We start from the raw sequence: 71,338 nt of genomic DNA, 5'->3' as shown, positions 1-71,338 counted from the left end.
ATGGATGTCTTAATACTCCAAAAAGGTCCCAAAATATAATACAACTAACTTTAAATATCTTATGTAACATATATAGTCACAATAACATACTTCAGGAGTACTACGTGGGTACTGAATAGAGCCAGATATTATGATTCTTCTATCACCATTAATTGTGATGGCTCTTCCATCATGATCGACCTCCACGGGCAAAGCGGAACATAGTTGACACAGTAAGAGAGTAGAATCATGAAACAAAAATCTATATGAACGCACAGTTGCCACATGTTATCAGGAATCACAATACTCCCCCAGAATGAAGATGGTGTGAAGAAATCGTTCCGAGCAGGGGGCAGTTTATAGCAGTATTAATATTGCAACTGGGGAACTGATTATAGTGGAATTGTAATTGTACGTGGTTGTATATTGATATGTAGGTGGATGCAAATTACCATCTTAATTAACTATTGTAATCATGCATTAATTGTTGCGGAAATAGAATTGGAACGTAATTAATATTCAATCAAGAAATCAGTTTTCATGAACCAATATAATTACTATCATCAAAGAATAGTCAAATAACTAGTTGCATACATGTTCCCAACAAAAAAAAAAAAAAAAGGCTAGTTGCATATACATTAATATTATAGCTGATCGATCAAACTTGTTATGTTTATTTCTATCAGAGTTTTGTAATAGTTTGATGGATATCTTGCTTAGTTTAGACTCATACACAAATTAAGTACTAATTTTATTGATCCCAAATAGGTTTTGTTAAAAGGATTTGCTTGTGTAATTGTTTTTGGGTCTAGAGGAAGCCCATTCGTGCTTCGTTTTGTGTTCGGGCCGACTCGTTTATTATCGTGTCTGAATTCGTGCCAGCCTATTCACTAAAATGTTAAACGTTAAAACCGGTCTGGCCTGAGCGTATATCATTTCGGGTCATGCTTGTGTTATGCCAATAAATAAGGATATAAATATTTTATTGTTGTTTAAGTATAATGTATTTGAGAGAGATTGATGAGAGAGATGTGTATTATTATTGAGAATAGGAGCCCTATATATAGGGATTACAAAGTGCTAGTTCTAATGTTACAAGGAATACCAATCCGTGTAGGATTGGAAAATCTAGAACCTTCTCTCCTATTGCTACTCCTAGTTTGATAAGGCACACTAAATCGATATTCCTTCAACACTCCCCCTTGTGCCGCTTCAAACTTGGTGGTGACGCTTCATCCGTTGCCTCGTTAAAAACCTTGCCAGGTAACAAAAACCCTGTGGGATAAAAATAACCCTGGTCGAAGGACAAAAAGAGCACAACACGTCCTTCACTCTTCGAGATCGAACATGTAGACATCATAACTCCCCCTGATGTCGATATCTCCCCCTGATTGCTATAATCATGGGAGTTCAGATAACTTTCTCAATCCGATGCTCTTCACATGTTTCTCGAAGGTGGATTTAGGTAACGACTTAGTGAATAAGTTCGCTACATTATCCTCTGATCGGATTTGATTCACTTCAATCTTTAGAAGTGATTGTTGTTGCTGATTATAAAAGAACTTAGGCGATATATGCTTGGTGTTGTCGCCCTTGATGAAACCTAACTTCATTTGTTCAATACAAGCTGCATTATCCTCATAAATGCATGTAGGTTCATTTGTGGTAGACTTCAAACCACAACTTCCTTGAATGTGTCGAATTACAGACCTTAGCCATACACATTCACGTACAACTTCATGTAGAACAATAATCTCTGCATGATTTGAGGAAGTAGCAACAAGGGTCTGTTTTGTAGACTTCCAAGATATCGCAGTGCTTCCCATGGTAAAGACATAACCAGTTTGGGAGCGGCCTTTGTGAGGGTCAGAGAGGTACCCTGCATCAGCAAAACCCATCAAGACATCATTGTCGTTTTGATGGAGGGAGATAGGAGAACGCCGGCCACCATGAGCGGTGGCGGCGCCGGCGGCAGCAACATGGCCGGCGGCCATTCCATGGACGGGGGCGTTTTGCCTTTTGGGGTCCAATCCCAATTTTCCGTCATTCCTTTTCTCTCTGTAGGGATAGAATAGGCCCATATCAATCGTACCTCTTAGGTATCGAAAGATTGTCTTTATACCAATCCAATGGCGGCGTGTTGGCGCAGAGCTATGTCGAGCTAACAAGTTCACTGCGAATGAGATATCCGGTCTTGTGCATTGAGCTAAGTACAATAATGCGCCTATTGCACTCAAATAGGGCACCTCGGCCTCTAATGGTTCTTCGTCCTCATCCCTTGGACGAAACGGATCTTTTCCGGGCTCAAGACTACGGCCTATCATGGGAGTACTCGTAGGCTTTGCTTTATCTTCATTAAAGCGCCTTAGGATTTTCTGAGTATATGCAGACTTATGGATCAAGATTCCATCACTACGGTGCTCGAGTTCTAAACTGAGACAAAACCGTGTTTTCCCAAGATCTTTCATCTCAAATTCGGATTTCAAGTATTTAGCAGTTTCCTTCAACTCATCTAGAGTTCCAATTAGGTTCATGTCATCGACATAAACTGCTACGATTGCAAATCCGGAACTTGTTCTTTTAATGAACACGCATGGGCATATTTCATTGTTAATATATCCCTTCCCAATCAAGTAGTCACTTAGACGGTTATACCACATCCGTCCGGATTGTTTTAATCCATATAGTGAGCGTTTTAATCTTATTGAAAATGCGCTCCGTGGTTTAGAGCCACTTGATTTGGGTAATTGAAGTCCATCTGGAACCTTCATATATATCTCTGAATCTAGATCCCCATAGAGATATGCTGTAACCACATCCATAAGCTGCATGTCAAGTTTTTTGGAAACTACCAAACTGACAAGGTAGCGGAACGTTATAACGTCCATTACGGGAGAATATGTCTCCTCGTAGTCAATTTCAGGGCGTTGTGAGAAACCTTGCGCCACAAGGCGGGCTTTGTATCTAACAACCTCATTTTTCTCATTACGCTTTCTAACAAAGACCCATTTATGGCCAACAGGCTTTACATTTGGGGGTGTCTGCGTTACAGGCCCAAATACCTGTCTCTTTGTTAGTGAATCCAATTCAACCTGGATCGCATCTTTCCATTTAGGCCAATCCGCTCTTCGTTGACATTCTTCAACAGAGCGAGGTTCGATATCATCATATTCTATAATTCCTTTTGCAATATGATATGCAAATGCATCATCAATCGCCATAGAATTTCTATCCATCATCTCATGTACACTAGTGTAATTTATGGAGATCTCTCTATTCTCTGGAGTTGGTTCTGACATTGGAGCGTCCCCCAATGATGTCTCTTGGACATAACCATAATCCGGAATATTCTCATGAGATGGATTATTTACATCGATGATTAATGGATTATTTTGTGCCGAACTCGCTTTCTTTCTTGGGCGAGAATCCATCGAACCTATGGGCCTCCCGCGTTTCTTGGCGGGAGCCGTGGGCCTAGCCACAACGTCACCATCATTGAGAGATGGGACGTTGGCGCCATGCTCATGCATTCTTGAGTTGGCGTCATGTCCTCTACTTTTAGGGACATCAATCCTTGCAGGCACGTTTGCAGCAGGTATGTGTGATCTCGTCACTTTAGCGATATCAGAAAACGCATCAGGCATCGAATCTGCTACGTTCTGAAGATCGAGAATTCTCCGCACTTCAATTTCTGACTGTGCGGTTCGGGGATCAAGATGAGACAGTGTGGGGACAGACCACGACAATTCCTGTCGTTCCTGTTGAACATTGATGTTCTTATCTCCCCTAACGACGGGAAGACTGTCTCATCGAAGTGACAATCCGCAAATCTAGCGGTAAAGAGATCGCCTGTCAAGGGTTCTATGTAGCGGATAATCGTTGGAGAATCATATCCAACATAAAGGCCTAATCGTCTTTGAGGACCCATTTTGGTGCGCTGTGGCGGCGCAATAGGCACATAGACTGCACACCCAAATATGCGTAAGTGTGAGACATCAGGCTCATACCCAGTAACCATCTGGGACGCAGAGAAGGGTTGAGTGGCAGTGGGCCTCAGACGAATAAGCACAGCTGCATGCAATATTGCATAGCCCCAAGCAGAAATAGGGAGATTGGTGCGCATCACCAATGCTCGAGCAACCATTTGTAGTCGTTTAATGGTGGCTTCTGCGAGACCATTTTGGGTATGAACATAAGGAATAGGATGTTCAACATCAATCCCAATGGACATGCAATAATCATCAAAAGTCTTTGATGTAAACTCCCCAGCATTGTCTAATCTAATAGACTTAATGGGATGATCAGGGTGGTGAGCCCGTAACTTAATTATTTGTGCTAGGAGTTTAGCAAATGCAGCGTTCCTTGTGGACAATAGCATGACATGTGACCAGCGTGTCGATGCATCAACCAACACCATAAAATATCTAAATGGTCCGCATGGTGGTTGAATAGGTCCACAAATATCACCTTGGATTCTTTGCAAGAATGGTATATTTTCTTTGGTGTCCTTTGCATAGGATGGTCTCGATCCTAACTTTGCTAAAGAGCAGGCTTTGCAGAACGAATGATGGGCTTTGGAAACAACCAATGAGGATTTTGGTTGAGCCATGAAGTCACAATGGACCTTAGAAGTAAAAATGGGAGTCAAGGGAGCAGGGGTGGCGTCAAAGCCACCCTTGGGCCGCAGGGGGATGGCGGCGCCGACCGGGGATGGCCGGACTTGAGGGGGAAAGGCGCCGTGAGGCGCAGGTGCTCCTCCTTGATCCAAATTTGGAGTTTTACTTCCTTTCGTTCTGAAAAAGGGATGTCTGTGTGAAGTCTTTAATATACGGATCATCATGTCACGACCTGGGTGTCCCAAACGGTCGTGCCAAAGCCTATACGTGTCGGAATCCCATAAATCATCTCTCATGACATGGTTGGATTCAATGACTCGAATAGTGGTTGCATACAACCCACTAGAGCGACACATAAGTTTCTCTAATACTCGTTTATGTCCGTAGTCATTAGAGGTGATGCAAAGGAACTCTTGTCCATTCTCACAATGTGTTTCCACATGAAAACCATTGGCTCTTATATCTTTGAAGCTCAATAGGGTTCTTCCTGCCCTAGGAGCATAAAGAGCTTCGGTGACATTCAAAGTAGTGCCATTAGGCAACATAAATTGAGCTGGTCCTCGACCATGAATCAATTGAGATGGTCCAGCCATCGTAGTCACAGAAGATCGAGTAGGCGCCATCCATAGGAATAGCTGTCTATTTCGAAGGATGGTATGTGTAGTGGCACTATCCACGAGGCATTCGAGCTCTCCGGGAAACATACTGAAAAAATAAAGTTCGAATTTAGAATATTATGTCCAAGACATTTGAATAAAATAAGTCGACACTTTATTAATGATAGCCAATGATTACATCAAAGTTTCTTGACTAAAATCTAATCCAATATAAAATCAAATAGTAGACAAATCGTAGTCACTTAATCCGTTCGGTAATTTCAATTTGGTTGTGACCAGGTAAGGTAAGGAGAGATTTTGGTGGAGCGTTGCTCACTTTTAAAACCGTTCTCTCAGATCAAACCTTGCCTAGACATCACAAGTACTCTTGAGTACGCCTAGAGGGAAAAAGTTAATACAATAAGTCATTTTATTGATTGAAGGCATAATTGCCATTACATGATTCTTGGAAAAGTAAAGGACTATACTAATCAAAATCTGCAGCATCCTTGTGCAATTCTTTGTCAGATTTAAAGTCCGCTATGGTGAGATTGGCGTGTGCATCATCACCTTCTTCTTCTACATCTTCGGCAAGATAGGTCTCATGTTCTCGAAATTCCCTATATGCCTTGTAATGTGCAGCCAATTGTTTGCTTGCATTGCATTGCTTGAACCAATGTTCAATAGATCCACATCTATGGCATGCATCATTACGATTTCCTCCCTTGAATTGAGATGCATCTTGTGCATGAGGACTAGATTGGCGTCCGTGTTGGACATTGGCGCCACCCCTATGGTCGGCGGCCTTGTGTCCCCCTCTCCCACGTTGGCTTTTGTTGCCACGTGTTCCCGCTCCATTGTGGCGGTTTCCTTCCTTTGTAGGGCGGTTATATGGACCAAAGCGTCCGTTATGTCCCTTATTGTTAGGGTTCCGCTCCTTGCGCCCTCCTTTGGGTGCATGATTATAATTCGCCTCCTGAACGCTCTTAGTTCCGATAGGCCTTGAATTATAATTTCTCACGAGGATATTATCATGTTTTTTAGCTACAGACATCACAGTAATGAGCTGATGAAATCTCGTGATCCGTCTAGTATCAAATTCTGTTCGATATTGCTTTGAGAGAAAAATTGCTGAGACGGGGAAGGTGGAGAGAGTTTTCTCAATTAGTTCTTGCTCTGTGACGGGTTGTCCACAGAACCCCAACATGGTTTTGAGGCGTAGAACTTCTGAATTATATTCAGCTACAGACTTGAAGTCGGCGAATCGTAGATTGCCCCATTGAACTTTCAAGTCAGGGAGGAGGGTATCCTTGATATTACCAAATCGCTCTTCTAGCACAACCAATAATTCTCTAGCATCCTTGATTGCCATGTACTCCAATCGGAGTGATTTATCCATGTGGCGCCTCATCAAGATGAGGGCGGTGGCATTATTCGTAGCCGTACGCTCAAATATGAGAGTAGGATTAGGAGCTTGAATTAAGGGTAGGATCCCTTTTGAAGTGAGATGGTGCTCAACATCCGTGGCCCAACTATGATATTCCGAGCCAGTTGAGGTAAGTGCAGGAAAGTCAAGTTTCGACATCCTGAAATAAGAAGAAGAAATATATTAGTTTCGGAGTTAAAACTTCCACGACAACTAAATATTAAGATTTCCGAGCTATGCTACCAAGAAATCGATTTCCAAGAAAATTGGATTAGACCGAAACAATGATGTTTATAAGGTCATAAATCGATGCTTGCGGACGCTCTTAGTCCGAAGTCTTACGAACGCTCTTAGTTCGTTAATCGCGTGAATCCCCACGATTCCGCTTTTCAATGATCGAACCCACGTTATAAGAAAGGTGGGATGTAGAAGAAGGGAGGTTTTCAAGTCCCCGAGAAAAGAAGAAGAAATATAAATTCCGGATTATAGGAACTTCAAAACTTACTCTTTTGAATACTTACTTGGTGAAAATTCGGAGCAGATTCTGTTCTGAACAGCTTGTACCTCGATTGGTGTACAGATCTCAATATGACTCCGATAAGGCTGAAATTCGGAGGTTAGATGGAAGAGACAGAGACGAACAACTTTGATGAAGAAAGTTTTTCGATCTGAGCTTCCGAACTAGACGTTTCGAGGCTTTCAAGAAGACGGATGTGCACAGGAACGGGAAAAAGTTGCAGTGGGTGTGCGTTGGCTTGTTTGTGCAGCAGGGATGCTTCGGTGGCAGCAGGCTGGAACGCAGGGCTGCAGGGAGGGGGCAGCAGGGGCTGCTGTGCAAGGTTGCAAGCACACGGGTGCTCGGGCTGCAGCGAAGGCTCGGCTAGCTCGGGCTAGGGGCTGCTTTGTGAATGAGTTTTGGTTTTCTGTTTTGTGGTTAGAGTCGTGCTGATAACGTGTTTAAGTATAATGTATTTGAGAGAGATTGATGAGAGAGATGTGTATTATTATTGAGAATAGGAGCCCTATATATAGGGATTACAAAGTGCTAGTTCTAATGTTACAAGGAATACCAATCCGTGTAGGATTGGGAAATCTAGAACCTTCTCTCCTATTGCTACTCCTAGTTTGATAAGGCACACTAAATCGATATTCCTTCAACAATTGTAAAATTTTAGCAACACTAATTGAATAACATAGGTGGAATTGTTATGAGATTTGAATAAAAATGTCAATCATCATTGTAAAATCTCTTATATCTTTAGAAACATTACAAAAATTTTAGGGTTATTATCACAAATAGTACCTGAACTATACCTCAATTTTATCAATGGTACCTGAACTTCAATTTTGATCACAACCAGTACCCAAACTTTTCGATTTCATTTTAAATGGTACCTAGAGCCACCTCCGGTCAATATTCCGACTAAAAACGGCATGTGAGGCGATTATAGTGATGATTTTTGATGATTTCAAGGGTTGCGATCATATATAGTGATGATTTTTTGGTAATAGACTTTTTTTATTTTTTTTTATTTTAAAACCCCACCCCATTCCCACCCTTGATGGGGCTCGAACTCCTGACCTCTTATATATGAGACCAAAGCCTTACCACCCCACCAAACACACACACCCATTTTTTGGTAATAGACTTGCCTTGAACTTGAATTTTTTATTTTTTATTTTTTTAGATTTGGCTTTTTTGGCCTGAATAGTGATTGAAAGTGGCCTTAGGTACCATTTAAAATGAAGTCGAAAAGTTCGGGTACTGGTTGTGATCAAAATTGAAGTTCAGGTACCATCGATAAAATAGAGGATAAGTTCAGGTACAATTTGTGATAATAACCCAAAATTTTATGTATGAAATATCTTATAAGTCATGCTCGGGCTATGTCGACCTAGCTCGGTCCACAAGAATGGGTAATGTCAACCCTACCCACCATTAATCGTGCTTGGACTGTGTCAAGTCACTCTTAAAAGTGTCAGGCTTGTGTATTAGGGCTAAGCGGCTCGTTTGCCACCTCTAATACAATTTTTTTTGAATCAAGCCCATGAGGCGAAATAGTATATTCATCACAAGCCAGAATAGGCCATTACATACCATTCCGCTATCATTTAAGGACATAGACAGACAAGAAGGTAGTGGTAGTACCCACAATGGTACGTAGAAATAGACCCACTCATTATACATTTCAGATCGTAGAGATAGCAGATATCCTCTTTTGGTACTACTCTAGAGACGCTAAAGAGACATAGAGTGCACATCGGTGCTTAGTTTCCTAATACAAGGAATTATTGTAATTTAGATAAAACTAAAAAACATCTAATACGAAATTAAAAAGTAATAAACTATCAATAATATATTAGTATATAACTAGATGTTTTTATATCTCCAAGAACAAGAGTCTAAACATAGTATATATTGTATTAATCTCTTGAAGCATTGGAACCAACTTAGGGACGTACATGTACCTTGCCTTCAACTATATATGCTCACCATCACGGACATGTTAGACCTATTTGTTGCACACTGATCAACTGAGCCGCTTTGTGTCTTTGTTGTGGATGTTGCTTCCGACATTGGATCTACTAGATCTAACAAATTTTTCTTCTTTCTAAAGATGACGTGCCTACGGGAGGAAGGGGAAAGTAGAAATATTAAGGGCAGTGAAATTCACACTCTTCATTTACAATCTACATTTTTTTTTCTTCCTCTTTTAGTATCTTAACGTCACATTTTTACAATTCATTACTACAAAAAGACAAAACCTAAGATATGAAAAAGGAAACATGGAATGTGGATTGTAAAATAATGAAGAGTGTGAATTTCACTTTCCATGTTAAATTGTCAATATTAAAATTACGTACATAAATAATATTTGATTTTGAGAAAATAAACCAACTGCTAGAATGTAGGAAAGAAAGGAACTCCACAATATCTTCGTACTTTCTACCAACCAAAATAAAGAAAACTAAAAACTATCAAATAGAATAGACGATACCAATAAGGTTAAAAGATGAAGCTGATTTGTACCCAATCAAAGATAAAAACCTTCTTCGTTCGTCATGCAGGTGTAGTATGTTGCTCCTCTCATTGACTATTTATAGTACAATATTTTTGAAAGTATAAACATTATCTTTGCAAGTGAGATGACCACACATTGCATATTCTGAGGCCATATACCCATTGCTTAATTTCTCACATATTCCATTAGATACTTGACATTGTAATGAACATCATTTAAGTAGTTTTGTAATGAATGTTGTATTGTGAATGAATCACAGATAACTAGCGTCTTATTCTAACTGAATCTTACAAATGAAGGCCTAACCCAAACTAACATATGAATCTAGGGTCTTATAGTCGAATATTTAATTAAGATAATAAGTTGAGAACAACGAGACTTACTAAGTTCTAGTAGTTTTGTTGTCTATGTTAGTCTGATCATCTTCATCAATTTTTGTCATTCCAAAATCTGATATTTGATTTTAATATCTTCATTCTTGATTCCGCATGGAGTTATGCTAAATTAACCTATTGTTATACCTAGACTGAGGCTGCGACTTGGCTAGGAAATTTTGATTCCATTTGTTTCTCGATCAATATAGATTGTTTGTGTGGTTGGCTAATCCAAATCCAATCGGCTTTCTTTGAGACTTCAGTTTTTCTAATTAAAAAGGTAGTTAAACATACATTAATATAGCATATAATTGTATACATCATCTTGTACTAAATGATTTTAGTTAATGGAGTTAATATCTTTTTAGAATTCTAATGTGTATGTTGTTGCCTACTCAGATCTTGCTCCATTTTAGTTCCTCAAAATTGTTTCTCTAACAATAGTATCCTAGGTGAGTTTATGAGATTATCATTATATTTGTTTTGTGATGTCAATGCATTGTTTAGATATTTAGAACAAATTATATGCCATGAAAAAGTTCGATAACCTTAAAAAATATGTTGTTTTTTCAATATTGTTGCATATGCTTATGGATCTGTCTAGATATAACTAAATAAGTTTATATAGTTACAAACCAAAGTGGGTAACTATAATACAATCTATTTTTCTCATTTTTATTTTTGAAATTTAAAAAAAAAAAATTATAACAGCCGACATCTATTTGACACTTAACTAGACAACAAGTACTGTTCATATAACTCTCTCTCTCTCTCTCTCTCTCTCTCTCTCTATATATATATATATATATATATAGTACTGTTCATATAACTATATATATATATATATATATAGGTTGAGATGCCGAAATATAATTGAAAAGTTTGTCTAATGTCTATTACTATAAAAGACCAAAAAAAGGATCCCTTAGTGGAAGGGTCCTGTATATATATATATATATATTTTCCTTATTTGGCTGGGAGAAAGTAATATGATACTGTGAGGTGCTTAATTAGTTTCCTATGGTTTGACTGTTTACTTTCCCTTTCCGCTTTCAAGGCATGTCGTCTTCGGGAAGAATATAAATTGTTGGAAGTAGTGGATGCGAGGTTGGGGGGAGAATTTGATGGTGTTGAGATAATCAACACAATCAAAGTGGCTCTCATTTGCTCGCACGAAATTACAGCCAATAGGCCTAGCATGTCTTTAGTAGTGAACATGCTTGTGGGCGACACACTAGTTCCTGAATTCGTTTCCACTACATCAAATAATGAGTTTGAGAGAAGTTTCCAGGCCGCCCTTGTTCAAGGAGACGTGGACAGCTCCATATCGAAAGACAGTAATGAGATCACTATAGAAGATGATTTGTGACTCTTTCCTATAATTATTTAAAATAACAGAGGCTTTGAGTGTCTTCATCAATTCGAAACCGAAACTTTAAACATTAATGAGCATTAGTCGAAATTTAACTTATTGTGAATCTTGAGTCTGAGTGGAACACACTAGTGTTGGCAGACTAGAACAGTATTTGAGCGTGGATTATAAAATAATGAAGAGTGTGAATTTCACTTCCCATGTTAAATTGTCAATCTTGAAATTACATACATAAATAATATTTGATTTTGAGAAAATAAACCAACTGCCAGAAAGTAGGAAAGCAAGGAACTCCGCAATATCTTCGTCCTTTCTACCAACCAAAATAAAGAAAACTAAAAACTATCAAATAGAATAGACGATACCAATAAGGTTTAAAAGATGAAGCTGATTTGTACCCAATTAAAGATAAAAACCTTCTTCGTTCATCATGCAGGTGTAGTATGCTGCTCCTCTCATTGACAATTTATAGTACAATAATTTTGAAACTATAATTGTAAGTGAGATGACCACACATTGCATATTCTAAGGCCATATATCCACTACTTAATTTCTCACATATTCCATTTGATACTCCACATTGTAATGAATATCATTTAAGTAGTTTTGTAATGAATGTTGTATTGCAAACGAATCATAGATAACTAGCGTCGTAGTCTAACTGAATCTTACAAAATAAGGTCTAATCCAAACTAACATACAAATCTCGGGTCTTATAGTCGAATATTTAACTAAGATAATAAGTTGAGAACAACGAGACTTACTAAGTTCTAGTAGTTTTGTTGTCTATGTTAGTCTGATCATCTTCATCAAGTTTTGCCATTCTAAAATTTGATATTTGGTTTAAATATCTTCATTCTTGATTCCGCATGGAGTTGTGCCAAAATAACCTATCGTTATAACTAGACTAAAGTTGCGACTTGGCTAGGAAATTTTGATTCCATCTGTTTCTCGATCAATATAGATTGGTTGTGTGGTTGGCTAATCCAAATCCAATCAGCTTTCTTTTGAGACTTCAGTTTTCCTAATTAAAAAGGTAGCTAAACATACATTAATATAGTATAGAATCGTATACATATACTTGTACTATATATATGATTTTAGTTAATGGAGTTAATATCTTTTAAGGAATTCTAAGGTGTTGTTGCCTACTCAGATCCTGCTCCATTTTAGTTCCTCAAAATTGTTTCTCTAATCAATAGTATCCTAGGTGTATTTGTGAGAGTATCCTTGAATTTGTTTTGTGATGTCCATGCATTGTTTAGATATTTAGAACAAATTATATGCCATGAAAAAGTACGTTAACCTTAAAAATGTGTTGTTTTTTTAAATAATATTGTTACATATGTGTTGATGCCCAAAAATCCAGCTATCATGCCCAATTCATTTCTCGAGCCCAATAAGCAAATTATAACGACAATCATCATGCCACGCATGTGGACCCTAGCCACATTCACGCATTTGGGGCTTGCAAGAGCGGGTGTGGTGTGGAAGGTAACGGAAAAGCATGAGGCCTATTATTAGTTTTAGGCTTGTTGGTAATTTCGGTCTTGGGGACCGAAATTCAAGCTCAACAGCCCAATTCTGATTATGGGCAAGTGAAGAAGAAAGAACTCAAAAACCACTCAATTACAACAAACACTTCTCTTTACCCAATATATTCAATTATTTTCCTTAAACTAGGCATCTCAAGTACTATATCACCTTCTTTTACACACAAGCCAATTCTCTACCCGTAACTCCCCTTTTTCCAGCAGCAAATCTTGGAATCACGATTCCTGGATTACAGCAGTAGAATTCCTAGAGTCACAGCAGCAGGATTCTTGGGATTAGCAGATTTCCTGGGATTACAGCAGCAAGATTTCTAGGAACAGCAGCAGACCTAAGCCACCACCACTCTATAAATCAATGGTTATAGCTACTGTGGAAGGAGGGAAGAGGGAGGCACAAGCTAACTACTAAACAGCCCAAGCAATTCTCCCACTAGAAGAACAAAAAGCCACAACAACCTAGAAACATCAAGCAAGAAATCAAGCCCTATCTCTGAATCCCTAGCCATCAATTCCTCCCAATCAACCTTAACCCAAAAACCCAGAAATCATACCATTGCCGGAATCTCTTCTTCTGAAACTCATGCTTTTCTAGCTCCCACGCCATGCACATCTTGCCAAGCCTTTACTAAAATTGCACACTAATTCACTGCTGTGAACATGGAGAGGAGCTGCTGGGAAGAAATCAACAGCTTTCTTCTTAGGACTTATTATCCTTCGAGGTCTGCTGGGCCTAGTTGCTGCTTACTTAGACGAAGGGGAAAAATCTTGGGTCCTTACCCATGAATTTTAACTGCCGTACAACTCCGATCAAAATGCCCCCCACACTTATGTATATTGTTTGAACCCAAAATGAGCATTTTGGCCTGACAAGGCGTCTCTTGGAGAAATTGAGCCAATGTCAGTGGCTCAAGCTATATATTGTCAAGAAGATCGAAATATATTATTTAAAGTCTAAATAAAGTCTACCTGCAGAATTATGGAAGATTATGCAAGCTGCAAGAAAAGGCACGCCCATGCGAATATTCATACTCCATTCAATTAAGGAATATGGTATGCACGTGGGAAAGCATTCAACTACATTTCATGGAGGCCAACAGGGAATATGTCATCATGATTCCATTAGTGCTTGAGTGCTTAACCCATCATGATTCCATTAGTGCTTGATTGCTTAACCCATCATGATTCCATTAGTGCGTAAGTGTTTAACCCATCATGATTCCATTAGTGCTTAAGTGCTTAACCAACCATGATTCCATTAGTGCTTAATTGTTAAACCCACCATGATTCCATTAGTGTTTAACCCATCATGATTTGTTTAAGGCCAACCACTGTGGCCTGGTAGCCTATATATGGAGGCTACGACGAAGTAACAAAGGAGAATTCATCAATTAATCTCTATGATCATCTAAGCCTTTCCGGAGCAACCCCTCTCCTTCTCTTACCGGTGACCACACTCCAGTCCCAGAATCCTCAGGAGTTGACTGTCAGTGCCACCAAACCCTCTATCAACGTGCTTCGGTCCTAGTCTCTTCAGGAGCCAACTGTAGTACCGTGACCACAACGATTACGAAACCAACCAAGTAAGGGTAACGCCCTCGCAAACCAGCCAAGCTAAAGTTAAGCTTTAGCAAGTTCTCCCCACTTTCCAGTGATTTTCGCTCTGCTAGATCTACGACATCGAGTATTGATTGTGTGATTTGGAACAAAGAGATAGCATTCTCGTCAAGCTCAAGGAGAAAGCCAGCGAAGCCTTCGTGAGGAACATTTCGCGAAGAACATTTTCATCAAGCTCAAAGGGATTTCTCCTCACTCGGATCTTCCTTGAGAAGATTTCTCCTCACTCGAATTTCCCTTACGCCAATCGATTTTGTGATTTTGAAGAAACTTAGCAAAAGTCCTCACCAAGAGGCGCAAAGAATCCAGTGACGAGGTTGGTGCTCTCCTCGTCCACAGTCACTCGAAAGAAGTCAGGTCAAGGGACACCCCCGACGACCGCACCAGAACGGTGCTGGCACGCCCGCGCAGAAAAAAGACTGTTGACCAGCTGCAACAAAGCTAGAGCCAAGCAGATACAGATCTAGATATAACCCAATAAGATTATATAGTTATAAAACAAAGTGGGTAACTTTATTACAATCTATTTTTCTCATTTTTATTTTATACAATTAATTTTTTTAAAATTATTTTTAAATATATATGTTACCGAACAGGTCCAGTGGTTCTTGCAATATGCAATCCTCAATGTTCTATTTGTTACTCTAGAAGATAAACCATTATAATTGTATACCAAATCAACAAAAAAAATACGTTGTCTGAATAGTCTTTTCTCATTTTAGCCTTAGGAAGCCTATCTAGCATATGATACCACAAATCAGTGACTATCCAACCACGTTCCCAACCACTACACCTATAGGGATATTGTTTCCATCTCTTGGTGAGTGTTTGTGTGAGTGTACAAAGTATGAAAAAAAAAAAAAAATAACTTCAGCAGCTAACCAACTTGCAAAGAAACAATAGGAAACTTCAACACTTTAACATAAGCAAATATTAACATAAATAAGTTGTTGAGAACTTTTATATTGATATCATGCATATTACATTTTTTGTTAGGAGAAAGAAAATTTTGAATAGTAACATAAAATTCATATTGCTGTCAACAAGTAATGTATCTGGATAACTAGTTAACATAACAGAACTTAACATGGTCTACAAAAATGACAGATATCTGATAACCATAGACTTATCCGAAAGGAATTCCGGTGGTCCCTTTCCCAGGCTAAGCCAAACGGATCTCTAACGTTCTAGTGATCACAGAGGCGGTAAATTTCTTTACCACTGCCTTACTGGCTCCACCTGCTTTCTTCATAATATCAAAAATTTTCAATACTAGCATCCCTCGTCATAGATTTATTCAATTACTTAAGTTTCATGCTTTCTAAATACTTGTTGACTATTAGAACTGTGAAAGGATATATAATTACATACCTGGATGTAAACATCAAATAAGCGCCTCCCCAAGCTGCTGTATGTGTTATTATCAGCAAATATAATCTCTGAAAAATGAAGGCTCACAGTGTAACTCCCATTTGCTAACAGAAACTATAATACGCCAGAGAGATGACACTAAGCCGTGCAGTCATGTAGAGTTGAGGATCCTTCATGTATAGTTGAGATGCGTCAGACCAAGTAAAATAATCTCTAGACTTGCCATTATTAGGGAAGTGAATGCCCAATTTGTGTTACTTAAGTAAAAAAAATATGCTTCACCAGCACTTCTATCATCATCAAATGTTGCTTCATCCAGTAGTACTTGACTTCTGCCATAGTTTATATGGAGAGAGTAATAAGCTAGGACAAAAGAAAATAAACATTAGTAAACCCTTGAGAAGGAAAATCGACAAGAATCAAACCCAGAAGAAAATGGCATTACTTCTATTATCCACTTTAATTTCATGTAAAATGTGAAAGCAAATTATACTTTTTAATTGAATTATGAAAATTCCAAAATAATACTGATTCTGAAAACTTCAAAAATATTTCGAAGTTTCAATCGGATGTGATCCAAAATTTTGGAATTGGAATTCGAACATTAAATTTACTTAGAAATTTTTTGGATTAGAATTGGAACACCAGTTTCCAATCCGATTCATATGAGTTCCAGCCTTAAGTGAGATAAAATTCTACTTCATTTGTCGAGCTGGTGTTCCTGCTCCGTTCATATGACATTTTATATAGTTTAGAATTTCATACATATACTTGTACCAAATGATTTTAGTAGGTGCAAGACTATTCTTTTTCATGTACTCATAAATGAGTAACAGTTGATCACCTACAATATAAAATTCATTGAGCTCAACAAGATTAGGATACTCGCAAAGCAAAAATTATGCCCATTTCATTGAGAAATTCTCAATTTCTTTACTTCGGTCAGGTAGAAAGTTGTCTAACAAAAACTGAAGTATCACTTTGATAGAACCAAACCCTATATATAGTATGTAAAATATATAGTTGTTACTTGAGCAAAAGCAGGACTTGCTCAAGTAACAACTATATATTTTACTAGGTAATACTTTGGTCACCATGTAATACTAGGACTTGCCTTTGTTAAAAGTAATAATTATTTGGCTATTGGTTTATTGGATACACATTGCCCCTAAGTCTGTTTTCTTGAACTAGTCAATCTATCCTTACCTTATAACATGGTTCTAAAAAACGGTCTAGGCGGTCGCCTAGACGCTAGGCGTCAAAGAGCCGTTCCGATTTTGGCCTATGCGTTTGCCTTAGGCGGTGAGCAATTAGGCGTCCGCCTAGGCGCTCTACGCGGAGCCTAGTCGGGTTAGGCGGAGTTTCTGGAAGTTGGGCGCTGGACTTTTTTTCAGATATGGAACTGCAGAATCTCATCGTCAGAGGAAAGCGAAGAAGAAGACGGCGGCGATGAAGTGGAGGAAGACGAAAGCATCAGAGAAATGGGGCTTTTGATACATACCCAGATGTAAATGATGATTCTTACCTGAGGGTGGATCACAGATTTGCAGCGGTGATCAAAAGAGAACTGATCGGAGGCATTGGGCAGAGGTGAGGTGAGGTCGGGACTGCATGAGGTGGTTGAAAAGTTTCGATTGAGAAGCTTGATTTACTTTAGAAGAGAGGAGGAGGAAGATTACGGGATGCTAGGATCTAGATATACTTATTCAATTAATGTCATAATTAGGATAAGCACAAGAACTAGAGGATAAGAACTAGAACCAGAAAGTACAAAGTAGAAACAAATTAAGAAAGAGTCTAGACCAATAAAAAAAAAACAACTATACAAATGCCATCGGGAAAAGAAAAAAAAAACTATACAAATAAAAAAAAAGGAAAAAGGACTCCAGCTAGACTTATAAAAATATATATCTTTCATGTCTCATGTGAAAACAGAATATCTTGTTATAAAAATTTTAATATTTTTACATTTTTATTTATATATGTTATAAAATAAATTAAAAAAATAAAAACCGCCTAGGCCCCTAGGCGCTAGGCTCCGGACCACCGCCCGACTAGGGCCTAGCGTTTTTTAGAACCTTGCCTTGTACACATCCGAACTGAAAAGAAAAGAAAAAGAAATTGAAAAACTCAATATCCGAGTACAAGCCTGCTGACCACCTATAACAACAAACCACCAATGTGTAAACCCAAAGCTATTGAACCTTCTCAACTAACCACTTTTGACACTCATAGTTGTCACCATCCCTATGGAATAAGTTTTTCTTGTTGACAAGATCAACATGAGATGAATATGGCTTGAGCCTCGATGATGACCTCGAAGCTTGATATCCTTTGTCGTTCTCAAATTTGCTCTTATTATCGGGATGTAGAGGTATCGACAATTTGAGATTCTCCATTTTCAGCTACAACTATGATAGTGTTGTTGCATATTTCAATTTGATCCAACTCTCATATTAAGTTTTAAAGCATATCCGCTTAGAATTTCATTCTTATAATATGCCTAGCTCCGATTTCAAAATGTTGATGGAAATTGCATTAACATCATCTTACATTCTCTTCATGATCCATAACTACAAGAATTGATTTTCTCACACAAGTGGACTTCCACCGCTCTTATTTGCTGGTCTGGCTTTAAGTAGCTTGTGAATGAGGTTAATTTAATATGAAGTTATATATGCTGCAATTGTAATGGCTAGCGAAAACATGTATTCAATGACTATGGCAAAGAGCGGCGTCAAAGCTTCATAGTTCATTCTTCTTCTTCTTCTTCCTTTTTTTGGTGAAGAGGTAAAACAGGATTTTGAAACTTTCAAAAAAATTGGGAGCTCTTAATAGAAAATTAGTAAGAAAATTTTTCATTAGAAAAAAATATAGTAAATATATACTATTTTTTTTTAAGAGAAGAGGTGTTGTTAGCTGAAACAAAAAGAATGTACCAAATTAACCCTGAAATATTAGTGAACTTTAGTATTTATAAAATAAATAGATATGGTCTATAGAGAAGCAAACGATGTGGCCAATAGGTCAACACACCTTGCTAGTTGGGGTAATGTTAATGAGTTTTGGATAGATGAGACACCTGCTATTATTTAGGATGTTCTCTATGAAGATCAATGTAATGTTCTAAGGGGTTTAGACATAACGTCCCCCCTATGTACTCTATTCCTACTAATAATAATACTAGCGAGGAGCCTAGCTAAGACTAGGGACTCTGCCTTTCAAAAAGAAAAAAGAAAAAAGATATAGATAATATAGTCAAATTATAAAAGAAACATAAAAATAGAAAAATAATAATAACGGTGAAATAGATAAGTACATGGGAAAAACTACACAGTCCATAAAAAACCAGAGTTAATTTGTTTAAAGTCCAAAAGCTCGACCCAATATTGATTGTAGTGGATCCGCATCAATTACAATGATGTTGTCATGTTTTTCAGTGACATTTATGGCTCCAATGAGTTCATGAAACCTTGTTATCCATCCTGTAATAACATCGATTCAATAGCTCTTAGCAACCATCAAGGCAGAGACGAGAAATGTAGAGAGAGTCCTCTCAATCAACATCGCATCTGTGATATCTTTTCCACAGAATTCCATTAAGGATTTAATGCGAAGTGCTTCTAAGTTGTAATCAAGAATTGTCTTGAAATCACAAAAGCATAGATTATGCCATTTCACTTCTAGGTCATGAAGCAGAGAGTCACGGACATTGCCAAAATGTTCTTTGAGTGAGACCTACAGCCTTCTGGGGTCTTCTTCATTCATATACTCATACTGGAGCGAATCATCCATATTACGAGTCATTAGGATAATGACTTTTTCCTTATTTGCCTCCAAGGCTGCTTTATTTTCTTCCAAAGTTTGAGCTTGCTCAACAGTTAGCATGTCCTGACTAGGCTCAAGAATCGTATTAAGAATTTCTTGGGCCTTGAGATGCTAGCAGACATCACGAACCCGCTTGTGATATCCAGAGACAGTTGTTCCCAATGGAGCAAAGTCCAGTTTGTTCACGTTACTCATCCTGAAAGAGAACAAGAAAAAAAGGGTTAGTTTCGGAGCAAAAAGGCTACCACGAAAATAATAAGAATTTCTGTGCATAATCACTCCCAAGAAATTAGAAATTTCTTAGCGTAATTGCTTTCAAGAAATTCAATTTCAAGAGATATTTGATTAGATCGAAACAATGATGTGTATATGATCCTCAACAAACTTTAAGTTTGGAGATAGCATGAACCCCCACAGTTTGGCTTAGGTCTCCCCATGAAAGAAGAAAGGGGGTAGAAGAAGGGAGGTTAAAAGTCCCCAAGAAAAGAAAAGAAAGTAAATTACTTGAAAGCGGCAACTTTTATAGAAATTTACCTCGAAAAAGGATTAAAGGAAAAGTCGCCAGAAAAATATGTTGGAGATGGCTGAAAAAGTCGCTGGTTGGAGGTGGTGGCCGGACAATGGTTGGTTGTTGGCAGGAACATGGCTGGAGTTTGCTGGTAGAGAGGCTAAACACGTGCAAGGGTTGTGAGTGCGTTGTGCGAGGCTTGTGTAGGCTGTGCGTGGGCGTGCGCTGCGCATGCGTATTAGCGAGGCTAGCTGCTGCACTAGGCGAGGCTAATGGCTGTGAAAGCCAAGCGAGGCGAACAGAGGCTTGGCGAGGTTATCAGCGATGCTTGGTGAGGCTAAAGGCGTTTGGGCGAGGCTAATCTGTTGCACGGGGGTGTGGGACTGTGTGCGGGGTTGCCTGCAAGGAAGTGCAAGGGTCGGCAAGGCTGTGCATTGGGCGAGGCGAGGCTAGTAGGTTGCATAGCGAGGCTAATCTGTTGAAAGGTAGTGAGGCTAACGCTGGTGCAGGTGCCGGCAAGGGGACGAAGCGAGGCTAAGGTGCACGGCATAAGGTGTAGGGGTGCGCGCAGAGGCAGGTGAGGCTATGCGCTGGCGAGGGTAACCGAGCGAGGCTAATCCGGCCAGTTTGATATTTTCGATGGCTGGTTCAGGGGTTTTCCGGTGGTTCAGCCGCCAGTTTTGGGCTCCTAGGATCGAGGACTTGAAGGAGTGCGGCAGAGGTAGTTAGGATTTAAAGGTTATGATTTTAGGGTTTCATGGTTATGGTTTCGTGCTGATAATGTGTTTTAGAAAAACTGAAATTGAGAAAGAATTGAGTTGTGCTTTCATTGATAATATGGGCATCTTTTTATAGAGGATTACAAGCAGAGAATGTAAGTTTTACAAGGAAACTGAATCATATAATGATTAGAATATCTTCGAAGATATCAATAAGACTAATCCTATTACAACTTAGATAAGTCACTAAAGTTTGGGCCAGACACATAAATTAGATGTCCTTAAACAGTTTCTATATTTAACTCAAGGAGCAAAATGAGCATGAAAATATAATGACAAAAGTCAATGGACCTAGATTGATAATAAAATTACCTATAGACTGCATTCATTATGACGAAACGAAATTGGACTTATATTCAAATACCTCAAAAAACTATCCACTTTGGCTGTAGATAACTTTCTATATTATTCTTTAAGAATTTTGTACTATGTATTTTTCTAATAAGAAAATTTCTTACAGAGTATCTGACAAGTTGGTCTAATACCATGTCTTTAGAAATGACCCAAAAAAAATAGATCCCTCAGTGAAAGGGCACAGTGTGTTTTGTTGTTGAATAAACGGCATGACGTTTTAAGTAGGAAAACTTGGAATTCTATTCCCTACCACATTACCCGAGTCCCAAGCCCTTCTTCTTCTTCTTCTTCTTGGCCTATTTTCCCTACAATCCGAAACCTTTCTTCTCAAGCTGTTGCAATGATTCCTCTGGGCTTCTACTTCAGTTTATGGGAAGAAGAACATCTTCAACTTGCTACCCCCCAAAGTGGAAGACCGACTCCTATATATGCCGGAATGTTGGAACCCGGAAAACATTTGGTTATGTGGATAGTGGGTGGTCCATGATGGTCTTTCCATCATGCTTGAGCTTCAGATTGAGATCAATCGCAAATAAAGTAAGCTGCTTTCTCTAAATCGCTTGCTGTTCAAGTACTTCAATTTTAAGAGGCACCCATTTGGGGTTTAGACCTCACACAGATACTAATACCTGCTTGATAAAATGCCTCAAAGAAGCAACACAGTATTCTAAAGCCTTCTTTCAATCCCAAAATTCCTTTATGATTATCAGTTGGTGTTAATAGTAAGAGCCCAGTTTCGGGTTCTTAGTTTCTTAGTTTGTTCTGTGTGTACTGGAAACTTGCCCATTTCCCTGCTTTGTTTCCTAGTTTGCTAATTAAGAGCCTTTGTTATGTACATTTCGATTGGGAATAAAAGACAGAATCTTTCCTCTCTTGACTACGGTACTAATTCGGGTGATAGGATTTTGCCAAATACCATAATTAAGCAACTTGTTTATGATTGTAGGAGCTGACATTAGAATGAATGATGAGTAATCGACGACTATCAGTCACCATTAACACTCTATCTTCATGTGTATTGTTGCAAAATGTCGTCCCTAGTATAAGCCGTTACAGATTTATATAGCAGCTTTCTTATATTCTACATTAAATGTATCAGCAAAAGCAGCTTGATCTTAGATAACTCCCTGAGACTGAAATAGATGTATGCTTGTAACAGCTATAGTCATAACGCCCCATGTTCATCCCCAGTGGTATTTGTTAAAAATTACACTAGTGTAGATTGTTTTCCGTATGAATTCCTTAGCATTCGATAATATAATTTTTTGTTACTGGATGTGACTTTTCTTTGTCCTTGATGTATATTGAACCTATTATGCTGTATACTGCTCTCTATGAGTTTATTCCTTATCACAGTATATTCATCACCCCATGGTACAAGTTGAAATTATGTTCAATTTTCTTGTAGTCCTGTTCTTTTTATGTGTATTCTGGTCATCTGATTGAAGTCTTTATGCAATGCAGGAGACAAATATGTCATCTTTCCTTCAGATGACGATGATGATGATGATTCTCACGTTGATGACAATATATGGTACGGTAAATTGTCTCCTAGTACCCTGCAGCTTCAAGTCTTTTGCCGGATCAACAGGATTGGATTATGAATCATCAGTTATCAGAAACAGAGGAGTGAATCGGTTGCTTACCTAACTACAGGTTTGTGATCAATCTATTTTTATTAAGTACTTGAATCGGTTCTAATCTTTGGATAATTTTGCTTTTTAGTTAAGCTATAAAGCATTCACATCCAATCCTATGATAATAGATATTACCAGTTTGTAGTTTGTTTTCCTCTTAAAGCTTGTCTGCACAGTGCACACATACTTTGCTATGTCATTGTTCTTATGCATGCCTTGTGAATGAAATGTTAAATTGTGTACGAACGCACCGCTGCATGACTTTTTTTCCTTATGTTTTGGAGTTGTTTGTTTTCCTTTAATTGAAATTTGGTTAATTATTGTTGGATTCTAGAGGATTATATTGGCCCTGCTTATCTTATGCATATTTCTCTTCCTTGTGGGCTTGATGCTAACTTACTATGTTGTGTATACTAGTCCTAGATTAATGTAGCATACATAAGCCTGCGAGAGTCGTATTTGATTTCTAGAATCTGAGTGAAGAAATAACAGCTAGGCTGATTAGCAGATAGTACAAGATCTCCTTAGGAATGTTGTTTCAACAATACATTTAAGTGGCATACGAGCTCTATGTATGCACTCCAAATCTCTACTATCCAATACAATTCCCTCCATAACTTGAACAATGAGCCACACCTCAATTTAAAAAAAAAAAAAAAGTTTAAAAAAGAAGAATTGTAGATGTCTAGATAGCTTCAAATTAGAGGGTACTTGAAGTTACACTATTTCATCCATGCTTAAGCACTCTAAATTAGCCAATCTAGCCTTAGCCTCTGTGTGCCCTTAAATTTATACTGGCTTCAATCTTACAGCTTACAAGTCACTGAAGTGGTTTAACAGTTAATTCTTAACTGGATGGTTAACGTAGGTCAGTTAAATTTAAAGAGGAGACATAACTAGAGGGAGAGAGAGAGAGAGGCCCTGAAGGGATCAGATCAAGATTAATGTGTGTTGCTGCTGTATTTATTCATGCAATTATTGGTCTCAGGAACCTACTTTCATAAGTCTGATTGGAGCATTTGCATCACTCATTGTCATTGATTTTTTCTTGCTTGAGCATTACCAGGGTATTAGACTTCCTGTGACTCGACTCTTTTAAGCCATCTTTAGTAGTAAAAATGAGTGACATGGGTATCTGACTTCTTTATTTCTGTGGTCATATGATATTGTTTTCAGTTGCCATTTTTTTAACGCAGATTGGAAAGATTGTAAAATCACTTTCTTCCTTGCAGGGTAAAGTTTTGAAACCAGTGTGAAATATGGATTCTCTGCCAGGTTTCTTTTTGAAGCGGAAACGTGAACATCCCCGTAAGGATGAGAAGTCAGCAGATTAAGAGAATACAACCGCAAAGCCTGGACCCGACATCTTGAAGTCAAACAAACAGAGTACGGGTACAAGCAAGGTTGAGGTAGGTCCAGCGTTTAATGGTGTTGTGGAAGAGTATTTCGATGGCGGGGTTTGAATGAAGGTGAAGGTAGGAGAGACTGAGATGAAGGGTGTTGCATTTTATCCCTTCCCTCTGCCAAATGTTGTTCCCCCTGATATTAAGACGGTGACAAGAAAGGACCTTGCTATACTAGCCGTGCATTCTATTCTTTCTCGCTCAGCACAAAGTAATAGGCAACGTGCTGAGGTGAAAAAGGAAAAACCTGCAGATTCTTAGATGTGCTACGCTTCTCGGTCATTCAATGTGTGTTTGAACTTTTAAAATGTTGTTCAAGACTTGTCCTTTCAGTTTCTCTGGAGAGCTTCTTTTGGGTTCCAGACAATGAACAAGTTGCTAACTTTGGTTCTTGTTTATCTAGCTCCTTTCCAAAATCTTGTTTTGCTTTCTGTGTGGTGTGCAAATCTCAAATGCAGGTTTGACTTTGTTGGGTGTCTGGACAGCCGATGGTAAATTCCATGATCTAGTATGGTTTTCGATACTAAAGCAGGCTTGTTGGAAGCTGAACCCTTTCGACTAATATTGCCCGTGGGATTGTATGAGATTGCAAATCACCTTGAGGGTGATCTTTGATATCGAATTTTCACGAGTTAGAAGAAATTCTCATAATCAACTGCTCTGCTCACTGAACTACAAGAATATGGTTCAGTCTATTAACACAGCTAAACCCACCTTCGTTTCTGACCCAAAAAAAAAAAAAAAAAAAAAAAAAAAAAACCTCCTTTCGTTCCGTAGAAGCAAAATATATGCCACGTGGCACAGGCTCGGGCACCTTCTGGACTGTACCACTATGATTATATATGAGTCTCTGTGAGACACTCATATTCGTCTCTGCGACGACGGCATTTGAATCGTTAGTGGAATCGGCGCTGCGACGACGACGGCGTTTGAGTAGCCAGGTAAATTCTTATGTTGTCTATTGATTGAATGCTTCAATTTTCCGGGTGGCCAATCTTGCTTCTGCCTTTTGCTAGTATAGCACTATATATCGACACAAAGTTGTTTATATTACAATAGCGATTCCCAAATAGGGGGGCCTTTGTATTGTTAAAGATTGATCAGATCATTAGAGAAACCCCTTTGCTCTGTGTTTGGATTGGAATAATGCTGCTGCTTAGATCGGTGATAGGTGCGTGCCTCTGAATTTAGTGGTGACCATCTTTCTTTCATTGTGCCAATAACAAGTTATCTGTTTTTCATCGTGCTTCGCCGTGTTACAAACCACTCTACTTGTATTATTATTCACATGGCTCTTTCATTGTATGAATGATTGCTTTCTACATTTGGAACTGTAATGTTTCATAATTTGTATCCACGAACTCACATTTTTGTGGACCAATTTGTTGATTTGTTTCCTCATTAATTAGTTCCATAAGATGATCAGCGGGCACGATATGAGTTACATGGGCTATGTTCTTTGGTTTTGTTTGCATAAAGCATAACTCAGTTTCTTCTTGTTTACGATGTGCTATATGTATAACTAATCATGTTACCAGTGCTTATTTCTGTTTTTAACTTTTCCACGCCTCTTAGGCAAGGGACTGGATTTGGAAATCAGAATTTAGTTCTTAAAATTAACGTGTTCAGGAGTGACATGTCTAGCCTCCCTTAACATGTGTTTGGTAAAATTGAGGATTGTAAATGCTGTCGAGGTCAACATCTGAAATTTAGTTTTTCTAATACTTTCATTCTTGATAGAGGAGTTACTAATATCTTAATAATTAAAAACACTGAAACTTAAATGTTGGAGTGTAATCATTGGGCAACCAGGCTAGGACCGATTTCATCTCTCTTTTTGGAGTTTCTTGGTGGTGTTAGTGTTCAATAACCTTTGTAATTCTACAACATTCCTCACAGGGGGAGGTTGTATGATGGACATAATCTCTCAATTACAGGAACAAACCAATAAAATTGCTGGTCTTACCTTCAATACCTTTGGAACGTTGCAAAGGGATTCTCCTGCAGTCAAACTCTCTCCAAATTATCGGGAACCACCTGCTAACCCTTCGGACGATGCAGCAAATTTTGCTGAACAACCCAAGCTCATGAGTGCAGCTCTGGTTCAAGCTGCGAAGCAGGTGTGGCATGTTGTTCTGTTTCATAACCTATGTCAAATGATCAGTGTCTTCTAAATGGATGGATCGTGCAATGAGTGTGCCTTTATCATCCAAAGTTTCATATTTTATACTTCTGTCACAGATGATTCATCTGATAAGAAAATGCATCTGTTGTTTTATGATAAAAAAAAATTGAGTACTGGTTGGAATTGTGTGCATTGGTTTTAATGGAAATTTACAATTGTGTTTAATACTTTTGGACTTCTAAGTTCACTCTGACAAATAATGGTTCGGATGTAGTAAGTAAAAGGCATATGCCTGGATTTATCAAGAAGTAAACTTTGTAGAAGTAGGGTAGCATATAATAGCAGCCTCGGAGTTTTTCATGACTACCCAGATGATGCATCTTAAAGTAATTGAGAGCTATTGAGTGAATAATGTAATTTGTAAGCCTTTTTGGGGTCAAATGGTTAACATGGGAACCCTGTCAGATATAATGGAGTCTTTTAACAGTTCATCCTTTCTTTTCATCATGTTATGTACTTTTAACAGTTCATCCCTTCTTGAACCGTTTATCTAACACACCACTACTTGATACCTTACAGTTTGATGCATTAGTTGCAGCACTACCATTAGCCGACGGAGGTGAAGAAGCACAGCTCAAAAGGATTGCAGAACTGCAGGTATGGAGCGCCTAAAAGAATTTCACATTACTTCATTTGACTAATTTATGTCTCTCTGATAGTCAGTTCTTTTTTTTTTTGTTTGGTGAAACTGTTTAGGCTGAAAATGACACTGTTGGCCAAGAACTCCAGAGACAACTGGAAGCAGCAGGTCTATCTTTACCCTCCTTTATGTTAGCTATCAGACTTCTGCTTTCAAGAACTACCTTGCACTTCATATACAAATTGGTCATGAGATGTTTTTTGTTCATGGGACTTGTACTAAATTATCTTAAGAAGCTGCTACACTATCAAAGAAGATAATCACTATGGCTGCTTGTGAGAAACAAATCCATTTGCTATTGTGTGATAACTAAAAGTCTAAATCGTATTTTGTTGTGTTGCCAGAGGAGGAACTAAAGCAGGTCCGCGAGTTGTTCAGCCAAGCTGCAGATAATTGCTTGAATTTGAAGAAACCGGATTAAAAGTAAAGCGACTGATCTTCTCTTCGGAGCTTCCAGATCCTGTGGTTCCAACCAATCTTCTCAAATTTCATGAGGGAAAAACTATACTCTCCGTTCTCTGTCCTCTGTAAATGTTATAAGAATGCTGCCTGTTATCTCTTTTCCTTTCCGGTTCTATTGTGTGACGGCTTCAATATTATACAGATTTTAAGAGTATTTACAAAGTTGATGTGATTAGGTTTGAACTCTCATCCCCTCCATAATGTGACAGATAAATTTGAACTATGCACCCAAGGACACACGAAAGAGGATAATAGGGAAGGCCTTCTAGTACTTATTACACTAAAACCATTCTTCTTTGCTCAAGTCCGAAGCCCTTTTTTCCCAAGCTCTTCCAATGGAGGATGGTGCCAATCACAATCGTTTAGGCTACTACTTTTACACGACACACATACATCTCTCTGTTAACCATCCTACAGAGCATATATTTGTCATTTTAAGTATCAAGTATTCACAATTCAGTTATTTTCAAATTTCATTTTTTAGTCAGTAGCTTTTTTGTGTAGTGGAAATGTAATTAAATCTTTCACTAATCTAGTTTGTTCTTACCATACTGGATCTATGAAACGTCTAGATGCTTGCAAGTATCAACTCAGTCTACTCGAAAGTTCAATACTGCTCACTTTTTAGGTGCTAACTCTCTGGTATATGGCGTTCTCTTGTCTTTATTAATTAATTAATTTATTTTTCCTCAAAAAAAAAAAAAAATCATTAATCAACAAGTTTTATACACTATTGCCTAGTTGTACTCCCTTCAATTTAACATGATTTAAGCCATGTGTGTTTTGAATTGATCTCCTTTATATTACAACATCATTCATTAAGGAGACTACTTTTTGCTAATTGTTCATGTGAATTGAACTCACTGGCTTAGGCGGTACTTGATTTGCCTGATTATAGTTACACACTTGTATACAGTTTTGTCTGAAGAAGGGAATACGATGCTTTCTCACGTTACAGCTATAACGCAAGAAAATTCATATTGTTATATTACTGTGAATTAGTTACAGAGGTCAAACAAAACTAAGTTTCTAGTCTCAGCTATCAGTTCTGGTGTGTTAGTGAATCTGTTATTGTATATGATTCACCTGTTTTCTTTTACTGACAAGAGAATACGGAGCATACCACTATTTCACTTACTGACAAGAGTGAACCTTATCCTACCTGGATTTGGTTTTAAATCTAAATGAGGTTTTTAATCTGCTAGCAACAGACGGAAAAGGTTTCTATTAAAACCTACTTCTCCGACTCTAACAAGGACTCTAAACCTGCTACCACTGTTTCACTTACTGACAAGAGTGAACCTTATCCTACCTGGATTTGGTTTTAAATCCAAATGAGGTTCTAAATCTGCTAGCAACAAAAAGAAAAGGTTTCTATCAAACCTACTTCTACTCTTACTCTGACTTAGGACTCCAAATCCTTGCTGAATGCAGTCAGACACTGCAATTATAAATACAAGGCCTCTTCACAGCATAATCACAAAATCTGAAAATCTCACATCCTACAAGAAGAGAGACAGACGATACAATTATCATGAAGACTGAAGATTTCGACAATGATCAAGCTGGAACACAAATGGTTCAGGCTCAGAATGACTCGACCGAAAAGGCATTCAGAGACACGGAGGTGCCGCCATGGCACAAGCAAATAACTGTGAGGTCTATGGTCACAAGTTTTTTTCTTAGCATCATCTTCAACTTCATCGTGTGCAAGCTCAATCTCACCACTGGTGTAATACCATCTCTAAATGTCGCGGCGGGGCTGCTGGGATTCGCAATCATGAAAGGATACACTGCCTTACTTGACAAGTTAGGTCTGTTGAAGCAGCCTTTCACTCGTCAAGAAAACACAGTGATTCAAACCTGTGTAGTGGCCTCGTCTGGGATAGCCTTTAGCAGCGGCATGGGGAGTTATTTACTAGGGATGAGCCCTCTAGTAGCTGCTCAGGGAGATGCAGGCAACACTCTAATCAACATCAAGAGGCTTGCGATTCCGTGGATGACAGGATATCTCTTCACAGTCAGCTTCGTTGGGCTGTTTTCAATGATACCCTTGAGAAAGATGATGATCATTGATAGAAAACTAACGTACCCAAGTGGAACAGCAACAGCGCACCTCATCAACAGCTTCCACACCCCCAAAGGAGCCAAGAAGGCAGCGAAACAGGTTGCTGTTCTCTTCAAGAGCTGCTGCGGCAGCTTTGCGTGGTCCTTTTTTCAGTGGTTTTTCGCGGCTTCGGATGGCTGTGGGTTTGCTAGCTTTCCAATTTTCGGTCTCAAAGCCTACAAACAGAGGTTTTACTTCGACTTCTCAACCACATATATTGGTTGTGGAATGATCACCTCTTATATGGTGAACGTATCCATGCTCGTTGGAGCTGTGATATCATGGGGAATTATGTGGCCTTTGATTGAACAAAAGAAAGGTATCTGGTATGGTGCTCATCTTTCTGCGAGTAGTCTTCATGGAATCCAAGGTTACAGGGTCTTTATTTCCATAGCAATGATACTTGGTGATGGTCTATACCATGTTATGTACCATGCTGGTTATGCGGTTTTCATTATCATCAAAAGTCGGTTCAGCAATAAACCAGAAGAAAAGAAAGTAGAGTTGTCATCGCCACCAGTTCTACCATTATCCAATATGGACGCTAGATTGCCCTCATCAGAAACTGAACTGAGTGAAAACTACGACGAGCAACGAAGAACTGAGTACTTCTTGAAAGACCAAATTCCGCGCCGGTTTGCTGTCTCTGGCTACGTTGCTCTTGCAGCCATATCTTCCAGTGTCCTTCCATTAGTGTTTCACCAACTTAAATGGTATCATGTTGCGCTAGCTTACTTCATCGCTCCGGTTCTGGCCTTCTGCAATGCCTATGGCTGCGGCCTCACAGATTGGTCCCTCGCTTCCAACTACGGCAAAATCGCAATCCTGATCTTCAGTGCTTGTGTTGGCCCTGAAAAAGGTGGTGTCATTGCTGGCCTCGCTTCTTGTGGTGTAATGATGAGCATTGTCTCAACAGCCTCGGATCTCATGCAAGACTTCAAGACTGGATATCTAACTCTCGCGTCTCCTCGATCCATGTTCGTTAGCCAAGTTTTCGGGACAGCCATGGGGTGTTTCATGTCGCCTTTGATATTCTGGTTCTTCTACAAAGCTTACCGAGTTGGAGATCCAGCGGGCTCGTATCCTGCACCCTATGGCCTAATGTACCGTGGAATAGCACTCCTCGGAGTTGAGGGCTTTGGCTCACTCCCCAAACACTGCGTTGCACTTGCAGTCTCCTTTTTCGCATTTGCCATTGCCATTAACGTAGTAACCGAGCTTTTGAAGCGTTACGAGACCAAGTACAAGATCTACAGATTTGTTCCAAATGCAATGGCCATGGCAGTCCCCTTCTATCTCGGCTCCTACTTCGTGATTGACATGTGCATAGGAAGCTTGATCCTTTTCGGCTGGAAGTTATGGAACAAACAACAGGCTGAGGATTTAGCACCGGCTGTTGCGTCTGGTCTCATTTGTGGCGAGTCTATGTGGGGTGTTCCAGCTGCGATCCTATCTCTTGCCAATGTCAAAGCACCAATATGCATGAAGTTCCTCTCTTACTCAGACAATGATAGAGTCGATTCCTTTTTGTCTTCATCAGGATCTAAGTAGTCTACTAGTGGTTTTTAGTTTTGATTATTTGATTCTTGGCATTGATGTTGTTGCTTTTAATTAGTTTCCATTAATTAGTTTTAGCTTTCTTGAAAAAAAAATTTTAGTTTTAGCTTGTCTACAATTTAAGATGTAACATCTTTTGTATTGATAATGAAACAATTAATTTGTTATTTTTGAATTTATTTTTCTTTGTTATTTCTTTTTTCAATGTGGTTGCATTACTGGGTGGCTGTGTTGTTGGGGTTCTAGTCCAGTGGACCTTTACGGTCTGCATGCAAGCTCTTGGGAGTGTTATATATGGAGTTGCAGTAAGTTTCTTACTAATATGCTATGGTTTGATGCAACTGCTAGTACCATAGAAATACTGAAAGTTTTGATACGATTGGCATGGGAATAAGCATAATGGGGAATATATATAGTCATCCTACAGAGCATATCTTTTCCAACTAAAGTATCAAGTATTCATCATTTCCCGGGATTTTCAACTCTCACTTTTTTGTCAGTAGCTTTTTGTGTTGTGCTTGGAAATGCATGTAACTAAATTTATCACTATTCTAGTTTGTGCTTACTAGTGTTTCAATACTGGATGCTTACTGGTTGATACTCATATTCTTAAATTTAACTTGATTTCTGTGTTCTGCCTGCTGTGTTTTAAATTGATAAAGTGCATACTCCTTTATATTACAAGACCATTCCTAAAGAAGGAGACCACTTTTTCCTTATTGTTCATGAAAATTGAAATCTCTGGTTTAGGATACTTCAGAATCGAGATGCCAAATTATAGTTATACTTGTATGTAGTTATTTCTGGAAAAGAGAATACGATGTTTTCTCAGGTTAAAGGGATAACGCAAGCACAGTCAATTGTTATATTACTCTGAATTAGTTTTAGAGGCCAAACAAAACTAAATTGGTATTCTAAGCTATCAGTATTTATAGTAGCATTAAATATGTTTTCTATATAATTTTCCTGTCTTCTTTATTATAACAGTTATTATTCAAGATTAACTTATGGTAAACAAAATGTATATACAACTGTTTACATGGTATATTAATAGTGAGAGGAGTTGATGAAGCAAAATTTCTGGGACATATATGGATAAAAAAGTTCAAGCGTATGTGGCAAATGGAAGAGGGTTAGTTGCCAGAGTATAATAAGTGAACCTCAATCAATTTTAAGATTCTGATATTATCAGTTTAATCATTATGGTTTGTTGTCTAATGGATCATATGAAGTGACGTCTTTTCCCTAAATTTCACTACAGGAACCAGAGCCCAGAGGTTGTTGATCTTGCTCGATTCTGAAGTCATTAGCAGGAAGCAACAAGCACCTGGTCGTAATGAAGCAGGCACATTCTTCCTTGCTGCAGCTATTACTCGTTCATGCATCTCAATTTCTCTAGTCATTCCTTCCCAAGTGTCCTGTTGGATACAAAAACTCTTGGCCGCTGTTGCAAAATCTGCCAATGCTCTTATGATACCTTGGAAGTCTGTTGAACTTTTTACAATAGTTTTGTTCTCATTATGTTTGCCTCTTGTCATAATTTATATGATCAACACTTCAGGTTTCTGCAGTCTCTTGATGTATGGGTGAGAACCTGCGAGGTTTTGAGGTTAAGACAGGCCCATTTTCTGGGATTCCTACAGATCTCCAACCACAATCGCACTGCTAACCTTAAGCAATGGTTTAAGTCCTGTAGAGGAATCTGCATTTTAAAAACGCATGGGGTCATGGTATGTGGTTCAATTCTGTGTCTGCATTCGCCTGCGTATTATATTGGTAGATTCTCAATTGCTTGAAGGCGTGAATTGATCAGCAATACTGAGAGGTGTAATGCAACTGGGTCGCATAGATAATGTGCCCTGGATAGTATGCGTGTGGTGCATTTTTGTACGTGTACGTATACATTCATAAGAAGTTAAAAACATCCAAGTTGACCTAAATTGGTGTCATATACCAGTTTTATTGTCAAATCTTGCACTGAATTATTTTTACCGTCTCCAGCTTTTCTCCTAGAAATGTTGATAGAATTCAAAGAGTCCAATGAGAAAAGTAGTACTTTAGGTCTACAAGTTCCTTCTCATGTTTCTGTCTGGAAGGCTGATATTTGTTACGAAGGACACTCCTTGGCTCCTTGCATTGAGCCATTCTCTTACAAACTCCCTGCTTTATACTAGCAGATGAGCTGCTGGAGCTTGGAGTAAAATTAAATTCATGTCTGCGGAAGTGCCGCTCTGGTTTTCGGGAAGATAATTGAAGGTATGCAGCTTATCCTTATATGACGCGAAGATATCTGCATAAATACTTTTAGAAACAGAAACTTTGAACATTAACGGGCAACTCTATATATCTGTATAAATACTGAAGCTGTCACACAATAGGACCAGGAAAGGGAAAGAGATAACAGCCAGCATTCTTTTAACATGTACAGAGGACAGGGAACGGAGAATAAAAATGGCGGAAGGACGAAGCATAATCCTATACTATTTCCCTCTCAAGAAATTTAAGAAGATTGGCTGGAACCACAGGATCTGGAATTCCTCCACCCAGTTCCAAAGAGAAGATCAGTTCCCTTATTTTTAATCCGGTTTCTTCAAATTCAAGCAATTATCTGCAGCTTGGCTGAACAATTCGCGGACCTGCTTTAGTTCCTCCTCTGACAACACAATACAATATGATTTAAATTTTAGTTATCAGACTAGCATATAAATTATCTCATAAACAACGATAATGGTTATTTTCTTTGATAGTGTAGCACCTCTCAAAAAAAAAAAGACTTGAATGTTCCAAAACTAAATCTAAAGATAATTTAGTACAAGAAACTATAAGAAGAATCTCATGACCAATTTGTATATGAAGTGCAAGGTAGTTCTCGAAAGCAGAAATCTGATAGCTAACATAAAGGAAGGTAAAGATAGACCTGCTGCTTCCAGTTGTCTCTGGAGTTCTTGGCCAACAGTATCATTTTCAGCCTAAATAGTTTCACCAAAAAAAAAATGTGAGAGAGAGAGCGCACAGTAAAATGAAGTTACGTGAAATCCTTTTGCACTCCATACCTGCAGTTCTGCAATCCTTTTGAGCTGTGCTTCTTCACCTCCATCAGCTAATGGTAGTGCTGCAACTAATGCATCAAACTGTAAGGAATCAAGTGGTGGTGTGTTAGTTAAACCGTAGAAGGAGATACATAATGAATTGATAAATGAGATGATATGGACACATCTAAGCATTCAGGACATAACACGAGGAAAGAAAGAATGAACTGTCACAATGCTCCATTGTATCTGACAGGGTTCCAATGTTAACAATATATTTGACCCAAAAAGGCATTACAAATTACATTATTCACTCAATAGCTCTCAATTATCTTAAGACAAATCTTCTGAGTAGCCACGAAAAACTCCAAGACTGCTAGTTATTTGCTACTCTACGTGTACAAATTTTACTTCTTGATACATCCAGGAGACCAGGACTATGCCTTTTAGTTGCTACACCCAAACTATGATATTGTCAAAGTGAGCTTAGAAGTCCAAAAGTATTAAGCACAATTTTTAATTTCCGCGAAAACCAACGCATACAATTCCAATCAGCATTCAATTTGATTATCATAGATCAACAAGAATACAAGATGCATTTTCTTATAAGATGAATCATCTGTGGTACAAATATAAAATATGTAACTTTGGATGATAAAGATACAGTTCATTGGGGAACAAGCAGGATCCATCTATTTAGAAGACGAATCTGATATTTTAACATAGGTTATGAAACAGAACAAGATGGCACACCTGCTTCGCAGCTTGAACCAGAGCTGCACTCATGAGCTTGGGTTGTTCAGCAAAATTTGCTGCATCCTCTGTAGGGTTAGCAGGTGGTTCTGGATAATTTGGAGAAAGTTTGACAGCAGGAGAATCCCTTTGCAATGTTCCAAAGGTATTGAAGGTAAGAGCAGCAATTTTATTGGTTTGTTCCTGTAATTGAGAGATTATGTCCATCTCGCAACCTCCGCCTGCGAGGAATTTTGTAGAATAACAAAGGTTATTGAACACTAATAGCACAAAGAAACTCCAAAAAGAGAGATGTAATCGGTCCTAGCCTGGTTGCCGAATGACCAACATTTAAGTTTCAGTGTTTTTAATTATTATAGTAACTCCTCATTAAGAATGGAAGTATTAGAGAAACTAAATTTCAGATGTTGACCTCGACAGCATTTACAATCCTCAATTTTACCAGACACATATTAAGGGAGGCTAGACATGTCACTCCTGAACACCTTAATTTTAAGAATTACATTCTGATTTCATAATCCAGTCATTGCCTATGAGCCATAGAAAAGTTAAACAGAAATAAGCACCGGTAACATGATTAGTTATACACATGAAAACTACCATAATCCATATAGCAGCACATCATAAACAAGAAGAAACTGAGTTATGCTTTATGCAAAACCAAAGAACATAGCCCATGTAGAGCTACTCATATTGTGCCCGCTGATCAATCTTATGGAACTAATGAGGAAACTAGATCGACAAAAATGGGAGTTCGTGGATACAAATTATGAGACATTACAGTTCCAAATGTAGAAAGCAATCATTTGTACAATGAAAGAGTTATGTGAATAGTAATACAAGTATGGTAACAGAGGCGAAGCACAATGAAAAACAGATGACTTGTTATTGGCACAATGAAAGAAAGATGGTCACCACTATCACCAATCTAAGCAGCATTATTCCAATCCAAACACAGGGCAAAAAGGGGTTTCTCTAATGATCTGATCATTATTTAACAACACTAACGACGCTAGTATCAGTATGAGAAAAGAATTTGCCTGACTACTCCAACGCCGTCGTCGTCGCAGCCGCCGATACCACTCGCTATGCAAACGCCGTCGTCGCAGAGACGAATGTCAGTGTCTCACAGAGAGACTGTCTATATCATTATGTGTGGTGCAAAGTCTAGAAGGTGCCTAGATGGTGCCTTAGTCTGTGCCACGTGGTGTGTGTGTGTATATACAGGGCCCTCTAGTGAGGGATCCATTTTTTTTGAGTATTTTCTAGGTATAGGGTATTAAACCAACTTTTTGATACATCTCAACCGTTCAATTTTTAGCTCCTAATGTGCAGATGACTTGTGCAAATTTTTAGCCAAATTAATTATTGTTAAGGCATTCAAAACTGCGGTTTAAAATTATAAGTATGAACGGTTCAGATTTAACAGATTTAGTTCGTCTATTAATTTAATCTAATTTAATATGATCACCAATTTAACTGTGCATTTATGGAACGAAATGTGGTTTCTGTGCATTAACTATTAAGATTGAACCATTATTGTATTTTTTTTTTTTTTTTTCTGAGAATGAACCATACTTGTAGTTCAGCTGATACAATCCCACAGGCAATATCCATCGAAGTTCAGCTTCCAAGAAACGTTGCTTTAGCATCGAAAACCATAGTGGTCATGGAATTCACCAATCACCATCGATTGTCCAAACACCCAACAAAGTCGAAGCATTTAAGATTAGCACGCCACACAGAAAGCAAAACAAGATTTTGGAAAGGAGATAAACCACAACCAACGGTAGCAACTTGTTCATTGTCTGGATCCCAAACAAAGCTCTCCAGAGAAACTGGAGTCGCAATTCTTGAACATTATAAAAGTTCAAATTGAAATTGGAACACCAAGTTACAAACACACATTGAAAAACCGAAAAGCCTAGCACATCTAAGGATCTGCAGGTTTCTCCTTTTTCACCTCAGCACGTTGCCTCTTACCTTGTGCTGAGAAATGAAGTAAAGAAGAATGCACGGCTGGTATAGCAAGGTCCTTTCTCGTCACCATCTTAATATCAGGGGGAACAACATTTGGCGGAGGGACGGGATAAAATGCAACACTCTTCATCTCAGTATCTCCTACCTTCACCTTCATTCGAACCCCGCCATCGAAATATTCTTCCACAACACCATTAAACGCTGGACCTACCTCAACCTTACTTGTACTTGTACTCTGTTTGTTTGACTTCAAGATGTCGGGTCCAGGCTTTGCGGTTGCATTCTCTTCATGTTCTGACTTATCATGCTTACGTCGATGTTCACGTTTCTGCTTCAAAGAGAAACCTGGTGGAGAATCCATATTTCACTCTGGTTTCAAAACTTTACCCTGCGAGGAAGAAAGTGATTTTACAATCTTTCCAATCTGCGTTAAAAAATGGCAACTGAAAACAATATCATATGACTATAAAGATATAAAGAGGTCGGGTACCCATGTCACTCATTTTTAATACTAAAAAAATGATGGCTGAAAAGAGTCGTGTTTCAGTAAGTATAATATCCTGGTAATGCTCAGCAAGAAAGAATCAATGACAATGAGTAAAGCAAATGCTGCAATCAGACTTACAAAAGTAGGTTCCTCAGACCAATAATTGCATAAATAGATACAGCAGCAACACACATTAATCTAGCTGAATACAGTCACTATTAGAAATCCCACAGGTCAAGTGTGTCCATTCTTAAATACTTTCACGTTTCATCAGGGGCAGAGCAGTAACATGAGGAAGCAAATACCTCTGTTCCTATGATATGCATGTCCACTTCACCAATGTCTGCTATGGTACAAATACATCTTACTATAGAACATATTGTATCAGATACATGACTTAAAATGCTAAAACTCTAAATTCATATCAAACAGTCCTGATACCCTTCAGATTTAAAACAAAGGTGCTCCTTTTGACAAGCATATTTCCCAAAGTGAACCCCCAGCATATTAGTATCATTCCCAAACGAAAGGTGGGACAGTGACCATTTCGTAAAAGTGAGAAGAAGAGTAAAAGAAAACTTTAGATAATAAGGTGTCATGTTCTACAATAGAAATTCTAGATAGTGGACAAGATAACTGTCCATAACTGAAGAGAATAGATTATCAAACTTTGTGAAAGAAAAGAAAATGGGACATAATTTAGAGGAGCATGCATTTATGATCAGTGAGAGGTAATACATATGAAACAAAACAGAAACTCATCAGCGCCAAAGATCACACCTTACAGCCCCTGAACCAGAAAGAAATAAGTATTCTTCACAAATTACAAAAGCACACTATTGTTGTACCTCAATCAATTTCAGACCTATAAGAAGTTTGGAGTTGCACTACCAAACAAACAAAGAATTGAACTGAGCTTATCCAACTATAAATCAAGCCAAAAATTATAAGAAAGACTACTTCGCAAAAGACCTTCTCAAGATCTCTTTGGATCATCATATCTCCACTGATGGGATATAGTTTAGAGGTGCATACATTTATGAGAAGTGAAGGAAAAACAGAAACTCATCAGTGCCAAAGATTACACCTTATAGCCTGGACCAGAAAGAAGTATTCTTTTGTTACCAAATTACAACAACACAATATTCTTTTACCTCAATCAATTTCAAGTCTATCAAAAGTTCGAAGTTTACTTACAAAACAAACTAAGAATTAAATTGAGCTAATTCAAGTATAAATCAAGCCAAAAATTCTTAGACTAATTCACAAAAGGACGCCTCAAGATCTCTTAGGATCATCAGATCTCCACTAAATTTTGTACAAACGTTGATTTAATAGGAAAAAAAACAATCACAATCACAATTGGAAGTCAGAACCAAAATCTCACCAATTTATGATCAGGATTGAAGGATTGAGCCGCAGATCTAGACTCTTGTATTACTATCGGTATTAACGATGACTAAGTGCGGAATGAGAGAGGCAGCAAACGAGGAAAACTTCTTATTTATAAGGAACCCAAGGAATCCACATTCAAAGAGCCCATTAAATGGCTAGAATTTACAATTGTACCTAAAATAGAAGAAAAAAATCTACATCATTTGGGCTGGGAGCTTTGGGAAAAGCATTGTGCCAAGCCTGTAAGGTAGAGTGTTGGCCTATTCCGAACTTAATCATGGTCCAGTCCATCCAGACAACAGAAACAGGAACATCATCCTAACAACCGACACCCAACCCCATCCCCTATCTTGTTCCACAAAAGTGTAGGATTTTCCATGTAAAGTTGTTTGCGAGCTAACAATCCTGAAATTTCATTCACGCAATGTCAACATTTACATTGGTGTCCAATTTTCCTTATAGACCCCCCAAACACAGATTATGCTCAACATGCATGAATCAACCGTATTCCACCTACTTGCATAAATGGAAGTATCGAACTGAAAAATAACATAATTTCCTGAATGCACAGACCCATGTTGGCGTCATCTTTTAAATCATTGATGGTGTTCATTTAAACTACTGGACAATTTTCAGTGTTCTACACAACCTTTTAGAGTCAATAGGAACAATCTTCATATCATCATCTATTCAAATCATTTCCCTTAGCTTTAAAACCAAAAGAAAAAAAAACATAAATTAAAATCAAAAGTTTTCTTCTTACCGAGTTTTTAAGAGATTTACAGAGTGAGAATGCTAATTTTGCAAAATTGATCACAAAAGCAACCAACCAAAGAGTTAAGTAACATCTATGGAAACCCACCGGTTCATTAAAAGAAAATCATAATAAACGAGTTTAATATATCACAATGAATGATGCAAAAAAAATAATGGACACGAGGTCCACAACAGAATGATAAAAACAGCAAAAACCAGAAAGGCACACCAAAAGAGTACATTAAACTTTACGTAGAATTTATTTATATTGAGCATGGCAGGAGCACTACACTAGCACACAAGCTGCATACAGTACCACCAAAGAATATAAAGAGAATGTTAGAGGCCCTATTTTACTGCTCAGAAAGCTATCTCAAGTTCTTAACAATTATCCCTTTCAATTCCATAATTCATCGTTCAAAATCATCAAAAGATTTTTGTGTTCCTCTGAAATTACAGGCAGCAATAACACATACAGAACACATTCCAACGACCTTATTAGATTTTCCTACAATGCTACTATATCATCTTAAAGTAAGTTGCGACAGCTCTTAACATCATCAGTGAATACCAAATGATGCGATATAAAACCCAACAACTCCTAGGCCATATGAAACCATAATAATACATAACTACCAACTCCCATCCATCCGTGTATATGTAACACTTACTAACCAGTTTAGCCTAATATTTATCAATTAAAAATTTTCCATTAGCAGAAAACCACCTAAAGAAAGCCAGCTTCAGGGATACATATAAATCAAACATTATTAGCAAATACAACTTATAGAGACATGTGAAGTAAATACAGTATATTAGGAAACTACCGAAAATACAATGTTGTACTTAGGGTTTAGAATAGAAGAATAGAAGAATATGCTACTAGCATTACATATTTATTTTGCCTTTCATGCATGATATATTAGATATTTCTCATTTAGTCATTTACGACCTTTTAAACATTTTGGTGATGTCTCTTACTCAGTATAATCAAAATAAGCAGATTAAGAAAGAATGAATGAATAAATAAATGAGTTCAATTGAATAGTAAATGCTATAAGCAATAAAAAGCATACATGAAGGCCATACTTTACCAAGCTAGTGTAAACATAAACAAATAAACCAAAACAACAAAACAGAAAAAGAAAAAAAGGCTAACCCATAGATGCAAATGTCGAAGAGGTAACATTCTGGTGTGAAAACATCAATCATAAAATAAATAATAAAATGCGCAAAAATTATGTTTTTAGAAATATGAATAGAAAATTGTTTCCTATGAAACGGTCCTTATTTTCCACAAATCCATAGATCAAGGTTCCGAAACATCATACAAATGTAAAGCTGAGGCTTGGATTTGAAAATTTACACCTCTTGCGGCGTATAGTTCTTGGTCTGATCTCTTCCGGGCCTCTGTCTCCCCCTCTACTTATGTCTTCTCTTTAAATTTAACTAACCTACATTAACCATCTTCTATTAAGTAGACACAACAGGTTAAGAGTTAACTGGTAACCACTTCTGTGACTTGTAAGCTGTAAGATTGAAGGCAGTAAAAATTCAAGGGCCCACAGAGGCTAAGGCTAGATTTGCTACTATAGAGTGCTTGACCATGGACGAAATAGCGTAACTTCAAGTACCCTCTAATTCAAAGCTATCTAGACATCTACAATTCTTCTTTTTTAAACAGTTTAAAAAAAAAAAAAAGTGAGTTGTGGCTCATTGTTCAAGTTATGTAGGGAATTGTATAGGATAGTTAAGATTTAGAGTACATACATAGATCTGGTCTACCACTTAAATTTATTGATAAAACAACGTTCCTCAGGACATCCTGTACTGTCTGCTAATCAGCCTAACTGTTATTTCTTCACTCGGATTCTAGAAATCAAATACGACTCTCGCAGGCTTATGTATGCTACGTTAATCTAGGACTAGTATACACAACACAGTAAGTTAGCATCAAGCCCACAAGGATGGGAAATATGCATAAGATAAGCAGGGCCAATATAATCCTCTAGAATCCAACAATAATTAACCAAATTTCAATTAAAGGAAAACAAACAACTCCAAAACATAAGGAAAAAAAGTCATGCAGCGGTGCATTCGTACACAATTTAACATTTCATTCACAAGGCATGCATAAGAACAATGACATAGCAAAGTATGTGTGCACTGTGCAGACAAGCTTTTAGAGGAAAACAAACTACAAACTGGTAATATCTATTATCATAGGATTGGATGTGAATGCTTTATAGCTAAACTAAAAAGAAAAATTATCCAAAGATTAGAACCGATTCAAGTACTTAATAAAAATAGATTGACCACAAACCTGTAGTTAGTTAAGCAACCGATTCACTCCTCTGTTTCTGATAATTGATGATTCATAATCCAATCCTGTTGATCTGGCAAAAGACTTGATGCTGCAGGGTACTAGGAGACAATTTACCATACCATATATTGTCATCAACGTGAGAATCATCATCATCATCGTCATCTGAAGGAAAGATGACATATTTGTCTCCTGCATTGCATAAAGACTTCAATCAGATGACCAAACAAGGAATACACATAAAAAGAATGGGACTACAAGAAAATTGAACATAATTTCAACTTGTACCATGGGGTGATGAATATACTGTGATAAGGAATAAACTCATAGAGAGCAGTATACTGCATAATAGGTTCAGTATACATCAAGGACAAAGAAAAGTCATATCCAGTAACAAAAAAGTTATATTATCGAATGCTAAGGAATTCATACGGAAAGGGTGCTTATTTCTACAGCCTACACTACTGTAATTTATAACAAATACCATTGGGGATGGACATGACGCGTGATGACTATAGCTGTTAAAAGCATACATCTATTTCAGTCGTCTCAGGGAGTTATCTAAGATCAAGCTGCTTTTGCTGATACATTAGTTGTTTAATATAAGAAAGCTGCTATATAAGTCTGTAACGGCTGATACTAGACAGGACAATTTTGAAACAATACACATGAAGATAGAGTGTTAATGGTGATTGATAGTTGTCGATTCATTCTTAATGTCAGCTCCTACAATCATAGATAAGTTGGCAAAATCCTATCTACCGAATTAGTACTGTGTCAAGAGAGGAAAGATTTCGTCTTTTATTCCTGATCAAAATGTACATAACAAAGGCTCTTAATTAGCATACTAAGAAACGAAGCAGAGAAATGGGCAAGTTTCCAATACATACAGAAACAAACTAAAAAACCAAAAACCCGAAACTGGGCTCTTACTATTAACAACAACTGATAATCGTAAAAGGAATTTTGGGATTAAAAGAAGCCACTGCGTTGCTTCTTTGTGGCATTTTATCAAGCAGAGGCATTTTATCAAGCAGGTATTAGTATCAAATGGGTGGCTCTTAAAATTGAAGTGCTTGAACGGCAAGCGATTTAGAGAAAGCAGCTTACTTTATTTGCGATTGATCTCAATCGGAAGCTCAAGCACGATGGAAAGACCATCATGGAACACCCACTATCCACATAACCAAATGTTCGCCGGGCTCCAACATTCCGGCATAAATAGGAGTCGGTATTCCACTTTGAGGCGTAGCAAATTCAAGAAGAAACCTACATGAATAATATCTCCCATTGTAAGAGGGTTTGGATTGTAGGGTTTCCCTGTGTCGACTGGAAGAAGAAGAAGAAGAAGAGGCAGGGCTTCTGTAGGGAAATACAATTCCAAGTCTCGAACTTCACCTCATCTGAGGGTTATATTTTTGAACTACCCAAGATGCCCTTCTCTCTCTTTGTAACACTATCAACATTTCTAGGAGAATAGGACGGTTCGCAATGCCATTTGTGGTTGGAAAACCCCAACAACACAGCCACCCAGTAATGCAACCACATTGAAAAAAGAAACAACGGAGAAAAACAAATTGAAAAATAACAAATTAATTGTTTCATTATCAATACAAAAGATGTTACATCTTAATTAAATTGTAGACAAGCTAAAACTAATATTTTTTTTGTCAAGAAAGCTAAAACTAATTAATGGAAACTAATTAAAAGCAACAACAGCAATGCCAAGAATCAAAAGTAAAAACCACTAGTAGACTACTTAGATCCTGATGAAGACAAAAAGGAATCGACTCTATCATTGTCTGAGTAAGAGAGGAACTTCATGCATATTGGTGCTTTGACATTGGCAAGAGATAGGATCGCAGCTGGAACACCCCACATAGACTCGCCACAAATGAGACCAGACGCAACAGCCGGTGCTAAATCCTCAGCCTGTTGTTTGTTCCATAACTTCCAGCCGAAAAGGATCAAGCTTCCTATGCACATGTCAATCACGAAGTAGGAGCCGAGATAGAAGGGGACTGCCATGGCCATTGCATTTGGAACAAATCTGTAGATCTTGTACTTGGTCTCGTAACGCTTCAAAAGCTCGGTTACTACGTTAATGGCAATGGCAAATGCGAAAAAGGAGACTGCAAGTGCAACGCAGTGTTTGGGGAGTGAGCCAAAGCCCTCAACTCCGAGGAGTGCTATTCCACGGTACATTAGGCCATAGGGTGCAGGATACGAGCCCGTTGGATCTCCAACTCGGTAAGCTTTGTAGAAGAACCAGAATATCAAAGGTGACATGAAACACCCCATGGCTGTCCCGAAAACTTGGCTAACGAACATGGATCGAGGAGACGCGAGAGTTAGATATCCAGTCTTGAAGTCTTGCATGAGATCCGAGGCTGTTGAGACAATGCTCATCATTACACCACAAGAAGCGAGGCCAGCAATGACACCACCTTTTTCAGGGCCAACACAAGCACTGAAGATCAGGATTGCGATTTTGCCGTAGTTGGAAGCGAGGGACCAATCTGTGAGGCCGCAGCCATAGGCATTGCAGAAGGCCAGAACCGGAGCGATGAAGTAAGCTAGCGCAACATGATACCATTTCAGTTGGTGAAACACTAATGGAAGGACACTGGAAGATATGGCTGCAAGAGCAACGTAGCCAGAGACAGCAAACCGGCGCGGAATTTGGTCTTTCAAGAAGTACTCAGTTCTTCGTTGCTCGTCGTAGTTTTCACTCAGTTCAGTTTCTGATGAGGGCAATCTAGCGTCCATATTGGATAATGGTAGAACTGGTGGCGATGACAACTCTACTTTCTTTTCTTCTGGTTTATTGCTGAACCGACTTTTGATGATAATGAAAACCGCATAACCAGCATGGTACATAACATGGTATAGACCATCACCAAGTATCATTGCTATGGAAATAAAGACCCTGTAACCTTGGATTCCATGAAGACTACTCGCAGAAAGATGAGCACCATACCAGATACCTTTCTTTTGTTCAATCAAAGGCCACATGATTCCCCATGATATCACAGCTCCAACGAGCATGGATACGTTCACCATATAAGAGGTGATCATTCCACAACCAATATATGTGGTTGAGAAGTCGAAGTAAAACCTCTGTTTGTAGGCTTTGAGACCGAAAATTGGAAAGCTAGCAAACCCACAGCCATCCGAAGCCGCGAAAAACCACTGAAAAAAGGACCACGCAAAGCTGCCGCAGCAGCTCTTGAAGAGAACAGCAACCTGTTTCGCTGCCTTCTTGGCTCCTTTGGGGGTGTGGAAGCTGTTGATGAGGTGCGCTGTTGCTGTTCCACTTGGGTACGTTAGTTTTCTATCAATGATCATCATCTTTCTCAAGGGTATCATTGAAAACAGCCCAACGAAGCTGACTGTGAACAGATATCCTGTCATCCACGGAATCGCAAGCCTCTTGATGTTGATTAGAGTGTTGCCTGCATCTCCCTGAGCAGCTACTAGAGGGCTCATCCCTAGTAAATAACTCCCCATGCCGCTGCTAAAGGCTATCCCAGACGAGGCCACAACACAGGTTTGAATCACTGTGTTTTCTTGACGAGTGAAAGGCTGCTTCAACAGACCTAACTTGTCAAGTAAGGCAGTGTATCCTTTCATGATTGCGAATCCCAGCAGCCCCGCCGCGACATTTAGAGATGGTATTACACCAGTGGTGAGATTGAGCTTGCACACGATGAAGTTGAAGATGATGCTAAGAAAAAAACTTGTGACCATAGACCTCACAGTTATTTGCTTGTGCCATGGCGGCACCTCCGTGTCTCTGAATGCCTTTTCGGTCGAGTCATTCTGAGCCTGAACCATTTGTGTTCCAGCTTGATCATTGTCGAAATCTTCAGTCTTCATGATAATTGTATCGTCTTTCTCTCTTCTTGTAGGATGTGAGATTTTCAGATTTTGTGATTATGCTGTGAAGAGGCCTTGTATTTATAATAGCAGTATCTGACTGCATTCAGCAAGGATTTGGAGTCCTAGTCAGAGTAAGAGTAGAAGTAGGTTTGATAGAAACCTTTTCTTTTTGTTGCTAGCAGATTTAGAAACCTCATTTGGATTTAAAACCAAATCCAGGTAGGATAAGGTTCACTCTTGTCAGTAAGTGAAACAGTGGTTAAGTTACTCCATATTCTCTTGTCAGTAAAAGTAGGCTCCGGACAGAATTTGAATAACAATGGGAAAAGAAATATGTACCTGTTTAGGAAAAAGCAAGAGGAGTTAACCTTTTGATATCAGCTCCCACAAAGTGAAGATTTGTATGTACATTCTCATAACCGCAGTCAATATGAACAACACCGCTGATCTCAGTAGTACCTTCGGCAGCCAATGAACTAATATCGATGACATTCCATCTCTAAGATCAATTGCAGCAAGACAGGAAATGGACAAGACTGAGACAGCAGAACAGAAAGTCTTTAGCATGCACCATCGAATATTAGTTCCAATTGAAAATTAAAAAAAAAAAGATAAAACAAAAACAAAAACAAAAACAAAGCAAAAAAACAAAAACAAAAACCAAAACCATAACAAAAGCAGAGTCATAAGAGGGACCCTGTAGACCAAGAATACAGAGGACTAGAAAGAAGTGCCTTGCTCATTGTACTCTTTTAATACTATCAAAAAATGTTTCTAGGAGAAAAGCTGGATGCAGTAAAAATAAGTTAGTACAAGACTTGACAATATAGCTGGTATAACACCTTAATGCAACTTAGATGTGTTTATTGTATGTATGTAACCATGTACACGCGTAAAAACATGTAACAAATGCATACTACAGAATTTCACGATGCAGATGCATGAGGCCTCTTGAGTGTTGTATTGACTTCACAACGCAGTTAATACAATCAACAGCCCTCAATGATTCACGCCTGCTTCAAGCAATTGAGAATTGAATCTGCATATATAATACACATGCCAATGCAGATACACAATATATCATATACCATGACATGAGATGGTAAATTACAGATTCCTCTACAGGACTTGAACCACACGAATGAGTAATAGCTGCAGCAATATCATTAATTTTGTCTGCTTGAATACGATCGGGTGCTTGCTTCCTGCTCTTTCTACTCAGGACCAGTTTTACTCAGAAATTGAGCAACATCAACTAACTTTGGTTCCTGGGGTGAAATTTGGGGAAACAAAAACGTCAATTCATATGATCCATTAGAAAACAAACCATAATAGTTAAACATGTCCATTGGCATCACAATCAGAATTTAAAACTTGAGTGACATTCACTTATTGTACTCTGCTATTCAAGTTGGAAACTTCCCACAACTAATCCTCTTCCATTTGCGCATGTGCATGGACTTTTCCATCACAATATGTCCCAGAAATTTTATTTGATTTACTCATCCCACTATTCATATACCATGTAAATAGTTGGTCCCAAATCCCAATACAAGTTCCCACAAATTTTATTTCATTTACTCCTCCCACCATTCATATACCATGTAAATAGTTGGTACCAATACAAGTTGGTTACCATAGTTTAATTTTGAATAACTAGTGTTACTAATAAAGAAAAAAGGTGAATCATATAGAATAACAGATTCACTAAAACACCAGAACTGATAGCTGAGATTAGAAACTGAGTTTTTTTTTTTTACCTCTGTAACTAATTCACAGTAATATAACAATATGAATTTTCTATTATTATAGCTGTAACCTGAGAATGCATCGTATTCCCTTCTTCAGACATAACTATATACAAGACTATAATCAGGCAAATCAATTCACATGTACAATTACCAAAAATTGGTCTCCTTCTTAATGAGTGATCTTGTAATATAAAAGAGATCAATTCAAAACACATAAAGCTACATCATGTTAAATTGAAGGGAGTGCCACTCCTGCACAGTAATGCAGGAGTGCGATAGTGTATAAAATGATTTTTTGAGGAAAAAAAATAAATAAATCAATAAAAACAAAGAGAAAACCATATACCAAAAAGTTAGCACTTAAAAAGTAAGCATTTTACCCAAGAGTATTGAACTTTCAAGTAGAATGAGTATAAACTAGCAAGCATCTAGACGTTTCATAGATCCAGTATTGAAACGCTAGTAAGAACAAACTAGATTAGTGAAAAATTTAGTTACATTTCCAAGCACTACACAAGAAGCTACTGACCAAAAATGAAAGTTGAAAATAACTGAATGGTGAATACTTGATATTTAAGATGGAAGATATATGCTCTGAAGGATGGTTAACAAAGAGATGTATCCATGTGCGTGGTAAATAAAAAACAAAATGAAAAATCTTGGTTCAGGAGAGGGTATGTTATTATCTTAGCACACTCTCAGTCATTTTGCTGATCAATATACATTATAGCTTCAAGGGAAAATGACATGTTAGTATGATAAAATTTGTAGACTACCCTTGTAAGCTAAAAACAAAGAAAAGAAAAGAAAAAAGAAACCGCCGGTCCAATCCTTCATTGTTTACTGATTCATCAAATGAGAAACAAGACTGTAGAGCATGGCGCAAAATCACAAACTATAAACTACATACATCACAATAGTGTGAACAACAACTGATCACAGTTATCACCCATTAATAGTAGGAGTAGGTCAATTCTAACTGTGCTATAGTTCTACAAAATTCAGTTAGAAAGTGGCAAGACACACATATCATACTACTCTTGCTCCAAATCTTCCATTAGAATCTGTAAACCAAAATAGTCCATCTAGAACCACGCGTGACAGTAGCACAAGATTTGCAACACAATCAAAATCTGTAACAATTCAAGTACACCAGTTTATGTTTATCATATAGTGACTGACCATACAGCCTCTGCACATTACCCATTATGCTTACTCCAATGCCAATCATATCAAAATGTCAGTATTTCTATAGAACTGGCAGTTGCATCAAACCATTGCACATTTCAGAAATTGGCTAAAGCAGAGAGTTTTCAAGACCCTTACTTCAACTCCACAACAGCACCAAGAGCTTGAAGACCCCAAATGTAAAGGTCCACCGGTCTGGAAGCCCAATATCACAGCCACCGGGTGATGCAACCACAGCATCATCGAGGACAAAAAACCCACCTCGAATCTTCCGAATCTCATCAGAAATAGGCTCAACCGATGTAATCCCATCAATGTTAACCATGATTTCGTTGTCAAAGACTTGAGCTTTAGCACCCAGGGAGGCTAAGACAGAAGGCATTGTGCGAGTATCGAACAAATTGGGCACTTGTGAATGATGAAGTGACTGATCGAGCAGCAAAAGGGTCCCTGCGAGAATAGGTAAAGCTGAGTTTTTGGAGCCACTGATATGGATACATGGCCGGATTGGAAGGGCCAGTGATGATGAGCCTTGGCTAAGGGGTCGGAGTTTAGGTGGGTTTAGGAGGGAGTGGAGCACGGTTACGTTTTGGGGTTTTGGAGATGTTGAAAGGTTGAAAAGAGGCAGGGTGGCCGTTAATTTGACTATAGAATATTTTTTCTAGATTTCTTTACCTTACGTTGGCGGGAACATAGAACCGGAAAAACCTGTAGATCTTTTGCTACGCCCTTGAAACCCTCTTCTTCATGATAAAAGAATGAAAATAGAAATACGACTGGAAAATGGACTACTGATGAAACCTGGATTTGCCGTCACTCATACTCATCTATATGTAGCGAGACTATATCACAGGCCCCATTACTTAGAGTTCCAACTCTCAAAGAGAAACTAATTGATATATCTTGCAGAGAGAAACATAAAAAAACTGTAAGTAAGTTCTTGATTCTATCCAATGGATATCCATGAGGATGGTAATGAAATATTACATGACAAGCATCATCTTCTTCCGGGCTACAGGTTCTGTCCCTTGGAGGAGGAACTAATCCTCCGCTATCTATGTCCCAAGGTCAAAGGAGAAGAGGTACCCGGTGAAGACTATTTGATTTTCAACTCCAATTTGTACGGTGAACAAGAGCCCTGGGACATATGGGACATGTACGAAGAAAGACGAAAGAACGACTTGAGGTTCAACAAAGATCTCTACTTCTTCACTCAACGAAAGAAGATGACTGTGAATGCCTCCCGGAAGGGCCGATCTATCGGAAGCGGCACCTGGAAAGGGGGGGACGCTGCCAAGAACGTATACGCAAGTGGCATTGTTGTAGGTTACAGGAAAAGATTTACTTATGAGAAAAAGGGGTCTGAGCAACATGGCAGATGGATCATGCTCGAGTTCGAACTTGATCACTCGCAAGTAGGCATGCTTGACGAACAAGTAAGTTAATTTCTACGTTGATGATTTGTGTTTTCACTTCTTTCTTTTGGTTTGTTAACATACTAATTGTGACCTGTCTTGTGAACATTACTCCACCCGATCCACGTACCCACATATTGTTTTCTTTAAGCATGCTCCTTTACCATAACACCAAGTCCCTAACTAGCTATAACAGTAGAGAACAAAAAAATAATGGGAGGAAGAAAGAGATCGAGTTTCTAAAACATGAACATGTTTGTGTTTTCTTGTAAGAAAGCTTAAAGAAGAGTAGTTCTTTAGAAAGAACATCAATTTACCAGCATGCTCCTCCCAACAACCCTAATGAACAGCCCACAAAAGAAAATTCAAGTTACTATAAATGGCTTGGAGTAGATGAGGACGCTGTACTTCGGATTTGACAGTACGTAACATATCTATAATACATTCAAATGTCAAGTATATGTGTTTTCTATTCAAATATTAAAAATGTTAAGTATATGTGTTTAATATATGGAACGAGATGATTCTAATTATTTTGGTGTAGGTTCTGGAAGCCTTGTAAATCCTTTTTCTTAATTTATTTTCACGGGATTTCGGATTATCAAGGTACTAATATATATATTTATCTCATACAGGAGGCACAAAAATATGTTCTATGCATCCTTAGGAAAAATGAGGGATCCAAAGAGAAAAGGAAACGGGTTGATGATGATGACCGGGAGAAGCTTGCAACCGGAGATGATGTCCCCGATGATTGTGAAGCACTGGATGGATATAAGAATGTGAAACAAGAGGAATCCGAAATTAAACAAGGAGAGGAAGATCAACTTATGCATGCAATTACCGGAGATGTCCGCGATGCTGGTCCATCATTATCTTCTGAACTGCAAGGGGAAGAAAACTGTTGGGTGCAATACCTGAGCCCTATACTATTAGTTCACGATGACAATGTGCTGCCACCATATGCAGATGCCTTGCAGTGGGAAGAAGAAAATTATTTGGGTAAACAATCCATTGTGCCAGGCTTCGAGGACAATGTGCAACCATTTCTAGTAGCTGATCATGAACTGCAAAGGAAAGCAGAAAATTGCGGAAGGCAATGCCTAGAACATAGGCCATTGGTGCCACCATTTACAGCTGATTGCGAAATAATGATCCACATGCTAGGGGTAGAGAATTATTTGTCGAAACAGTGCCCTGTGCAATGCATCTACTGTGACTTTGACGTACAACCATTTGCAGCAGCTAACGAACTGAGTAATATCTACATGTTGGGGGAAGAGCATCCTGTACCAAGAGTAGCTGAACAAGAGGGTAGTAGCTTGAAAGAGAAACAAAATGCAAGCATGGTCAGTACTTCAACTGATCATCAGCCTGACATGGTTGCCTCGAAAAGTACTTCAACTGATCATCATCGAGCTGATGATCCTATAGGAAGCAACGATGTTGATGAAGGGTTGGCTGCAGGTACTCATGGTTTCAAATATAACCCTTGGATACTATCTTTTTCAGAGGAGCTGCTACGTGGGGCTCGATCAAAATCTAAGGTATGACTGTATGAGTAGTATTGCAAGTAGAAAAGAGTCCCCGGGCATGCAGCAAGTAATTAAGTCCTACTGATCGATCTGCGTAACTTAGTATTAATGCTGGGTTCTAGTTATGTTCAAGTTAATTACGTACAAACTGGTGCAAATGATTCTTGTTTTGGTGAATCATGGTGATTGACCAGCTGGTTTTGAAAGCTAAATCAATTAAAGTACCAGAATTCCATGTATGTGTAAAAGAATAGATGAAGTATAGATGAAGTTATTCAAGGAATTATGGATTTCATTTTTGAAGTTGTCTGTCGATCTGGAATTTCGTATTCAAATCAATATGCACTTTTATATATTTTTTTTATTTTGATTTTGTCAAGGGTTAAAGTACCAGAATTCCATGTATGTGTAAAAGAATAGATGAAGTATAGATGAAGTTATTCAAGGAATTATGGATTTCATTTTTGAAGTTGTCTGTCGATCTGGAATTTCGTATTCAAATCAATATGCACTTTTATATATTTTTTTTATTTTGATTTTGTCAAGGGGAAACCTAAAGGCTTCCTAAGCCCAAGATTCTTGGGCGCATGTGAAATGCTCCAACTGTGTATTGCAGCACAGTACCTGGCCACTTTGATAGCTTCGGGGTTCGAACCTAGGTTGGGAAGCACACCCAACTAAACAAGAACCACTAGGCCACTTGCAGTGGTTTCAATATGCACTTATAAACACTTGTATTTTTATAGCCTTTTATCTTCTATGTTTAGTCTGTTTAACTTTAGAGAATTTATTTAGGGAAAATTTCACAAATAGTCACTCAATTATGACTCATTTGACACTTTGGTCACTGAAGTTTCAAATATATCATTTTGGTCACTCAACTATTACATTGTCAATCACTTAAGTCACTTTGTTAATTTTTTTAATTAAAAAAAAGGGAAAAAGATGCAAACAGTACCTGACATTTGGCCCATTAGTAACTTTAGTACCTGACAAAAAAAAAAATCACTTTAGTACCTGAAGTTCGGACCCCGACCCAACTTTAGTACCTGGAGCCATTAACTCAATAACGGCGTTAGTCAACTGTCAAACTTTGAGGGTATTCTCGTCCTTTCACTAAATTTCTTCTTCTTCCTCAAGTTCTCTTCGTCTTCTTCTTCCTCCAAACTCTCCCATCATCTTCTCTAGACCATTGCCAAAATAATGAAACCCAGAATTGAGGCAAATTAACTTCATTTATTGGATGCCTGAATAATGGCCTTGTTGCGATTATGTTTCAAATTTCGGCGAGAATTTGGAAATGGCTTCGCATACGAATCAATCTCTGTTGTAGGCATGAGTATATAAATTCATCATCATCTACTAGAGCTGGTGCTGCATCACCCATGTACGTGATCCGATCAGGCATCACCCATCTTTCGCTCTTTTTTTCTTTTCTTTGGGTCGAGTCACCTTTTTTTTTTCTTTTTTTCCATTTTTCTTTCTTTCTTTCTCTCTTCTTCCTTTTTTCTTTTCTCTCTTCTTCTTCCTCCGCCTACTGGTAGATCGAGGGTGGGCAGGCTGCAGGCGAGATCAAGGGTGGGCGCTGGTGGGCAGGCTGCAGGCTTGCTGCGTTGGGTGGACTGCGCAAGCGCGGGACGCGGGGCTGCTGATGCGGGGGCAGTAGTGCAGAGGGCGACTGGGTGAGGCTGGGCAGCAACTTGGCAAGGCAAGCGACTGGGTGAGGCTGGGCAGTGCTCAACCTGGTGTGCTGGTCTGGCCGGCTGTGGGGCTTCACGGCAGGGGCTGCTGCAAGGAGGGTGGGGCTCGAGAGGAAGAGGCACGAGCCTGCTAGAAGAAATTTGTTTTTTTTTTTTTGGTTTAGGGTGGCGGCAATCTAGGGTTTTGGTTTTTGTGGAGGGGCGGTGGGGTAGAAGCACTAGCGAGAGGAATGAGGGTTCTGGTGGTGGTGGTGGGTGATCGTTGATAATGGTTAAGGGAAGAGAGAGAGAGATAGAGAGAGAGAGAGAGAGAGAGAGAGAGAGAGAGAGAGAGATAGAGAGAGAGAGAGAGAGAGAGAGAGAGAGAGAGAGAGAGAGAAAGAGAGATCTGGAAGAAGAGGTTAAAAAATATATATATATATATATATAAATATATATAATGAATTAAATATGAAAGGATGAAATTACCCTTCAATATATGCCACCTGTCAGACGCTGTTATTGAGTTAACAGCTCCAGGTACTAAAGTTGGGTCGGGGTCCGAACTTCAGGTACTAAAGTGATATTTTTTTTTTGTCAGGTACTAAAGTTACTAATTGGCCAAATGTCAGGTACTGTTTGCATCTTTTTCCCTAAAAAAAATTATAAAAAATACTTTTTGGGTGACTTAAGTGATTGACAGTGTAATAGTTGAGTGACCAAAGTGATATATTTGAAACTTCAGTGACCAAAGTGTCAAATGAGTCATAATTGAGTGACCATTTGTGCAATTCTCCCATTTATTTATAATGAATGAAAATGAGATGAAAAGAAATATAAGTCATGAAAGTATCATAGTTTAAAATAATTATTCCTATTCTCGTTTTGATGCTTGGATTCTCACAGCCGTTTATTGTAATGTTGTTAAACTGGAAATTCATCTTTTTCAACTTGATCAGTGTGGCTACCACCCTTACATAGTTACATTGATATATCCTGCCTACTACAACACTTCTGCATTCCGGCGATTACATTTTAAGTTGCCTAGAAGCCTTTACAACTGCAGCACGTACATTGGTTTCTTTAGAACTGATTCTGGCATCAGTTATCACCATTAAACCTACCTCAAATTGTTTCCCAAGACTCAATTTCCCCAAGGTTTACATATGCTGTCCTATTGATAAGTCGATGGACAAGCTGGTTTCTTGTTGCCCTGTCCTTGAAGATCTGATTGTAGATGGAGGTCTTGAGCTTGTTTCAAGTTTCACTATTAATATCTCTGCACTGAAACTAAAAACACCAGAAATAAGGTATAACTACTACAATCCTGACAACCGTGTGTGCAACATTCTTGTTAATGTTACTGCTCCAAACCTTGAAAATGTCTATCTCAAGGACAACAGTATGGCAATCTATTCTCTAAAGACCACAAAACTCCTATGCGAAGCCAAGAATTGACTTGGGAGAGTTCCATGGATTTGAGTGGATTAACTATGATGTTGACCCTGCTAATCATCTAGGCCTTGGACTTTAGCACCGAGAACCGGCAGAATCGGACCGAATAAAACCAGAACCGGCAGTTCGGTTCGGGTTTTAGTATTAAAAACATGTCATTTTTCAAGAACTGGACCATTTTCATGTCTCCAGTTCGGTTCCGGTTCGCTTGTTTGTGAACATATTAATTAGAACCATAGGAACCGAGATATGCAGGCCTACCACAAATAAAAGCCCATATATTTAACTAATTAAAGCCCTATTGCCTTAAGCCCAGGCTTGTTTCGTTTGTAACTCGACGTCTCAACCTAATGTTCCAATACTTCGATCAACCTCAGTTCCTCTCTCGGTCCTCAGCTCAACAGCTCCTTAGTTCATCCCCAATTCTAGACCTAGCTTTCGAAGTCAAAATTGTTCTTCCTCAATTCAAAAATGCAAAAATCAAATCACCCCATTTCACCTGTCGCTCCGTGCTTCGAAATCATAAATCCCAAGTCCCAAATCGAAATCCTCTTTCCCCACTTCGAAACAACAAGGCCTCCCTTGGGCTCTCTGTTTCTGTTAGCTGCCGCTCTTCCTCTGGTGGTGAAGCTTTCGGTGCAAGAACCCAACACTGTAAGGCAATTTGATTTTTCGTTCAAGTTAATTTCTCTCTTAATTTTTTGGTTTTGGTTGATGCGAAAACTTTCTATCTCGTCCCTTTTCTAGGTATATTAGTATATAGTTATATACGCGTCTGTTTAACTCGATTCGTTTAATTCCAGGCTCTCATCTGTCACTTCATCTTCATATGGCTTCGAATTCGATTTCTTCGAATTCAAGTACTCATTGTGTTGGAAATGAGATTGTACCTACAACACAGCAAGGAGAAGCAACTGTTAATGAATTGGAACCGAAAACAGCTCATAACCGAACCGAACAGAATGGTTTGGTTCCATAACGGTTCCTTCAATGAAAAACATCATAACCGAACCGGAATAGGCTTTCCGGTTCCGGTTCCGGTTATGACAAAAAATGACATTTTCAGAACCGATCCCAGGCCTATGATCATCTACAGAGGATTTTGCAGACATTCTTAATGTTAAATTTCGGTCACTTTCACCTCCATTTATGAGGGTAAGTATGTTCAAACCTGTTCCCTCCGAGGGTTGTGGCTTATTCATATGCTGGAACTTATCAATGGAAATGCTAACAAGGTTTATATATAATGACTAGATGTTTAATTTTTTTCTGCGTTTTTTTTTTGTATTGACTTGTACCTTATTGCTTGTGAAGGATCCCAACAAGGTACTTCGACATAATCTGCAGCCCTTTAATAATTTGAAATACTTGCAGCTGTTTCTTCATGGCTGCTGCTCTTGGAAAATACTGACAATGTTGCTCAAGATGTCGCCCAATCTGGAACAGCTTTTCTTGCAAAATGTAAGTGTATTTTGATTCTTGCTCCTAAGATAGATCTCATCTGCAATGTTTTAAGGTTTAATCTAACTTGTTTATTTTTAATAATCTTGACACAGTCGGATTGATAACTAGGTTTACCAGCAATAAACCTAAGCAAAAGATTCTAGAGTCCACCAGAGATAAAAGAAAATAATCTCAATTTAATTGATAAAAGATGAAAGATACGTTCTGCAGCCGCATAAATAAGAGAAAAGTACCCTAGGGCGACTAACAACGAAACCCTAAGGCCCATGGATAAAAACGAAAACAACCCAAAAAAATAACTAAGAAAACCAAAAACGGGTAAAATAGAAAAATGCAGTTTTGAGGCCCTAAACGATCCCAAAAGCCCGAAAAACGCTACAGCTCATGGCCAAGCCATGAGTTTTGTTTCTGGCGCGATTCCCTTTCCGGAAAGTTAAGGTGCGTCCCAATCAGACACCGAACAGCCGTTTCCTGTCTACTAGTCACTTTTCGTTTTCCTCCTTTAGCACGGTCTAACTGTTCCTTGAATTGGGCCGCCATCCGCTCTGCATCAAATCTTTAGAACTTGTGGTGTCATTTTGAAGATGGTTTATGTTATGGTCGGGTTAGCTGTTTTGTACACCATGTATGGTATCCACCAGATCGAGTATGTGCCTATTTGTTTGTCCTCACACCTCAAGACGATTTGCATACGAGGATTTCAGGGAAGCCGAGATGAGATGGATTTGATGAAGTACTTGTTGAAGCATAGCAAAGTCATGAAAAAGATGACCATGTTCACTTGTGATTTCCATACAGAAGATGAGATGAAGCTGGAAATTTCCAATTACGAAAGGGCAAAGTACTGTCAAATTGAATTTCGTAAAAATTGACATCTAAGTTTTTCTATCAGTCCATTTACAGAGTTGTGATTACTTGTGAATCAGTCTTTTGCTGTAAAACAAGATTTAAACTTGTTTGTATTTATTTCTCTGTCTCGGTTTTGAAAACATGGCATGGCTTTCCCATCTTAAAATGACCAATATCTGTATCATGTACTCAGACATTGGTTTGCAACTTGGCATGTTTTCTCCTTTTTATTTACAACAATGACGCCATATAGTTATTCTATTTGCTTTTCGTAATTGGTCTTTAGGTGTTATTGGTATGGATTTGGTTTAATGTGTTTCTATTTACTATAATTGTGAAACCGTATCCGATCTCAATTCAATCCCGTCCCCTTTTCTGAATGCATTTCTCCAGTCTGCCCCATTGCTTGGCTTCATAGCTTCAGCAATTGTGAGGGAAGGAACCAGAATGATTTCGGGTAAGAACACTTGAAGAAATAAACTCTCTTGAGCTTTCTTACCATGTTTAACACAGGGTGGAACACATTTACAATCGTAGGATTGAGACCGACCAAATATCAAAACTAAATCAAACTGCTAAAATTAAATGTATTCAATACCCTTGTTGGACAACTAGAAACTACAACTGAATGTACTCATACGCAAGAGCTGAGGTTTGCACAACCTTTTACTTCTTTTATAGTGAGAGCTGTTGTAACACTTGAATACAAAATGTTAATTTACAGAGATATTGAGAGAAGTTTTACACACACACACATATTGATACAAGTCATTTTTCAAAGCATAATCGACTGTTGTAACACTTGTTTGGTAGTTCGTCATTGCTCTGGTCAGCTGTCACTGTTTGCCAGTTGGAAGGGAAAATATTGAAACAGATATCAGTCAGTTTCTCATCTGTCATCTTCGATTCTGTTCCTGAGCTTCTCAGCAACCAAACAGGTATTTTCTCTACTCTGCAGTGTTTCCTCTGTTAACTAATTCTGTATCTTGTCACCTGTGTTTTTCATGAATTAATTTACATTAGTACGTTCTTAAAACACTGGTTCCTCTTTGTAAGATTTGAAACTTTGGAGGGACAAGATTTTGTAAAGCTATTCTGGTTCTATGATCTTAACCCTCAAACGATCAATCAATGATGACCGGCCAGTTTCCTTGTCTCCTAATTCCTTGAAATGATAATGTGCCTTACTCTGCAGCCTAGTTGTCATCTCTGATACAATGTTTAACTAGCAACTCTTCATCACTACTTGAAATAGTTGGATCATTACCCCAACAGCGAGGGGAGACCAAAAGCAGAAAGTGATCAAGAGGAAATTAATCTAGGGAAATCAATCGGATAATGAGTGCACGCGGGGGAATTTCCTACCTCTTTGTAAGTTCTTGCGCCCGACGTTTTATCCCCTCTGATTTTGCATGTGCAGTAATCGTTATACTAATTGGGGGTTGCACTTTTCATTTTATTGAACTCTTTTTTTCTTGGTCATCTTTAGAACATTCAGTGTGAACTACAAAACTTCAAGGGTGAGTTAGAACATTAATCGTATCCACCAGAGTCTTTGCCTATTTGTTTGTTGTCAATCATCAAGGTTCTTCAGATACAGTACTAGTTCTGAAGCATGGTGAGGTTTTGAATAACTGGACAAATTATACCAGTGATTTAAGTAGTGTAGAAGAGAAATGAAGTTATTGCAGTGACTTTTAATGCTCCCAAGGGGTTCATTGACTTGTTAAATTGAATTTCCAGAAGGTGTTTCATAAAGATTACATTTCAATGTTCTGATGGATTCTCTCTTTGCTTGCCAATTGACCAAGAAACAACTCTTGGAGGATCAAAACAATGCAAAGATAGTGGTTTATCTTCAGGTACAAGATATTCGTATCCGAGAAAACACATGCCTTGTTCAAAGTTGGGAAAATATCTGAAGTTTTGATCCAAAAAAATACTGTTTACTTTCCTTGGGAATTTTTCTCACACTATATTAATCTCCCTTCAATTGTTTTTTATAGGACCAAACTAAAAGTCCAAATAGTGCAACGTACTTGAGTCAAAATGATAGATTGGTGAGGCTTGATAGAGTAAAATGATAGATTGGTGAGGCTTCATAGAGTAAAAATGATAGATTGGTGCAAGTAGTCCCCCCCTTGTATTCTGCAGTTTCATTAATTAAGGTTTGAGGGCAGCCGCACCAGCCCCTTTGAAAAAAAAAAAGGATAATAGAAGATGAAGATGAATGAGCAAAGATAAACCTTCTTTGCGAGTCTGCGACCGATTTCACTCTAAAACTACCCAGCGATTTGATCTTCTTCTTCAATTTCATATGAATAGGTCTTGCATCTTAAGATTAAGGTTTTCCGTTAACTAACTTGTGTGTTGCGACCTAACTTCTTTTCTTTTGTTTTTGTAAGAAATTAGTGGATATCGCGAATTCTCAATCTACTCTTCGATGTTTTGGGGCACTATTTTGCATTATCTATAAGACCTACGTATTCACAAGTCTTGAGATTCAATTCACGTAGTTAGGACTTAGGAAACCCCTTTCCTTAATGCTATAGGACTATATATATGGATTAACTACATTTTAATTGTGCAACCCCTCGCGTAACTGGCACATGATGATAATATGGATTAAATACATTGAAGTGTTTATACCACCCAAAAATGATAGTCTTTTTAAAGTACATTTTTAGTTTTAATTTTAATTTTATTATTAAAAAAATAATGGGCACTCAGAGTATCAGATGTAGTGGGGTACTTTCTCTTATCAGAAAAAAAAAAAAAAAAAAAAACATAAAAAATTGTAGCGGGGCTGTGGGGCAGGAGTACGGATCCTTGTTGTTTAGTACTGTTTTCAGTTATTGACTCATTCTCACCCTTCTCTTTGAAGCCGACCCATTTCCCTTCTTCTTCCTCTGGTTCTCAGCCCCGCATATCAGGTACTTTTCCTTTGCTCAATTATCTCTAACTGTTTGCATTTTTGGGTCCGAATTTATTGTCTTGTATTGTGCATCATCTGGATATATATATTCTGTTTGTATACATAGAAAATGAAATGTTGTTCTACAGTTAATTGAATCCCAACCACAATCGAATTAAGCTGATTTATTGGATAGAACAAAGAAAGATTGTTTCTTTACAGGTATAGAGAGAGATTTCCTGAAACTAATTTCTAACCAAGCCACCAGATCATAAAAAAGAACCAGTTATAGCAGAAAAAGACCCAACTCAATGCTAAGAAAGTAAGAAGCCACCAAATTTACGTGGTTGCTGGGTTTTTTTTAACCAATATTGCATTGTAATTGTCAGAAACATATGACTATGCAAATGGGTTCGAAGTCCAACTCGAAGCCCGGTCAAGATAGGATCAGTGGCTTACCCGATGAGATTCTTTGCCACATTCTTTCCTTCACTTCCACAGTTGATGCTGTGAAGGCCAGCGTTTTGTCTCGTAGATGGGAGAATATGTGGCTGCGTGTTCCCACTTTGTACTTAAGTGATGATGACTTTCGCAGTGATGAAAGAGAATTCGACCCAGAGCGTTTTGTGGCCTTTGTGGACCGTGCACTTTTCCTCCGTGGCTCCTCAAGCATTCATAGAATCTCTATTAGATGTAGTGATACGGAGAATTATCCTCATCTTGATGAGTGGATTTGCACTGCAATTAGGGGTAATGTTGTCGAACTTGAACTTGATCTTCATGAGTCTGATTTTCAATATGAGCCTCTTGAGTTGCCTAGAAGCCTTTTCATGTCCAGGAGTTTGGTGGTTTTGAAGCTGACGCTGGAAGAGAATTATGTTGCAATTCCTCCCAGCTCAGATTGTTTTCCATGTCTCAAGCTTCTTGATGTTTCAGTCTTTTATCCTGATCCTGCCACAATGGAGAGTCTCTTTACTTGTGGTCCTGTACTTGAACACTTGATCATAGAGGGATATCTTGGTGAGGACCAATATTTGAATTTCAACATCTTTGCACCTAAACTAAAAAGACTGGAACTGAGATTTGATCCATGTGATGAAGTTGATTCTGTGTCCAACATTTTGTTTAATGTCAACGCTCCTAAGCTTGAAAGGTTAGATCTGAATGAGAACTTTTTGGCGAGCTATTGTCTGAGTGAAAATGCCCTAAGTGAAGCCAACATTAGTTTCAGTGACCTGCATTCGGACATTCAATTCATCACTGGTTCTGTTGACCATATACAAAGGCTTTTTGAAGGGATTGTCAATGTCAAACATCTGTCACTTCAAGCTCCATTTTTAGGGGTAAGTACGCTTTGACCTGCTGCTACCTTAGTGCTGATACCCCTTATCTGTGCTAGAATCTGTAAATGGAAATGCTGTTTTATGCTGATAGAGTACTTTGATTGACTTTTCTACCTGTTTTTTCATTGCTGAAGGATCCGGACACTGAAAGTCGTTGTAATCTGCCTAAACTAAATAATTTGAAGCATTTGGAGCTACAACTGGAAAACTGCTGCTCTTGGCAATTACTGACCAGATTGCTCACTATATCGCCAAATCTGGAATATCTTGTACTGGAAATTGTAAGTATTCGTCCATCTACCCTTAAGCTAATTCTACCATATGCAAGTCTCAGAGATTTTAATTTAATTTGATTATCTGAAATTATCTGTAGAACATACAATGTTGTGAGTATCCTAACGAGGATGGCTGGTCTCCACCAAAGCTTGTGCCTATTTGTTTGGTCTCATGCCTTAAAAATCTGTTCATACGCGGATTCAAGGGAAAGCCAGATGATATAGAAGTTGCAAAGTACTTGTTGAAGCATGGTGAAGTCTTGAATAATGTAACAATTTATTCTTATGATGTCCCTGCAGAAGACATGTTGAAGGTATCCCAAGAAATAAAGGGTTCAAACACTTGTCAAGTCGAATTTCCAAAGATTGATATGTAGGTCTGTCCAAACATTTAAGTGACTCAGCGGGTCCTGTTCTTGTCTATAAAACCTGAATTTATCTGTATTTGTGTTCTTGACTTTTTATGTTCTCTTTTGGGCTTCTTTAATATTGGAGGACCAAGATCATTTAATCTTAGTGCTCGGCCATAGTGGTGGATGGATTTAAAGATTATATCAAGTTTTTAAACATATAATGAGCAAATCTATTGTGTTAGTTGTTCTAAGGTACTAAAGCCTCATTTGGTTCGCGGAAAATTAATTTATTTGTCTTTCTTATGTAAGTGGTAAAACAATCTTCCTTTAGTTGCCCCTACCCTTATTTGAACGCTATAGAAGCAATGAGGTTTGTTTTCATTATAGTTCTTCCAATGCCTCACTTTCGTGAACTAAAATTGGCTTTTAAAAAAAAAATCATTAGTTCATCTCATCCTTACATATATCAGTGAAAATTGAATCCTTAACTTTTATAATATTGGAACTATAATTTACATCCTCAACTTGCAATCACTGAAATTAACCAAATTTTTTTTAGCGCCAACTGTCAATCGACCCCCACTTTCTCAATTGTAACTCATTTCATCGAAATTGTTGGCATATGATGGTCTCAATTGTTACTCATTTCATCAAAATTGTTGGCACTGGATGTTCACACGAGAGCCAATTTGGTCACGTATTACCAAGACACTCATAAACCGGACACCAAACGTACAAAGTGGACCCACACATTGCATTCTACATCTCCCATTGAAAACTATACTCGTAAAAGGGGTTTGCAGTTTTGCACATTGCATTCTACATCTCCCATTTTAAGTCGAATTCAGATCCTAAAAAAAAAGACCATTGTAAAGACAATACAGATTAAAAAAATTTGAAATTGAGGAGGGAATAAGTCAACAATCTGTACTAGTAAAATAGACTGCTACTACCATTTTGTAACTATAATTATAATAGCCTAACCTATTCATCGAATAAGACTATAATTAATTAATGGATTAAATACTGTTTACTTCTTATACTTATAGGGTTTAATCGTTTCAATCCTTGACCTTCGAATTTCACCTAAAAAGTCCATAAACTCTCAATTTCCTCCCAATTGGTCCATGTCGTCAAAATTTTCTGTTAAAGTTGCCGAAAATGTCTATTATGCCCTCACTTACTTCTTTTTTTTAATTTATTTTTTCTCTGTTTTATTTCTTTTTTTCATTTCACCTCTTGAAGGTCTGTGAATTTGAACCATCTTGATGAGGAGATGAATAGAATGAGGCGAAAGAGCCAGAAGAAAAAGAGGTAAAAAGAAAAAAAAATTAAAAAAATAAAAAAAGAGAGGAAGAGAAATATATATATTTTTAAAGTAAATGAGGGCATAATAGACTTTTTAGGGGAAGATAATGGAGTTTTTGACGGATTCTTGACGGTAGTGACCAATTGGGAGGAAATTGGGAGTTCAGGGACTTTTTAGGTAAAATTCAAAAGTCAGGGACTGAAACGATGAAACCCTATAAGTATAGGGAGTAAGCAGTATTCAACCCTTAATTAATTAATTATAACCTGACTAAAAGGGCATTATAACATGCTAGGGTTTGGGAGAGCGGCTGTTCTTTCCTACATCTACCATCTTCGATGGCTGCTTTCCGATTGGCTTGTCTAAATGGCCTTTACTCTTACTTCCTCTCGGTGGGTGGCGTGATGTTTCGACAGGGTTCTCTTAGTAGGGTTGAGAGGTCGTGGGCAGAACTGATCCCTGTCTTCAGGAGCAGATCGTTGGATCTAGAGAGGTCTAGATCGGACTGGTTTCTCACTAAGATTGCGCCACCGTGGTTGGGTGTGGCCTTTTCTTCTGATGGTGGTTGGATCATTTGGCCGGACGATGAGTGTGTGGCTATCAGATCCAGTTGTACTGTGAAAGGTATCGCAGCGTTTGTTGGGGGCGGTGATATCTCAAAATTCTTCAGGGCGGCCGACTTTTGTGTTCTACCGGCGACGACGAAGTTTAGGTGTATGGGTCTGGTGTTTGTGGAGCGTATTACTGTGAGATTGATCCTCAGTGATCAGAACTTGGCACTGACCTGGGTGTCGTTTGATCCGGGCGATGGTGTAATTTTTGGGGTTGCGACCCACGGCGGTGGTGGCGGCAGCTTGCACGACTGTAATGGATTGCTTGGGGTGCCCTTAGCAATTTAGCCCGACTGAGCCAGTTGGGCCTGGCGCTGGTTGGAAGCCCTGTTGTATGGATGGATGTGGGTGGGCTGGGTCCTACGACTTTTTAGGGCCTGGTCTACCTTTGGAATGGGGGTTGAGGGTAACTTTTCCCTCTCTATTTCCTCTATGGATTGGGTCCCTACGGCCCATAGTATTGTTTAATTTCTGTTTGGGTCGCAAAAACCAGGGCCTTAGTTGGAACATTTTTATGTAAGCTTCGAGGTTTCTAGGTTTTTGTTAGAATAAAGGTGCGTGAATTTACCAAAAGGTGGGTGTACTAGGGATTTTTTGGGATTTTGTTATTTTAGAATAGGGTTTCATGAGGTTCTAAGGAACGATTCTTTCTGTCGACCCCAAAGGGGTATTTCGTTTTTGTACTGCTTACTGAATTATAATGAAAGGGCTGACCTATTACCATAAAAAAAAAAATAATAATAAAAAAGGGCATTATAACATTTTAAACCGAATTCAGTGTACTTGGGCTGTCCAAGGACCTTGTCCATGTTCAGTCTAACCCTAGCTTTCTTGTCTTCTTCCTCAATTTTGTAGGTTCTTTGCCATTTCAGGTACTTTTTATTTCCTCATTTATCTTCTCCCTCGTGTTTTACTGTCTTGTGCTTTTTTTTTTGGGTCCAAATTCATTGCCTTGTCAATAGAAACCCAGAAAAGAAAACGTTTTTCTACACTATCGATCGAAACCTAAACGGATTTGGATTTAGGTTGATTCGCTCCAAACCCGGTCCATTTACAATTTACAAGATCAAATTCAATGTTGAGACCACTTAATCAACCTAAATCCGAATCCACTTACATGGTTGCTGTTTTTTTTTTTTTTGACTTTGTCAAGAGGAACCCAAAGGCTTCCTAGGCCCAAGATAAACCCCTTCGGCACATGTGAAATACTCCAACTGTGCATTGCAACACAGTGTCTGGCCACTTTGACAGCTTCGGGGTTCAAATCTAGGTTGGGGAGCACACCCAACTAGGCAAGAACCACTAGGCCACTTGCAGTGTTGTTTTTCTTTTTTCTTTTGTTATGTCTTACTATATTGTAATTTTCAGAACATCAATTTGGAAATGGGTTCGAACTCCAACTCAAAGCGTGGTGAAGATAGGATCAGTGGCTTACCCGACGCAATTCTTTGTCATATTCTTTCCTTCCTCTCCAAGGTTGATGTTGTGAGGACCAGCATTCTATGTCATCGATGGGAAAAGTTGTGGGTGTCTGTTCCCACTTTAGACCTACGTGATGACAGTTTTGATCAAGGGCGTGGCTCTACACCCATTCATAAATTCTCTCTTAGATGTACTAATATGGACGGACTATCCTCATATTGATGAGTGGATTTGCACTCTGATTAGGAGTGATGTTGTTGAACTCAACTTTATCATTGTTAAGTCTGAGGTTCGAGACGACCCTTATGAGTTGCCAAGAAGCCTTTTCAACTGCAAGAGTAATTCTGAGGCTGACCCTAGAAGCAAATTATGTTGCCATTCCTCCCAGCTCAGATTGTTTTCCATGTCTCAAGCTTCTTGATGTTTCGGTCTGTGTTCCTAATCCTGCCGCAATGGAGAGAGTCTCTTTACTTGTGGTCATGTACTTGAACACTTGATCATAGACGGATATCTTGGTGAATAACAATATCTGACGGTCAACATCTTTGCACCTGAACTGAGGAGACTGCAAATGAGATTTGCTGATTACGAACCAACAATTCATGATACACCAATCTCCAACTTTTCGTTTAATATCAATGCTCGTAAGCTTGAAAAGTTTAAACTGGTGGAGAACTCTTTGACGAGATATTCTGTGAGTGCAAATTTCCTAAGGGAAGCCAACATTACTTTCGAAGACCTGCATTTATTTAAGGACCTCGAATATTTCTTCAGTTCCAGTCATCGGATACAAAGGCACTTTTCAGGAATTCTTGATGTCAAATATCTGTCACTTGATGCTCCAATTATGGGGATAAGTCTTCAACTTAGTGCTGATAATCCTTATCTGTGCTAAAATCTATGAATGGAAATGCAATTCTATGTTGATGGAGTATTGATTTTTTCTTGCAACTGATGGAATATTGATTTTTTTTCCCTTGCAATTTGGATTGACTTGTGTCCCTGCTTTTTATCATTCCTGAAGGATCCAGCCACTGCAAGTCGTAGTTGTCTGCCTATACTACATAATTTGAAGCATTTGGAGCTACGTCTGAGAGACTGCTGTTATAGGGAATTATTGATCAGATTGCTGACTATATCTCCAAAACTAGAAAATTTTGTGCTTGAAATTTGAAGTATACTTGCATCTAGCCCTAAGCTATTTCAACCAATATGCAAGTCTCAAATTTTGATCTAATTTAATTAATTATCGGGAAAAACTCACAAACAGTACCTGACCTATCGGTCACTAATAACTTTCATACCTCAAGTTAAAAAAATATCAGATTGGTACCAGAAATTTTAACCCTGACCCAAGATACGTACCTAAGAACAGTAAAACCGTTAACGGGGTTAACTTTTTAAGGGTATAGTCATCATTTCATTGTTCATCTTCTCCACTCTCTCCTATCTCTCTGCAATCTCAGATTTTTTTCTTCTTCACCATACCTCAATACACATTGTTCTTCTTCGTCGTTTGGATTCTACCATTTGTTTCCTTCTCAACCTTCATGATCAACACGAAATGCCAACCCATCAAAATAAGGCCAAGCCAAATATGGTTATGAACAGCCTTCCTGGTCCCACAAACAGAATACAACACCTCCTTCCTCAAGATGAAGTTCCTATCCACAAAGAACACCATAATCCTTATCATCCAACCCGAAACCAACCTCCCACAAATCAAAACCAAAATCAGCACCTTCCATTTTCATAGTATCAGTTTCCATAGATTCATCTCCCTCAAAACTCTTAAGAGTGCAAGCCAATGCCCCAATAATCAAAACCAAACCCAGCGACTAAAGGAAAGTCAGTGCATTGAACTTTGCCCTCTTGTACTCATCATGCAAATCCTCTTCCAGAAACGGGTCGTCTCCTTATCATCACCTCCACTCCAGCCCAACATCCTAGACCCCATTATACCTAATTTTGAGACCCGATCTGGACCCTCGTCCCATCTCTCGGGCAGATCTATCAATCTAGACTTCATTTTCAGCCTTAACAAATCAGACTTGCTATGAAACGAAGCGTTCGACGAGCACCAAACGACGTTAGCGCCGTCGTCACTCAATCGAATGCTTCAATGTCACTCCTCATCCACGGAGTCCTTGTGCTGTAGCCGAACTGACCCGGTCTCGGTGATGAAGTTGGACGCCGGCTACTGGAACGACACCTTCAGCTCCCTCGACATGCGAGAGTTCCTCGGAGACTCAGCCAGCAGCGGCAAATCTTGCGGCAGTAGCTCGTCCATCTCCAACAACAAGTCGTCGTCGTTGATTTGTAGAGGAATATGACTATATGAGGGATGTAATATACACAAATGACAACTCTCTCTCTCTCTCTCTCTCTCTCTCTGTATAGCTTACCTGTTGTGTAAGTGAAAAATCTGGAATTGCAGAGAGATAGGAGAGAGGTTTGGAGAAGATGAACAGTGAAAAGACGATTATACCCTTCAAAAGTTAACCCGGTACGGTTTTACTGTTCCTAGGTACGTATCTTGAGTCGGGGTTTAAAATCCAGGTACTAATCTGATATTTTTTTTAACTTGAGATACGAAAGTTATTAGTGGCTGAAAGTTCAGGAACTGTTTGTGAGATTTTCTCTTAATTATCTATAAGACATACCATGTTGTGTGGATTGGAAAGAGAATGGCTGGTCTTCGCCAAAGCTTGTGCCTCATTGTTTGGTGTCATCCCTTAAGACCCTGTGCATACGCGGATTCAAGGGAAAGCTAGATGATATGGAGGTGGCCAAGTTCTTATTAAAGAATACTAGAATAGTAAAGTCTTGAATAAGTTCACATCTTATACTTGGGATCTCTTTGTCGCAGACATGTCGGAGGTATGTCGGGAAATCTTGATGTCCCCAAAGGGTTCCAAAACCTGTCAAGTCGAATTTCCAAAGCTCAATATCTATAAGTGGTGGCTAATGGAGGGAGTCCTTGTCGAAGAAACCTGAATTCATCTGTGTTTATGTTCTTGGTTTTATCACGTTCTCTTTCCAGCTTGTTTAACTTTGGTGGACTAGGATAGTTTAATCTGTAAATACTTTATTAATTTGCATCATGTACTCATAACCATGGCTGGCCTGCATATGTAAATGATTTTTCATTGAATCCATTTACCAACGTTACTGTACACGCCGCATGCTCACGAACTTGACTTAGGGCTGAGGATTTCCTCTCATCTGGCGGCACTATGAAGGCCACGCTAGTGCCTGCCTCGTCGCTGTTGTGATGCTGCCGGAGGGGTGTTTGGATGGTCTATATCAGGGGCGGTCCTGGGGGTGTTCAGATGGAGCAGCCGCACAAGGCCTCCGGTTTTCGAAGGCCTCTGAATTCAATTTTATAATGGCTTTAGATAAATATATATGTCAAGAATGCTGAAATTTACATAATTGTTGTTTAGTTCAGTTGACAACTCAACCTTAAATTGTCAGGCTTGATTGGTCTTGGGTTCAAAACCCATGGGTGCTTAGCTCTATTTAATTTTTCCTTTGCCTTTTTTGTGATCTTCTATCTTCTTTTAATATTTTTTTTTGTTCTTTTCATTCCTAAAGCCTCTCTACTTTCTTCTTCGATCTTGTGTTATGTTTTTTGACTTTCTTGTTTTTTTTCTTTTTTTCCTTTTTTTCACTTTCTATTTTTCCTTCCTTGTTTATGTTTTTAGGCCTCCACCATTTTTTTCTTCTATTTACACCAAACATTTTTTCCTAGTTATTCTAATTGAGATCGTGATTAATAAGGCATTATTTAATTTTTTGCACTAAGCCTCTTAATTTTCAGGACCGGCCCTGGTCTATATATATATAGCCTTTGGCTTCTGAGATTGTTGGCGTGGGAATGACAGTAGTGGCGGTCAAGGGCACAGGTATAGGGACGTGTTAGCAGCGTCGGGTTGAGTTTGGATGGTGTTCCAGCTCTCCTCCGGCGGCAGAGGCAGCGAGGGCGACATCGAGGAATTAACCGATCGATTGGTTCGCAAGGGATCCAATTTCGGTTTGGGTTCTGGTCTGGCTGCCACATACAGATGCGTCAGTCTTTTCTAGCTAGTGGCGCCTCGGTGGCGCATGTTTCCTTGAGTCAGCGGCGGTGGTACGGTAATGGTGGGCTGCAGCGGTAGTGGCTCTCGCGGTGCTTATGGTTGATCCTACATGGGAGGTGGAGCTGTTGTTGGGCCTATTTTGACTTTCTTTGGGCCTTTTGACCTGCTGTAGTTACTTTTCGACCCAGTCTGGGCTTGTTTTGTCTTCTAGTTTTTCCTACTAAATAGGCATTTGCCATTTGTTTGCTTAATTTTAATTTCTCTAGTTGTACACTAATTGAGGTCTCTAGAAAACTAGCTTTACTATTATGAGAGTTAGGTTATTCAAGGTTTTGGTCTGTTGTTAGGCTCGTTGTTTAATAATCGAGCTAAATTTGTATTCTAATGAGGGTTCTTGTCAATTTGTTCAATAACTTGAGCCATTTACGTTTGGATCAAGACAAAAATTGATGTATGTGTTTTTTTTGCTATGGATAAGTAATGAAATTATCTAGTTTCTCAAAAAAAAAAAAAAAAAAAAACCATGGCTTGCCTGCGATACTCATTTGTTGCAAATTTTGTATAGCAGTTTGTTAGTTCGCATCATTGGTTTGGTATGGAACTTTTAATTGACTTGGAGTACGGCTGTGCAAGCATTCATAATACAATGTGATATTTTCTCTAGATTTTGATATTGTAACCAAAACTATTTTGTTAGTACTCCATAGAACTATATATAGCTTAGTTTTGTAAAATCAATTTTGCGTCTCAAACTCATCGTCGTGATTTTTCTTTCTATCTGATTAGTTTCACCGCATTATCACTTCTAGCTACAGCTATTGCACATGTTCTTAGAATCTTTTGTTACCTTAGTGTTGAGGATTTTTATATTCCCTAACCATGAATTAGAACATATAATTTTTTTGCACCTAAACTGTAGTTAAAACTTGACTGGTTTAGGTTTTTTCAGTTTCTTGAACTCATGATTGTAAATTAGTTAAAACTTGACAGGTTAAGTTTTTTCAGTTTCTTGAACATATAATTTTTTTTGCACCTATTTTGCAATGCTTTTTTTTTTTTTTTCAATTTGTAATTAACTATAATTGACAAAAAAAAAACATTGCAATTATGGTTTGGCACTTTCATTAGGTCGAGGTTGGTGAGTACAAATTTTATAGCCGTACTCTTCCTTTCCACCCTTGGACCCGAATCCATTAGTATGTTTCAAGTGTAATAACATTGATGCCTGCAATTACAGAGATTGAGTTACTCGATCAGGAAGAAGTTTGAGCTAGTTACTTTGAATGAGAAAAGATATATAGATATCCTAGCATAGGTAATATAATTACTACTGAAATCGAAATCCCAAAATAACATACCTTTACGTACGAACAGATGAGTTCAAAGGAAGAACAGAGAAGATAACACCGCTCTGGCCATTCGCACTAGTAGACTAGCAAATAATTCGGGTCTTTTAAGAAAGTTAACGCAGAAATTACTCCTAATGAACTTAAATGCTCAACTCTGAAAAGTTGAGTCACAATTCACCTTATGAGAAGATATTGATGCAGGTTTTGAGTCAAACATTATCTGGCCAGAACTCCCTACAAAAGGCGCGCTCAAATTCCTTCTCTTGCAATCTTTTTTCCAACTCCTGCATCTTCGTCCTCTTCTTTGCTGCGAGTCGATATTCCTTGGTTTCTGAACGCAGCTTCTTCTTCTGTA

General features: G+C 38.5%; 6 protein-coding genes, 1 long non-coding RNA gene and 1 pseudogene across 8 annotated transcripts in view; 3 read left to right on the top strand and 5 right to left on the bottom strand.

The window, feature by feature from the left end:
• LOC112203498 overlaps positions 1-4,299 on the bottom strand; it is an 8,809-nt pseudogene extending 4,510 nt beyond the window's left edge.
• A 17,340-nt stretch (positions 4,300-21,639) lies between these two features.
• On the top strand, positions 21,640-28,196 carry LOC112201340 (mediator of RNA polymerase II transcription subunit 21). Of its 2 annotated transcripts, XM_024342226.2 has the most exons (7): positions 21,640-21,930; positions 22,858-23,049; positions 24,263-25,374; positions 26,371-26,553; positions 27,138-27,215; positions 27,315-27,366; positions 27,603-28,196. In XM_024342226.2, exons 3-7 carry the CDS (start codon positions 25,276-25,278, stop codon positions 27,677-27,679), a joined length of 489 nt encoding a protein of 162 aa, XP_024197994.1. In that variant the 5' UTR covers positions 21,640-21,930; positions 22,858-23,049; positions 24,263-25,275; the 3' UTR covers positions 27,680-28,196. The 2 variants fall into 2 exon arrangements, with proteins under 2 accessions (XP_024197994.1, XP_024197995.1); XM_024342227.2 differs by lacking the exons at positions 21,640-21,930; positions 22,858-23,049 and having other exon boundaries at positions 25,194-25,374; positions 26,333-26,553.
• Positions 28,197-29,254: 1,058 nt separating this feature from the next.
• Positions 29,255-31,378, top strand: LOC112203497 (probable metal-nicotianamine transporter YSL7). Its single transcript, XM_024344464.1, has one exon. The coding sequence runs from the start codon at positions 29,255-29,257 to the stop codon at positions 31,376-31,378; it is 2,124 nt and encodes a 707-aa protein (XP_024200232.1).
• A 2,314-nt stretch (positions 31,379-33,692) lies between these two features.
• Positions 33,693-36,351, bottom strand: LOC112167423 (mediator of RNA polymerase II transcription subunit 21). The gene is made up of 5 exons (XM_024304440.2): positions 36,207-36,351; positions 35,167-35,387; positions 34,438-34,515; positions 34,302-34,353; positions 33,693-34,037 (listed from the first exon to the last, which is right to left on the bottom strand). The coding sequence occupies exons 2-5, from the start codon at positions 35,371-35,373 to the stop codon at positions 33,961-33,963; spliced, it is 414 nt and encodes a 137-aa protein (XP_024160208.1). The 5' UTR covers positions 35,374-35,387; positions 36,207-36,351; the 3' UTR covers positions 33,693-33,960.
• Positions 36,352-36,910: 559 nt separating this feature from the next.
• Positions 36,911-43,547, bottom strand: LOC121053060. Its single transcript, XR_005810601.1, has 3 exons — positions 43,218-43,547; positions 42,108-42,299; positions 36,911-37,534 (listed from the first exon to the last, which is right to left on the bottom strand). It is a non-coding gene; the product is annotated as an uncharacterized LOC121053060 (long non-coding RNA).
• Positions 43,548-43,862: 315 nt separating this feature from the next.
• Positions 43,863-45,986, bottom strand: LOC112203496 (probable metal-nicotianamine transporter YSL7). Its single transcript, XM_024344463.1, has one exon. It carries the CDS (start codon positions 45,984-45,986, stop codon positions 43,863-43,865), a length of 2,124 nt encoding a protein of 707 aa, XP_024200231.1.
• A 14,172-nt stretch (positions 45,987-60,158) lies between these two features.
• Positions 60,159-62,373, top strand: LOC112165647 (FBD-associated F-box protein At4g10400). The gene is made up of 4 exons (XM_024302252.2): positions 60,159-60,258; positions 60,629-61,582; positions 61,717-61,863; positions 61,956-62,373. Exons 2-4 carry the CDS (start codon positions 60,635-60,637, stop codon positions 62,232-62,234), a joined length of 1,374 nt encoding a protein of 457 aa, XP_024158020.1. The 5' UTR covers positions 60,159-60,258; positions 60,629-60,634; the 3' UTR covers positions 62,235-62,373.
• An 8,366-nt stretch (positions 62,374-70,739) lies between these two features.
• Positions 70,740-71,338, bottom strand: part of LOC112201341 (G patch domain and ankyrin repeat-containing protein 1 homolog) — an 805-nt gene continuing 206 nt past the window's right edge. The window contains exons 1-2 of the mRNA XM_040519621.1: positions 70,993-71,338; positions 70,740-70,859 (exon numbers count right to left, since the gene is read on the bottom strand). The exon at positions 70,993-71,338 is cut by the window's right edge and continues 206 nt beyond it. Of these exons, the coding sequence (XP_040375555.1) occupies positions 71,193-71,338 (146 nt within the window). The 3' untranslated portion in view covers positions 70,740-70,859; positions 70,993-71,192. The remainder of the gene's footprint in view (positions 70,860-70,992) is intronic.

This window comes from Rosa chinensis, chromosome 5, assembly GCF_002994745.2.
Source record: "Rosa chinensis cultivar Old Blush chromosome 5, RchiOBHm-V2, whole genome shotgun sequence".
Lineage (NCBI taxonomy): Eukaryota > Viridiplantae > Streptophyta > Magnoliopsida > Rosales > Rosaceae > Rosa > Rosa chinensis.
This window is presented reverse-complemented; position numbering and strand designations above follow the sequence as displayed.

What these genes read in the sequence shown, in the direction of transcription:
- LOC112201340 (XM_024342226.2), top strand. Translation starts at nt 25,276, where the DNA reads ATGAGTCTCTGTGAGACACTCATATTCGTCTCTGCGACGACGGCATTT. An exon ending in TGGTTCAAGCTGCGAAGCAG is followed by an intron (nt 26,554 to 27,137) that starts GTGTGGCATGTT and finishes GATACCTTACAG; the next exon opens with TTTGATGCATTAGTTGCAGC. An exon ending in AAAGGATTGCAGAACTGCAG is followed by an intron (nt 27,216 to 27,314) that starts GTATGGAGCGCC and finishes GAAACTGTTTAG; the next exon opens with GCTGAAAATGACACTGTTGG.
- LOC112203497 (XM_024344464.1), top strand. Translation starts at nt 29,255, where the DNA reads ATGAAGACTGAAGATTTCGACAATGATCAAGCTGGAACACAAATGGTT.
- LOC112167423 (XM_024304440.2), bottom strand. Translation starts at nt 35,373, where the DNA reads ATGGACATAATCTCTCAATTACAGGAACAAACCAATAAAATTGCTGCT. An exon ending in AAAGGATTGCAGAACTGCAG is followed by an intron (nt 34,354 to 34,437) that starts GTATGGAGTGCA and finishes GAAACTATTTAG; the next exon opens with GCTGAAAATGATACTGTTGG. An exon ending in GAGACAACTGGAAGCAGCAG is followed by an intron (nt 34,038 to 34,301) that starts GTCTATCTTTAC and finishes TTGTGTTGTCAG; the next exon opens with AGGAGGAACTAAAGCAGGTC.
- LOC112203496 (XM_024344463.1), bottom strand. Translation starts at nt 45,986, where the DNA reads ATGAAGACTGAAGATTTCGACAATGATCAAGCTGGAACACAAATGGTT.
- LOC112165647 (XM_024302252.2), top strand. Translation starts at nt 60,635, where the DNA reads ATGACTATGCAAATGGGTTCGAAGTCCAACTCGAAGCCCGGTCAAGAT. An exon ending in TTCAAGCTCCATTTTTAGGG is followed by an intron (nt 61,583 to 61,716) that starts GTAAGTACGCTT and finishes TCATTGCTGAAG; the next exon opens with GATCCGGACACTGAAAGTCG. An exon ending in AATATCTTGTACTGGAAATT is followed by an intron (nt 61,864 to 61,955) that starts GTAAGTATTCGT and finishes AATTATCTGTAG; the next exon opens with AACATACAATGTTGTGAGTA.